We start from the raw sequence: 72,089 nt of genomic DNA on the forward strand, positions 1-72,089 counted from the left end.
AACTAAGCTTCATAAGTGAAGGAAAAATAAAATCCTTTGTGAACATGCAAGTACTCAGAGATTTTGTCACCACCAGGCCAGCTTTACAAGAGCTCCTGAAAGAGGCTCTACACATATAAAGGAACAACCAGTACCAGCCACTCCAAAAACATGCCAAATGGTAAAGAGAATCAACACAATGAAGAATCTGCATAAACTAATGGGCAAAACAGCCAGCTAGCACCAAAATGGCAGTATCAAATTCACACATAACAACACTAACCCTAAATGTAAATGGACTAAATGCCCCAATCAAAAGACACAGACTGGCAAATTGGGTAAAAAGCCAAAACCCATCAGTGTGCTGTAACCAGGAAACCCATCTCACATGCAAGGATACACAAAGGCTCAAAATAAAGGGATGGAGTAAGATTTACCAAGCAAATGGAGAGCAAAAAAAAACACAGGAGTTGCAATTCTCATCTCTGATAAATTAGACTTTAAAGCAACAAAGATCAAAAGAGACAAAGAAGGGCATTACATAATGGTAAAAGGATCAATGCAACAAGAAGAGCTAACTATCCTAAATATATACGCACCGAATACAGGAGCACTCAGATACATAAGGCAAGTTCTTAATGATTTACAAAGAGACTTAGACTCCCACACAATTATAGTGGGAGACTTTAACACCCCATTGTCAATATTAGACAGATCAACCAGACAGAAAATTAACAAGGATATCCAGGACTTGAACTCAGACCTGGACCAAGCAAACCTAATAGACATTTACAGAACTCTCCACCCCAAATCCACAGAATATACATTCTTCTCAGCACCACATCACATCTACTCTAAAATTGACCACATAATTGGGAGTAAATCACTCCTCAGCAAATGCAAAATGACGGAAATAATAACAAACAGTCTCTCAGACCACAGTGCAATCAAGTTAGAACTCAGAATTCAAAAACTAACCCAGAACCGCACAGCTTCATGGAAACTGAACAACTTGCTCTTGAATGTTGACTGGATAAACAATGAAATGAAGACAGAAATAAAGATGTTCTTCAAAACCAACGAGAATGAAGACACAACATACCAGAATCTCTGGGACACATTTAAAGCAGTCTCTAGAGGAAAATATATAGCAATAAGTGCCCACATGAGAAGCAAGGAGAGATCAAAAATTGACACCATATCATCAAAACTGAAAGAGCTAGAGGAACAAGATTAAAAAAACTCAAAGCCTAGCAGAAGACAAGAAATAGCTAAGATCAGAGCTGAACTGAAGGAGATAGAGACACAAAAAACCCTTCAAAAAACCAATAAATCCAGGAGCTGTTTTTTTGAAAAGATCAACAAAATAGACAGACCACTAGCCAGATTAATAAAAAAGAAAAGAGAGAAAAACCAAATTGATGCAATAAAAAACAATAAAGGGAATATCACCACAGATTCCACAGAAATTCAAACCATCATCAGAGATTATTACAAACAGCTCTATGCACATAAACTAGTAAATCTGGAAGAAATGGATAAATTCCTGGACACTTGCCTCCTCCCAAGCCTAAACCAGGAAGAAGCCAAAACCCTGAACATACCCATAACAAGGTCTGAAGTTGAGGCAGCAATTAAAAGCTTACCACCAAAAAAAAAAAAAGCCCAGGTCCAGATGGGTTCACAGCCGAATTCTACCAGACATACAAAGAGGAGCTGGTACCATTCCTTCTGAAACTATTCCAAACAATACAAAAAAGGGGAATTCTTCCCAAATCATTTTATGAGACCAACATCATCCTGATTCCAAAACCTGGCAGAGACTCAACAAGAAAGGAAAACTTCAGGCCAATATTCATGATGAACACAGATGCAAAAATCTGCAATAAAATACTGGCAAGCCGATTGCAACAGCACATCAAAAAGCTTATCCACCATGATCAAGTAGGCTTCATCCCGGGGATGCAAGGCTGGTTCAACATATGCAAGTCTATAAATGTAATTTACCACATAAACAGAACCAAAGACAAAAACCACATGATTATCTCAATTGATGCAGAGAAGGCCTTTGACAAAATTCAACAGACCTTTATGCTAAAAACCCTCAATAAGCTAGGTATTGATGGACTGTATCTCAAAATAATAAAAGCTATTTATGACAAACCAACAGCCAATATCATACTGAATGGGCAAAAACTGGAAACATTCCCCTTGAAATCTGGCACTAGACAAGGATGCCCTCTCTCACCACTCCTATTCAATATAGTACTAGAAGTTCTAGCCAGAGCAATCAGGCAAGAAAAAGAAATAAAGGGCATTCAAATAGGAAAGGAGAAAGTCAAATTGTCTCTATTTGCAGACAACATGATTGTATATCTAGAAGGCCCCATCATCTCAGCCCAAAAGCTCCTGAAACTGATAAGCAAGTTCAGCAAAGTCTCAGGATACAAAATCAATGTGCAAAAATCACATGCATTCCTATACACCAATAACAGACTTAAAGAGAGCCAAATCAAGAACAAACTTCCATTCACAATTGCCACAAAGAGAATAAAATACCTAGGAATACAACTAACAAGGAACGTAAAGGACCTCTTCAAGGAGAACTATGAGCCAGTGCTCAACGAAATAAGAGAGGACACAAACAGATGGAGAAACATTCCATGTTCATGGTTAGGAAGAATCAATATTGTGAAAATGGCCATACTGCCCAAAGTAATTTACAGATTCAATGCTATCCCCATCAAGCTACCAATGACCTTCTTCACAGAACTGGAAAAAACCACCTTAAACTTCATATGGAACCAAAAGAGAGCCTGCATAGCCAAGTCAATTCTAAGCAAAAAGAACAAAACTGGAGGCATCACACTATCGGACTTCAAAGTATACTACAAGGCTACAGTAATCAAAACAGCATGGTACTGGTACCAAAACAGAGATATAGACCAATGGAACAGAACAGAGGTCTCGGAGGCAACACAACATATCTACAACCATCTGATCTTTGATAAACCAGACAAGCAATGGGGAAAGGATTCCCTGTTTAATAAATGATGTTGGGAAAACTGGCTAGCCATGTGCAGAAAGCAGAAACTGGACCCCTTCCTGACACCTTACACTAAAATTAACTCCAGATGGATTAAAGACTTAAACATAAGACCTAACACCATAAAAACCCTAGAAGAAAATCTAGGCAAAACCATTCAGGACATAGGTGTAGGCAAGGACTTCATGATCAAAACACCAAAAGCATTGACAACAAAATCAAAATAGACAAATGGGACCTAATCAAACTCCACAGCTTCTGCACAGCAAAAGAAACAGTCATTAGAGTGAATCGGCAACCAACAGAATGGGAAAAAATTATTTCAGTTTACCCATCTGACAAAGGGCTGATATCCAGAATTTACAAAGAACTAAAACAGATTTACAAAAAAACCCAAACAAGCCCATTCAAAAGTGGGCAAAGGATATGAACAGACACTTTACAAAAGAAGACATACATGAGGCCAACAAACATATGAAAAAATGCTCATCATCATTGGTCATCAGAGAAATGCAAATCAAAACAACACTGAGATACCATCTCACTCCAGTTAGAATGGCGATCATTAAAAAATCTGGAGGCAACAGGTGCTGGAGAGGATGTGGAGAAATAGGAACACTTCTGCACTGTTGGTGGGAGTGTAAATTAGTTCAACCGTTGTGGAAGACAGTGTGGCGATTCCTCAAGGACATAGAAATAGAAATTCCATTTGACCCAGCAATCCCATTACTGGGTATATATCCAAAGGATTACAAATCTTTCTACTATAAGGACACGTGCACATGAATGTTCATTGCAGCAGCACTGTTTACAATAGCAAAGACCTGGAACCAACCCAAATGCCTATAGACGATAGACTGGATAGGGAAAATGTGGCACGTATACACCATGGAATATTATGCAGCCATCAAAAACGATGAGTTTGGGTCCTTTATAGGGACATGGATGAACCTGGAAACCATCATTCTCAGCAAAACTGACAGAAGAGCAGAAGATCAAACACCACATGTTCTCACCCATAGGCGGGTGTTGAACAATGAGAACATATGGACACAGGGAGGGGAGCACTACACACTGCGGTCAGTTGGGGGGAAGTAGGGGAGGGACAGTGGGGGTGGGGAGCTGGGGAGAGATAGCAATGGGAGAAATGCCAGATGTAAGTGATCGGGAGGAAGGCAGCAAATCACAGTGTCACATGTGTACCTGTGCAACAATCTTGCATGTTCTTCACATGTCCCCCAAAACCTAAAATGCAATAAAATAAATAAATGGGAAAAATAAATAAAAGTACTACTGTGCTGGTGCAATAGTTCACACCTCTAAAATCCAAACCCTTTGGGAGACCAAAACAGGCAGATCGCTTGAACTCCTTCAGAAGTTCGAGAGTAGCCTGGGAAGCATGGTGAAACTCTGTCTCTTCCAAAAAAACACAAAAATTAGCCAGACGTGGTGCCACACCTCTGTGGTCCCAGCTATACAGGAGTCTGAGGTGAGAGAATTGCTTGAGCTGCGATCATGCCAAAGTACTACAGCCAAGTGACAGAGTGAGACTCAGTCTAAAAAAAAAGGACAAGTATCATCCTCAAAAATAAATGAACAGAGGTTGTCACTTCAAGGAAAATAAACAGGTGTTCCCAATGATAAATTAAGCTTTCCTGAGGACTTTGAAAATCTCGCTCCTTCTACTGTAGGCTTGACAACTTTTCAACACTCAAAGACTTTAAAAATAATATTGGTGATTAAAAGCGATTTTTGACAAAAGAAAACATAAACCAATATATTCCAAATAACTAATGCATGATAGTATAAATGCAAATATGGGGGAAAAGATCCATTTAGCATGCAAGACAGATTACTGATCAAATAAATTTATTAATATGTATAATACCACTGCAACTAATTTTAAAAAGTAGCACTTGTCAAGTTTTCACTTATTATTAAATACCCACAGCTGTCTCAAAGCTTTAAAAATGCACCTTTTACCAACTACATATTTGCATGAGATTAGGTCATGTCATTGCTTCCCTTTTTTGACTACAGGCATGCACTATCATGCCCAGCTATTTTTTGTATTTTTAGTAGAGATGGGTTTCACCATGGTGGTCAGGCTGGTCTCAACCTTTTGACCTCAAATGAATCTGCCCACCTTGGCCTCCCCAGTGTGCTGGGATTGCAGGTGCCTCCCACTACACCTCGCCATCTTATTGCTTCTTAAAGCAAATTGCAACGAAAGACCTAGAGAATCCAGCTGTCTTCTATTAAGTGCGACATTCGAGGTTTTCAATAATATAAATACATGACACACTTTTTACTCAACTTTTTGTTGTAGAAAATCTATGTTCTCATTAAAAATTTTATGTTAACAAAAAAAAAAGAAAGACGGAAATTTAGGAGAAAATAGAAAGTCCAAGTATGTCATAAGTAGTCTGTGTAAGTTATGATAAAACTTATTAAGAGAATTTATGAAAGAAATTATTTTGGAGCTAAAGCTACTCCTTCTTAAATGGGAGACTCCAGTAACTGCATCCTGGATAATGATCCGCCTTGTTGGCTTCTGATTAGCTGAAGTTTGGAAGGCCTCCAAGATTTCCAGTTTTTTAATTGCTCTTTGTATAAGAACAAGTACTTATTCTAAATCCTGCCCTTAGGTCAAGCCACTTTAATGTTATCATACTTTAATTGTTCTACACATGCCTTCTGAATCGTTCCTTACCTATGGCATATAAGCCTGGATTTTGGGGGTAATGGCACAGGAATTTGCCATTTCATCTCACTGCTGCCTGAGACACAAACATGGCTTCTGTTCATAAGTCCCTATATACTATTTCTGCCTAAGAAACGGTATTTATCAGCCTCTTTCTTCAGCGTCAGCCTCCTTCAACTTTGGGTAAGTTTGTATAGACTTGCTCTCTGTGAAACAATTTTGTATGTGATTAAGTTGGCAATGATTAAAAGAGAATTATTTATATTAGTGTTTTTAGATATTGGAATTTAATATTAAAAATATACAAATAGAAAAACTACCTATTGGGTACTATGCTTATTACTTGGGCAATTATTTAATCTGTACACCAACCCTTTGTGACATGCAATTTACCTATATAACACCTACACAAGTACCCCTGAACCTACAATAAAAGTTCAATAAATAAAATACATGAATGTAAAACTGAAGATTGGTTAGAACAAAAATGTTTTCTTAAAGTGTTGATTTAGTCTTGATAAAATTACGAAAAACTTTGTTAATTCTATAATCTTTTCTTTTTTTATTTCCCAGATTATTTCAGAAGTTCAATTCTTGCTATACCCCACTGTTTTCAGCTCTTCTCCCTTTGAGAAGGCCTGGAAGGGTAATTCCATCTTTTAATTTTGTTGTCTCCTATAACTTTTGTTTCTTCTTCACTTCTGTTACAGCCTGATACTGAAATGTTTTCTTTTGAAGATTTTAAAAAGTGATGTCTTCCTCCAATGTAACTTAATCTGGTACTCTTGACTTTTCTTAAAATGTATAGGGGCCAGGGACCCTTTGAAGGTTCACTGAAAAATCAACTCAAAAAAGATTCATTGAGAAGAAGATATGCATTTTTTTGGGCATGTATACACGGGGGCATCCAGAACAAAGATCTAATATGGGGGGGAAATTGTGCATCTTTATGCTTAAGTTCAACAAAGTTTGGACAGCCATGTAAAAAATGTTGGAAAAAAGGGTAATAATTCAATGGTAGTGAACTGTGTGGGGAAACCCAGCATGACTTGTCTCTCTAGATTCTTCTTAACCACCTTGAACATCCATTTTCTTCTTTCTCTGTGTAGGGGGCTTATAGTCTACAGTTTAAAAGGAAGATCAGATAATTTTTTTATGTTCTTACACAGAAAGGCAAATAAAATATTAGAGCTATATGTTTAGGTTTTGTGGCTGGCTTTGAGAAAAATGAGTTTCAGTTTTGAGGACTCATCTTGGGGAAGAGAGATTCTAGTTGCTATGCCCTGCCTTGAGGGAACATGGGACTTAGAAATAGGAAAATAGGAGAAGGGCAAAGAAAAACTTTTACTTCTGGGGCTGCTTCTGAATTTTTCATTTTGGGATATTGTTTTCTGAGCTCCAACATATGTTTAAAAGTGCTCAGTATACCCAGGAAACTTCCCATGCCATTGCTAAGAGTGACACAGTCCCCTGCTCTAGGTCTCTATAACATAGTGTTCACTCATGACCTGGAACTCACTCTTACTGTGTCTGATTAATTAATATTGTCTTTTCATCAGGTTTGACTTCCAGATTATCAAAATGGCTTTCCAATAAGTCAAAACAATCATATTGCAGAAGGTTTTTCTTTAATTTTTGACAACTAGCCTAAGAAATACAGATTTTATGGTAATCTGTTGTTATAAAATCCTTAATCATTTTAAAATCTAAATATAAAATGGTTAAGGGTTTTACATTAATATAACTTTCTATATTGCTTTTGAAGTCTTTTGATTATCACTCTGGTTAAATGAATAACTATTATTTTACAATGACTTGTGATTCATTTTAATCAAATGTTTTGAGCCTTTCAACATCTTTTGACAGACATCTCAAAAATCAAATTCTAAGTTAAGTCTCTGACTTAAATTTATTGCTGGAGGCTCATCAAAACTATTCAGATTAATTTTGTCAAGGCTATACTATCATTTTACAGTTTAAAATTAAGTTATATACTCCACTATCATCATCTCCAGCCTGATGATTAGATGTCACTTAAGAAACTCCCTCCAGTCTCATTGAAAAGTGTCTTTATCAAATATTGTTAACTAACTCTTGTGTTGTTAAGTTGCAGGTTTTGACTTCTGGGTACACATATCTCATCTCAAAAAGAGCACCGAATCCTACTGAATCTTAAATGACAATGCTGATATTGGAGAAAGAAATTAACTGGAGTGTGTGGTGCCAGCAGGGGCAAACTCCACTCACTCAGACCTGCTGTGATCAACCCCTTGTGAGTGGGAACACACAGGTGAATAGGTGCAGGAGCTGGGGTGAGCACTTTTGGGTGCTGGCAGGAACAAACTTGGTACTGGCTCCATGGCAGCATCAATTTTGTAACCTTTGACTTTTGGTTTGTGCTGTAATATTGCTTAAAGATTTTAAGGGCTGATAAACATCTGCCCACTTCCATTCTCATCTGGCCCTACAATATTTAAATTGGCTATAAGTGTTTTGGCTCTAAGCCCCTTGGCCATTCGAATCCCACCAACGAGTATGATGTACCTGGGGCAGCTAGGCATGGCCGTACACTCTGGCAACAATTTAGGACAAAATTAAACTTTGGCTATCAATGTTGCCTCTGGAAAATCTTGGCCTGAGGAGGAATAATGTAAACCAAAAATAAAATTCTAAGTTCTCGTCCCAGCTGGCACTCTCCTGGCTAAGGAGATCACAAAGAAACCTAACAACTAGAAGAAAGTTTAGACATGACTCTTCAACCCCCTTTCTTTGGAATTTAGGCACAACTGACCAACAGTAACGTTAAAATAGAGGTCATAAGACTGACAAAACAGACTCTTTGCAGCAACAAGACACCAAATTCTGAACTGACTCTGGTATAGTATTGTATGACAGATGGCAGGTCCAGAAGGGAATTAAGGTATTTTACCGCAAAATATATTTCTTCGACACATTTTGGAAAGGTCCTGCAACGACATTTCTTGTGGGGGAAAATTTGCATTTGGTAGAGAATCTCCTTACCTTTCTAAGTCTTTTAAGGATCCAGAAGATATTTAAGTAAGAGTCTTACACATTTTACAATCTATTCTCTCTGCAGCCTGCTACTTAGAGGCTTTGTCTATATAACAAGAATCACGGTTTTGAAAACAATCTTGCCATAACTGAAGCATTTCTTTCTACTGATTTCGTAAGTCTTTAGACAAGGCTTAACTCTTTCAATCAACTGCTAATCATAAAATCTTTGAATCCACCTATGACCTATAAGTCATCACTACAGAAAGTCACACATTTCTGGGCCAAACCAATATACATCTTCCATGTATTGATTTATATCATTGACTACAACTTCTGTCTCCTTGAAAGTGTATAAAACCAAGCTGTAACCTGACCACATTGGGAATGATTGTTCTCGGAATTTCTTGAGGCTGTGTTACAGGCTGTGATTACTCATATCTGGGTCAGAATAAACCTCTTTAAATATTTTAGAAAGTTTGGCTTTTCTTTTTTGTCAATAACACACACACACACACACACACACCATATATATATGTATTTATTCAAGAAAAAATATATACATGCTGCTGACAAAATAGCATATATCTATATATCTATATAGATATATGCTTTATTTATTTACATTAATAAACAGAAATTCATGAGCACCTCCAAGAATATGCTTATGCATCCTTCCAGCCACCAGCCCTCCAACAGTATAGGATAGCTTTGCTGGATCTGTGCTTTATATGAAGGTACTCTTTTGTGGCTTGCTTCATTGGTTTAACATTATGCTTGCAAGTAGTATTAGAACATCTATTATTATTTTATGAATATGTCACAATTTATCCATTTCACCGTCAGTGGGCTTTTAATTGCTTCCATATTTTTTTGTTACCATATGTCTTTTGGTAACATTATGCATACATGTTATCCATTTGTGTTATTATAACAGCATATCTGAAGCTGAGTAATTTAAATAAAAAGAGATTTATTTAGCTCACATTTCTGCAGGATATACAAGAAAAATGGTGCCAGTATCTGCTCAGTTTCCGGTAAGGGCCATGTGCTGGGTCAAAACATGGTAGAGGTCCCAGGGTGAAGCAGATATGTGTGAAGAGAGAGGCAAAAACCAAAGAGACATCTGGCTTTGTAACCACCCACTCTCCCAGGAACTAATCTATTTTTGCAAGAACTAAACCAGTCTTGCCAGAGTGAGAACCCACTTACTACCACAAGAATGGCACAGAGGTATCCATGAGGAATCTGCCCCCATGACCCAAATATCTTCCAACACCACCCTCAACCCACCACATTGGGAATCAAATTTCAACATGTATTTTGGTAGAGACAAATCATATCCAAACTATAGCATTGTGCCCCTTACCCCAAAAACGAATGGCTTTCTGACATACAAAAATACAATCATTCCATCCCTGTAGTCCCCAAAGTCCTGACTTGTTCTAGCACCAATTCAAAAGTTTAAAGTACAAAGTCTCATCTGAGACTCAGGCAAGCTCCTTCCAACTATGAGCCTGTGAAACCAAAACAAGTTATCTACCTCCAAATAACAATGGTGGGACAGACATTTGGTAAAAGTTTCCGTTCCAAAAAGGACAATTTGACTAAATAAATACATGACAGACCCCACGCAAGTCTGAAACCCAGCAGGGCACACATTAAATCTTAAAGTTCCAGAAAAATCTTATTTGACTCCATGAACCAGGGCACACTGTGCAAGAAGTGGGCTCCCAAGGCCTCAGGCAGCTCTGCCCCTATGGAACTGCTGGGCATAGGCACATGTCTGCTCTCATGAATTGAAGTTCTATGCCTGCCTCTTCTCCAGGCTGAGGTTGCATGCTGCTGGTGGCAGTAACATTCTGGGGCTCCTCTCCCATCCTGCCCCATGGTTCCATCAATCATTGCCTGCCCCAGTAGGGACTCACCGTGGCAGCTCTGGGCTCACATTTCCATTACGCATTGCCTTATTTAGTAGAGGCTCTTGCCAGTGGCTCCACCCTGTGGCATGTTTCTGACTGGACTTTCAGGAGTTCCTAACTGTCCTGTGAAATATAGGTAGCACATGTAATATCTCCATGGCTCTTTTATTTTGGGCACCTGCAGACTTACCATGTCGAAGCCATGACTTACCATTTGGGCTCACTGGAGTAGCCAGAGACAGATATGAGGCTTTTTGAACCACTGCTAGATGTTTGAAGCAGGCTTCAGAGGCAACACAGGGCACCAGGCTCAGGCTAGTCTTCCAAAATAATTTTGCCATCTCAGGCCTTGAGACTGCAAAGGGAAGGATGTCATGGAAGAGCTCTGAAATGCCTTTGAGACTCTGGTCCCTTTGTTTTAACTATTAGCACCTGGTTCCTTTTTATCCAAGCTAATCCCTAGCAAAGGGTCTCTTGGCTATACCTCTGGTTTCCTCTCCTGAAAACACTAATTCTTTACCACATAGGGCTGCAAGTTTTCCAAAAATTTACACTCTATTTCCCCTTTTCCTAGCAATTAACCTTATGCAATTAGAAGTGGCTACACAGCAGCACAAGACCTTTGATGCTTAGAAATTTCTTCCACCAGATATAGTAGTCCATTACTCTTCCATTCAGTCTCCCATAAAGCCCTAGGCCATGGACATCACGGGCCCAAGTTCTTTGCAACTGTGTAACTGGGTTGAGGTTTGCTCCAGTTTCCAGATAAACACTCCTCATTTCCTTCTGAGAACGCATGAGAATGGCCTCTACTTGTCTATATTTCTAACAGCATTTTGGCCAGAACCACTTAAACAATCTCTAAAAAGTTGCAAACTTTCTCCTGTCTTTTTATTTTCTCCTTAGCTTCACAAGAATTATCCTAATGCACTCTACAGGCTAGTACAGTTTTTTCTAGCCCTTTCTCCAAACTCTTCCAAATTCAGCCCAGTACCCAGTTCCAAGTCACTTCCTTATTTTGAAGTATCTTTATTGCAACACCCCACAAAGAGGCTTATTTTGACTGATTCTGAAGGCTGAGAAGTGTGAGAAACATGGTGCCAGCATCTGTTTGAATTCTGATGCAGAGAAAATGCTAGTTCGAAACATGATGGAGGTCAAAGGGGGAGCAAAACCTGAAGGATGTACTGGCTTTATAACAACCCTCTCTCCCATAAATGAATTAATTCCTCCAAGAGGTAGTTCAGTCTTGCCAGAGTGAGGACTCACTCCCTAACACAAGAATAGCACCAAGCCATTCATGAAGGATCTGCCTCCATGAATCAAACATCTCCCACTAGGCCTGACCTCCCAACAACACCATATTGGTGATCAAATTTCAACATAAGTTTTGGTGGGGACAAATAAACCACATCCAAACTATAATACATCTATTAAGAATTCACTCGAAAATGGACTTGCAAGGGTGCACGATATGGGTATGTCTAGCTTTAGTCACAGTTGCTATACACAGTGTGGTGGATAGATGTGTTTTGTTGCTCACTTGCTTGTTGTGTTTTTGTTCATTGTCTTTTCCCCACTGGAATGTAATTTTATTGAGTGCAAGTGCTTTGTTTGTCTTGGTCAAAGCTCTAAAGTATGAATGAGTGAATGAGGAAGCTGTATCTGAAGGATACAGTGTTCTATCAATTTCATTTCTTGAAATCCTGCCATCTAGTCCACTAATTAAAAGTATTATTCTACAGAATTTTCCTACTTCCCTGAAACTCACTGTTCTTAAATGTAAACTGCAACTCATAGCAAGTTCTACTTCTTTTGTTATGAATTTGTTAAAGGTTGATGAACCCAAGGCACATAAATTTTTAAGTTTTAGATAGAGATTGATGAATGTGATTATGATTATGAGTATGATAATGTTTCTATGATGATAATCCCACATGGTGAATTATAATTTTGATAAAGTCACCCTTTTGATGACTATATAAGTGGACACTAACTATGGATTGGCACATGCTTTCTGTCCTCAATTCCTGGATCAATACGGAACATGAATATTAACTATGACCTAATCCTATTACTTAACATTGATGATCTCATGAGATATTTGAAAAGCATTTTACTGCCTTCCTAACCCATCCTCCTCCTGTATGTTTCTCCAGTGTTTTAGAACCCCCATGCCCTCAGACATACAGTGTTCTCATGATGTCTTTTCTGGGCAATGTCCTTTGCTTCCATCTATTGATTTTAAGTATCTGATTAATAGTTTTCACCAATGTGTTGTAAACAAACAAAAGATAACATTATACTTTTACTGAAAGTAATAAGCACCCAAGTGTAGTGAATACATTACTACCTGTTTAAGAAGACTATGTTCAATGACTCTTTCTACCAGCTTGCAAATGGAAACACATTTTAGTGCTTATGGAACTCTCTTGCATTTATTTAGAATACATGTGAACATGGCAGGAGAAAGAGAACATATAAGAAAAAAAGAGGAGAGAAAGAAAAGAGATCAAAAGGACATGTTTTTAACATTAATTAATTTTTTTCTGCCAAGATGAATGCTCTTTGAAGAAGAAAGCACACTGACACTGTTGTTCCTCTGCTTCCATACCACACAACAATCAACACAGAAGATGTCTGGAACCAAATGAGTGGGAGATTTTTGATACACACAAAGCAAACAATCATTTCTGCAGGGGACACCAATTGGATGTCCTCCAAATCCATTGCATTCTGCCAGTATCTACAGTCAAATGCTCTACCTCAAGCTGTGCTCCCATGACCATCTCCCATACTCTGTCTGGAGATAGTGTCAGATCCCACAGAGTGAGGGCTCAATCCCATAATACTGCCTTCCATTTCCATTGCCAATCACAAGCCCCAAATTGTCCTGTGCTTTTGACCAACTGATTATAAATTGGGGATCCCACAGCCCTTCCTTGGGTTCAGTTAATCAGCTATAGAGGCTCACAGAACTCAAGGAAACACTTACTTATGTTTACCATTTATTATAAATGAAATTATGAAGGATACATATAAACAGCCAGATGAAAGGACACATAGGGTGAGGTCTGGAAGAGCACAAGAGCATTTGTCCCTGTGGAGTTGTGGCATGCCACCCTCCAGGCATGTGGGTGGGTTCTTATTCACCCCACTGTATGCCTTCATGAGTTTAGCTGTCCAGAAGTTTTCCATAGCTTCTCCTTTTATGGAGACTTTATTGAATAGTCATGATTGAAACATGGACAAAGGTATAGAAATATGATTGAACAGAGAGAGTATGACCTAATATCTATAGACTGAGTGGGGACAGCCATGAAGCCCTGTCTGATCAGATTCTTCTTGGCCTCTCTGTACAGCACTCCCTCCTCCAGGGTATGAGAAGAGGACCTCTTTTGAAACAGAGGTCTTATGACCTACCATCAGACAAGGTAGTCAGATAGCTTCTTTATGGCCAAAAGTGGGGAAAGATTGGATTATATTTTTAGTTTCTAAGGCTTGCTTTGGGGAGAAAAAGAAGCAAGTGAAAAGAGGGAAGGAGAAGGTCACAGAGAGAGATTCAGTTTTTTGAGAACTGATTCTGAAGCCTAAAGCACCACAACATTGTAACATGACTATGGAGTTATGAACCAGAAACCCTAGACCAAAACCCAATATTGTTATAACATCACTCCCTCCCTTTTTGCTTCATCTTCCAATGAAAGCATAGTCACAGTGACCACAGAACCTCCCATTTGCCATATGCATGGGAAGGAGTTGACTGTCAAAAGACACTTCCTGACACCCTTTGAGGACCCCTGAACCTCCCTAGTGCCCTCTTCAGAGCTCCAGTGACATCCTTGTTTCTAAGGCTGTAGATAAGGGGGTTCAGCATGGGCGTGAGAATGGTGTAAAACACAGAGAGAACTTTGTCCTGGACTGGTGTGTGGTAAGAGTGTGGCAGCATGTAGGTGTACATGGCAGCCCCGTAGAACAAAGACACCACAGTCACGTGGGAGGAACAAGTGGTGAAGGCCTTCTTCCTGCCTTCCACGGAGCTCATGCGGTGAACTGTGGTCAGGATTCGGGCATAGGAAGCGAGGACGACAGAGAAAGGAATCAGCAGCATCAAAACACAGCACACATACATCACTGTCTCGTAGAGGGCTGTGTCTGCACATGCCAGCTTCAGGACTGCCGGTGCCTCACAGAAGAAATGGTTAATCTCCCGGGAATTGCAGAAGGGAAAGCTCATGGTGATGGGGGTTAGGAGAAAGCCATCCAAAGAGCCCCCAAACCAAGAACCTGCTATAATCATCCAACAGACCCGGCGGCTCATGAGGATGGGGTATCTCAGAGGGTTACAGATGGCCACATAGCGGTCATAGGCCATGAGGCCCAGAAGGAAGAATTCAGCTCCCACGAGGGTAAGGTAGAGGAAGTGTTGAGTTGTGCACCCGACAAAGGAAATGGTCTTTTGATCCAGCAGATAATCAACCAGCATCTTAGGCACAATGGTGGAAATGTACATCATGTCAATCAAGGAAAGGTGACTGAGGAGGAAGTACATGGGAGTATGAAGGTGCAAATCTGTTTGGATCAGGAAGATCATAACCCCATTGGCCAACAGTGCAGTGAAGAAGATGACAGAGATGATGGCAAAAAGTAGCATGAGCTACTATGTCCTGCCAGAATATACATAATTTTCATAAAAATTATCCAAATGTCTAACTTTACCCTAAACTGTATTCCAACAAAAGATGTATATATGTATATACATTCATAATCTCCTCCCATAGATTTATGTATATATATGTAAAATTATTCTGTGGTCCTAGCTTTTTCTAAGGCCAGCTAGCCCTGTAGTCCTAGTAATACAAAAGGAAATTCTAAAGTGCACTCCATTTTGCAGCCAACTGGTCTTACTTTTCCTATCTGCAAACAAAAGATCTAATTTATCAGAGAGCAAGATCTCCTCAAAGTAAATTATGACTCTAAGTAAAATGTTTTGTTAAATTTATTGTCTGCTCTCTCACTAGAGTGAGCACAGTAAGTACCTATACTTGCTGAATTTCTCCTGGGCATAGATCATACAGCTTTGCTACGGTTTAGCACACATAAAAATAATCAGAAAATGTTTCGAATGATTATCTGACGTTATAGAGGCATTTGCTTCTGAAATGATAAGACGACATACAGTAAAACAAAATTTAGAATTAAATGAATTGAGTTCTTCCTCTGGTCATGGCATTAATTAATTCTGTGACCTTGGATTCTCTTCCCAAACACTCTGAGTCTCAGTATCTGTTTATATTAATGGAGATAATAAAATATTCAGGGTTACTTTAAGAATCAAGAAATTTATAGTTACTGGCAAAAATACTTTATATAATACAAAGTAAAATGGCAGTGTTATAAAATACATGCAAATTATTTCAAAACTGTTGGTGAATGGGTACGAATTCTCAATCTCTCATTTAAGCAATGTACATATTCAACTAAAATTTATGAATTTGAATTGAAAATACCTCCTGATCTTCAGAAAAGGTCTGTAAACACAGGCACTCCCAGTGAAGTTACATCAGCAGCTAAATTCTGTCCTTTCCCCCAGAGATCCTTTGACTTGAAAGAAATGTTATTTACTAGAACTTTACTAGAAAAAGGGGTGCATTGCAGTTAAGCTTGCAGAAAAGCTAAATTTCTTTGAAGAGCAGAAGTATGCCTGGCCTGCAAATTTTGAGAAAATTAGAAAAAAAAGTTAATGGATAAAATAGACATGATTTTATTGGATAAAATTGTCTTTTAAGCTTACTTAAACTATTTTTTGTGGCACAATACCATACACCAAGAGATAAATCAATGCATTTATTTTATCATGGCATTTGTAAATATTCTCCACTATTTTATAAGGGGTACGTTTGGTTGGGTAGGGATTGCTGCAAAGTTTTTCCTCCCGCGTCACTATAATTTGAAGTTAGGACACAAGGCTTGCCAGGACTGTGATGGTCTCCAAGCCTGTCCTTTAAATCAAGTGACAAGATAATGTTGAAGGTAAGTTGCAGCCTTTGCCTGCTTCCATATGACCACTGGTGACGTTTCTGCCAAAGAAAACCGCATGCTCCATGCTCCTTCAATGCAACAGCCTTGTGGTTAGGAAGCTCTGGGTTAACTTAGATTAAAGCTGCTTCATGAAATTTCCTTCCCTGCCCTCTGAATCTGCTTGGAGCCAGTTTTCTCTCCTTGCAACGTTCAGCATTTCATAATGTGAATATAACTACAAGGTTTTCCTTCCTCCTTCTCTACACTAGTTATGCTTCTTCATGTATGATTTTTTCCAAAATACCTCAGTTTTTGCAATGCTCATTTTGGAATGTAACACCTCAATTTTAACAGATGATTCTAGGTGCAGATTTTCCTGTACAGAATACCCTGGCAATATTATTTTTCTGTTGTTAGTCCAGACACATCACACTATTGACTCATTATATATATACATTAAAACTTACAGTTATATTTTCATACAAGAGGTTCTCAAGACAGGTCAATACAGTGTTGTGCAATTTTTGAAACTGAGTACAAAAGTATATGTTCTTAAGTTTTCTCTGTGTTCCTAAATTCTATTTAGTGTCTCGAAAAGTTGGAATCATTAAGAAAGAACTCATGTTGAAATAATGATCATATGATTATTAGATAATAAAGTGCTATCGTACTCTGACAATTTTAGAGTAACTTAGAACCACATTTCTCAACTCACATACCCCTCCTGACAAGACCCGTAAAGAGACTACACATTAGAATAAACCCCTCGACAAGCAAGACCTGTTAGTTCTGATGAGAGTTTATTTTATGCATTGGTGTCATGGACACTAAAAAAGTGCTTGTGAATTACTGACTAAGGGGATCTGAGAAATCCAGGTGTCTGCGCATTCTTTGACATCATTGTGGAAGAAACAGTTTTCAAAATGCTTGCACCTTTGACAGTAAGGCAATGTGTCTGTGTTTGAAATTAGAAGCCTGTAGCAATCTGCCTTATGTCAGCTGTGTCTCTGAGGAAAGCATTTTTTTTTTTGAGAGGGAGTCTTGCTCTGTCACCTAGGATGGAGTGCAGTGGTGTGATCTCGGCTCACTGCAACATTTGCCTCCCAGGTTAAAGCGAGTCTCCTGCCTCAGCCTTCCGAGTAGCTGTGATTACAGGCTCCTGCCACCATGCCCTGCTAATTTTTTGTATTTTCAGTAGAGAGGGGGTTTCACCATGTTGGCCAGGCTGGTCTCAAATTCCTGACCTTGTCATCCGCCCACCTCAGCCTCCCAAAGCACTGAGATTACAGGCGTGAGCCACTGCACCTGCACTAAGCAAGTATCTTTAATTCTCCAATCGTCAGTGTTCTTATCTGTGAAATGAGGGCAGGAATACAAAGACAATGCACTATTCAGAGAATCAGGAAGCCAGGTTCATAGTCTGTACTTTAGAAAGTAAGAGTAGGTACAGGTTTCTCCTTCAGGGCTTCTGTGCCTTTCAAATAGTATTGACCTTATCCTATCTAATTCATAAGACTAAGGTTTAGTTAAATTATTAAAAAAAAAACCCAGCAGCAAATGTTTAAGAAACATTCTTTGCACTGTTACACTCAATAGCACCCATATACCTGAGATTTACAACACTTACGCTGTATAATTCCCACAGATAATCAAACAGGCAATCTTCTTCTCAGTGCCCTTGCATTTGGCATGGGGGAATGGGACAGTCATTCCTCATCAAACTTGTACCTGAGATTTCCAGCCCAGGGGTTGCAGACAACTTTGCCTTAATTTTCTTAGAATCAGTTTATGTAAATCTTGTTTGTCATATAAAGAATGCAAATTCAGTCAGACCACAGTGAAATGTTCTGGAAACCCAAAATTTGCATATACACAAAATATTTAAAGTGCTACTATGAGAAGGGGCTAGTCTAGGTGCTCATTAGCATTTGGCTTCTCACATGTGAAATTCCTCCGTAATTCCAAAAGACCTGAGTTTTCATTAACGAAAGAGGAAGAGTGGAACAAACGAAGAGTGAGTCTAAGTAGAGCAGAAGCTCCTAGATGATCCGCTATACTGCCTAATTTTACTCAAGGATTTTGCATCATTTAGACAAAGCCTTAAATATTAAATCCAATTATTTAATTTTCAAAAAGCTTTATAAAGTAATGTATTAATTTTTTCTGTATGATTTCACATTTCTCATGTCTTTTCTCATCCAAGCCATCTGAATGCCATCTATTCAAAACAGCATACTACATGTCAACTAAGTAGGCATCAAGGAATATAATATACATAATTTTCATTTTTTTAATAATTATTATTTTATTGAGTTGGAGTCTCACTCTGTCACCCAGGCTGGAGTGCAATAGGATGATCTTGGCTCACTGCAACCTCTGCCTCCTGGGTTCAAGCAATTCTCCTGCCTCAGCCTCCCAAGTAGCTGGGACTACAAGCACATACCACCACGTCCAGCTAATTTTTGTATTTTAGTAGAGCTGGTGTTTTGCCATGTTGGCCAGGCTGATCTCACACCCCTGACCTCAGGTGATCCACATGCCTCAGCCTCCCACAGTGCCGGGATTATTGGCATGAGCTACTATGTCCTGCCAGAATATACATAATTTTCATAAAAATTATCCAAATGTCTAACTTTACCCTAAACTGTATTCCAACAAAAGATGATTATCTGTCACTTACAGAGAGCTCAATTTCTCAGGGTAGTCACTAAGAGTAGTAGATAGAAAAGGTTATGTATAATTTAGTAAATCAAAAACTTACCGGTAAATTACAAGAACTTTATGTAACTAAAAGCGACAGAGAACAAACAGAGCCTTTTTAGAAGGTCCAAGGTGAACTGTTGCTAGAAAGAAAAATGATTAGATTTAGGAGACTTAATTTCTTGTCTAGCTTATACCAAGCAGAAAACACACAAAGCAATTCATTGTCATGGGTATCCACAACAGAAAAACCTTCAACGTCAAGACCATCTGGATGTCAGTGTGCTGTCAGCATGTTACCCCTGAGATCCAGTCCACACAGATTTCTAATTTGGATTTATGAACTTGGCATGCCTGAAGGTATCCTTAGCAGCTGATGATGGAGTTAGGACAAAGAGAGACATGCAACAAATTTACTAGGAGCTTTTTTTTTTGTCATATAACTCTGCAGAAGGAAGTATTATTAAAACAAACAAATAAAAAATGCCATCTTAGAAATCCTTGAAACAATTTACATTGCCAAGACAAATTGCATAAATTCACCAGCCTTCTAGAAACATGTAATAATGTCTGTTTCTTATCTTTACAGGGAAATATTTAGCAACTAAAGAGGGATAACGGCTCTGAAAAACTAAACATGCAAGAAGAAAGCAGCAGAGCAGTGAAGAACACTGAATTAATCTGGGTGTTCTGCTTCTGAGATCCCTGGTGTGATGAGGGAGTGCCCAGATTGAGAAGAGGCATGAGTTTACATAGTTAGGACCTGGAATGAAGTGGTCCAGGAAAGAGCAAGTTTCTTCTTTTTGGATCTCGGGAGACTTTAATGAGACAGACTTGTTACATCTAATGAGAAGTGTATTGAGGAGGTGGAAAAGAGTAAACATTTAGGTCACATGGGCTTTGAGGAAGTGTTTCTACTCCTGTGCTTCACAGTGTAAGACTGATTTCCTCAGTGTTTCATCAGAAATTTCTGCCAGCAGCTTTTCCTCACAGAGAAATGTGGGAATGAATGGGAAGAGCCATTAAAAAGATACAAAATATCTTGATTTCTATTATATTTTAGTAACATAACATCTGTTATGTTTGTTGGAAGTTTAATAGTTATTATTTTATTTGAGTATGAAGGTAATGCATATCCACTGGGAAAAACATAAAAAAGTGCTTTATACTATAATACCAGAGAGGGTTATCAAAAACGTATATAGATGATTATCCTTACAAAATTGCATTTATACTGTATGTGTTGGTTTGTGTGTGTGTTTGTGGGTGTGTATGTGTGTATATACCAGTAAACTACCTCCTCCATTTTGAGCACATAACAACCCCAGACTCAGTCGGACTCACACAGTTGTTCGGATGCCTGCAAAGGAAAGCAACCCACTGTGGGTCTCCTCTCCACTGACAGCTGGATATCTGTCAGAACGATCTGCCTGCAGAAAGAAGACCCAATTTGGATCTCCTGAAAGCTGTTGTGTTACTCAATAAAGCTCCTCTCAGCCTTGCTCACTCTCTAGTGAATTCAAGGACCAACATCCTGACAAGAACTCAGGACCAATGAATGGTGCAACTGAAAGATCTGTAACACAAATATGGCTGAAACATGACCTCCCCACCACCTTGCTCACCATGTTGTGGGCAACGAGAAGGAGAGAAGAACTGCGGCCTTCTAGAAGCCCAAACCTAGGGGGCTCCCTAAGCCAGGGCTGTGACACCTTTTTTGGGGCTCTGCAGTTCCTGGTGTCTTTAATCTTCCAGGCACCACCACATTGCCCTGCTCTATACATGAGTGCCCACAGTGGAAGCTGCTTGTGGTACATCTGCTCCAGCCACATCCTTGCATGAAGCTGCCCTCCACTGCAGCAGCCAGCATGCCTGACTATGTGCAGTGGCCAGAACCTGCACTTGATCCCTCACACACCCCTCACCACTCTCTGCGTGGCTTGCCCTTGGCAGGCTTGGGATCTGGGCCAGTAGTGAAGCCTGCCAGGCCAAGAGGGCAGAATGAGCCCAGTGGGCACAAGCAAAACTTGGACAAAGATGCCACTGGCCACAGAGAACAATGGACACTGGACTTGTTGATAGGGAAGCAAGAACAGCAGGGGTCAAAAATCTACCATACTGAGCACTATGCTCACCACCTGCGTGCAATCTACCCGTGGAAAAATCAGTAGATAGACTCACTCTACCTAAAATAAAAGTTTAAAAATTACCCAAGGATTTTATTTTCTTTTTCATTTCCAACATTATTGATGTATAATTTACGGACAAAAAACTGAGTATAATTAATGTGTACAAGTTGATGAGTTTGGATATACACATACCTTTATGTTACCATCACCACAATGAAGGTAATAAGCATACCCGTCATTACCAGCAGAGAAGAAAAACTCAGATAATTATGATGATCCAAAGTTGATCTTTATGCACTGTCTTGCTACTTCCAAATGGCAGAGGCATGCTAAAAGCGTCTCATTCACCATCTGCCAGAAATAAAATTCAAGATGTTTTCAATTTGTTGATATTTACTCCTTTATAAATTGCCCACTTTATTGGCCCTTATTTATTTGGAATGTCAAATTTTCATTTATTTAGCCTTTCACTTTCATATTAAAATATGAATAGCTGTATGCCATGCCTGTTTACACAGTTTGCATTTTTTCTATTTCACTTTGTTCATGGCTTTTTTGTTATACAATAATTTTTTAATTTAATTAATGTTGGTGTAAAACACACCATTAGTTCTGTAGTTTCTTCCACTTACACTTTAGTTAGAAAGTTCTCTAGTGTCTTAAAACATTAAAAATTTTACTTTTGTTAGTTTTCATTTTTTATCTTTTCATTTAACAGTCTGAAATGTGTGTATGAAGCAGTGATTTTTTACCCTATTATCTTTGAAGAATGATGCAATATCATAACATAAATTATTGACAATATCATAACATAAATTGTTGACAAGTTTTTTCTTTACTTGATGAATTTCAACAGTTATTATTTACATATATTAACTGTTTATATTTATGAAGGACTCTACTGTGCTCTATTGATCCTTTTAATTCCTAAAACTATGTCTGTTTCCATTATTTTAACATATTATTTTTGTGTGTGTGTCAAAGAAAATGGTCTTTCATCTTCTTTTACAAAACTGTTTTATAAATATTTACCCATTTATTTAGGAAAGAAAAACAACTGTAGAACTGCATTGTTATGTTTAAAAACAGAAGCAAAATTATTATATTTTTCACTGGAATAGTATTAATCTTATCATTTGTTTGAAGAGTATTAGCATCCTCACATGCCAATCTAGGAGTATGCTAGACCTTTGATTTACTTAAGTATTCAGTTAGTTTTCTTTAGCAAAAGTTACAATTTGTGTCTGGTGTGTGGAAACCTAGGGGTGTGTGTGTGTGTGCGTGCGTGTGTGTGTGTGTGCTCTGTACATTTTTCACTATATTGTTTGTATATTTCTCATTAAGTTTATTCCTACATATTCTACTTTTTTTTTGTATTTATCAATGCTTGTTTCTGGTAAACTGAAAGACTGCTGGTTTTTAACCACTATTTTAAAAAAATGTTGCCAACTACAACCTCTAAACAGTACATAATTTGGGGGAAAATCACTTTGCGTTTATACAGGCATCAAATGCACATGTATTTTATTTCCCATATTCTAATGCTTTGAGATTTTAAACTTTGAACTCCATTGTCTAAAATTTCCAAAAACGATGTCAACCAACATGGGTAGAAATGGGACTTTGTGGGGGCTTTAATGATAATGTGTAAAGTACTACATCATTATACGTAGATCTTTCCTTAATTTGAGGAAGATACAGTTCGTCTTTCTATAATTGGGCATTATCTAAGGTTTCCTATCAGCAATGATTCCTGGATTTAATCTGTTGGCAATCATTTTTTTACAACGTGTGTGTGTGTGTGTGTGTGTGTGTGTGTGTGTGTTTTGTATGTTTTTTCCTTGCGATGGTCACTTGAGTGTGGCCACCAGAGGATACACAGGAGAAGCTCAGGAAAACATGGTTTATTAATTTATTTTATTTATTAGTTTGGATGATATCAGCAGGCTTTGTGCTACAGGAGGTGTGGCTATGTTTCATTCACCCACCATCTCCTGTGTCTGCAGAACATCACTGAACACAGCCTGGATTTTGGCAAAGCAATGACAGCACAGAGCCTGGACAGCAGCCTGTAGAGGTGGCCTGAGGGGCTTGGGCTGTGGTCCTGGACTTTACTGCTGTGTCTACAATTTAGGACAAACGTTTCTCTCCAGTTCTTGGCTACCTAAAAAGAAATCATACTAAGGGTATGGAGCACCCTTGACATAGCCAACTCCATTTAGAAAAAGACTCCATTTTATACTTCATAGAGCACTTTTCCAACAAGGATGAGATGTGTTGTCTACTAAACAAATTTAAAAGAAGACTGAATGCAACCAGATAAGGATTCAAACAAGCGCACTCTTCCATGATCCGTTTTCACGGGAGGACTCTGTAACTATGAAAGGACAGGTCTTCAGCAGCTTGAAATAGCTTGTTAAATAGCACCATCTTGCAGTCACTTATGATGTAAACTTGGCATCTCCCACCTCAACGACTCCTGCAAGACCGAGGGACCAGCGGCCTTGACCAGGGCTCCTTTGGTCTTCTCTCCCCCGGATTGGTTTGTGATCCTTTCTCCTATCTCTTTTCCTTCTTGTGCTAAGCGTTTGTTTGTTGTGAAATGGTAAACTATAACCTTTACATATCGATTAGATATACTGTTATGTATGGTTTGCAATATTGACTGATGATGCTGTGGCTTGAGTCTGTCCTGCGGCTGTGACTACCCAATGAACCAGAAGAGCTGAGGAGAGTCGCCCCCTTGGGAACTCCGTGTAGCTCATGGCAGCTTTTGTGATTGAAACAGTGTCAATAAAATCCTGACATTGTGGAAAGACAGAAGCATTCGTGGTCCTGTTTATTTCTAAACTTGCACCACTTGTGACACTATGTCATTCACAAAGGGTTTTCAGTTTTAACTGTCAAGTGAAAAGCTGGGTACCTCCTTCCCACTCTGTAATGTTGCCCAATGCAATAGCCAGTGCTATAGAGAAGGAAAGACATGCTGTCCACTATTTATTTGGAAGAAAAAAGTTGGTAGAAATAGCTCCAACGACACTAACACCTGCACAGGGATTCCAAAGGTCTAAAAATGCAAATGAATTGGAGAAGAAGCTGAAAAGGTGATTACAGAAACTGCTAGTTAATAGGGAATTGTTTTCTCAACTACTTTCGCTGTGTCTTCCAATGTAACAATTAGTTACCACATTAAAAAAATAACATTACAGACCCCTTTCCCATAAACGTTTAGTCTTGGCATTTCCACAAAACACATGACTCATTTTTTAGCTCCAAATTTAGATAAAGGAGTGTTTTCAGTTGTTACTCAAGGAAGAGATATTTGGATTTTCTAAAACTTGGTGTAAGTCTATGTAGGTTTCTTTTACGGTTTTACGACAATTTAGTCTCTTTCTAATGTCTTTCAAACCCTGGCATCCTTACACCTTTGATAAATCAATTGATGAATTGTTTAAACAATGCAGTCAAAATCACCAGTTCTTATGAGGCCATTGAAGATGGCAGAATATATAATATTAACTCAACATTTTGGGGAATTCAGATACATAAACCACAATCAGAGAAGTGATATGAGAGAAGAATCGGAATCAGCAAAAACAAAAAAAGAATAAACCCAAGTAGTGTGTCTAGAACTCTGGCATTATTTGTGTGTGACTGTTACAGCATCTTCACGTTTTTGATGGAAGTACTGTTGATAAACCATTCAGCATGGATGACATTGGCGGTTGCTGCAGCATTTTCCGTGTCATCCATGATGCCATGCCACACATGCCTGAACAGGATGTGGGGGTTTTAAATTATCAGAATTATTTCCTCCTCACACCAGAGGTCCCTCAACATCTTGCCATAACTCTCTTCAAGGCACGTATCACATCCCTGTTCCTCAGACTGTAGATGAGAGGGTTTAATAAGGGGGTGAGGATGGTGTAAAAGCCAGAGAAGACCTTATCTTTGAGTGGGGTGTGATAGGATTTGGGAAGCATATATGTATACAAAGCAGCCCCATAGAACAATGTCACCACCACCATGTGTGAGGAGCAGGTGGCCAAGGCCTTCTTCCTCCCTTCAGCTGATGTCATCTGATGCACTGTGCTGAGAATCCTGGTGTAGGATGCAGTCACTACTGAGAAGGGGATCAGCAGCATTGCCACACAGCATGTGTACATCACCATTTCATAGGCAGCTTTGTCCCCACAGGCCAGCCTCAGCATGGTGGGTGCCTCACAGAAAAAGTGATTGATTTGGTGAGAGGCACAGAATGGGAGACTCATGGTAATGGGGGTGAGGAGAAAACTGTCCAAAGCCCCGCCGAACCAAGAGCTGGCCAGGATCCTCCAGCAGACCCGCTGGCTGACAAGGAGAGGATAGCGCAGCGGATTGCAGATGGCCACGTAGCGGTCGTAGGCCATGAGCCCCAGCAGGAAGAATTCAGCCCCCACGAAGCCCATGTAGAGAAAGCACTGAGCAGTGCAGGCAATGAAAGAGATGGTCCTCTCACCTGCAAGATAATCCACTAGCATCTTAGGCACAATGGTGGAGACGTAAAACATGTCGATAAGGGAGAGGTGGCTGAGGAGGAAGTACATGGGGGTGTGGAGATGTGGGTCTATGTGAATCAGGAAGATCATGACTCCATTAGCTATCACGGCCATGAAGAAGATGGCACAAATGACACCGAAAAAGAACCCTGAGCCTTTAGTGTGAGTGAAGAGCCCCAGGAGGGTAAAGCCACTGGACAAGGTCTCATTTCCATTCATGGCACTGAGTTTGACCTGGAGGCATAAGAAGAGAAGTAGGATCAATGAAAATCACAGAAGGTAAGGTAAATCACTTGGACATGTCTGCGTAAACATTATTAGATTACATTTTTTATATAACTAATAACTTTTTTTTTGATGTGGTAGATTTGTAGCTCCTTTTTTCTTGGCTATTTCTTTTTGATGAAGAATAATTTCAAAGTTAGGACACTATGGCATAAAAATGAATGAATGTTTGGCAATTGATGCTTGGCTTAAGCGAGTTTCATTATGATTGAAGAACACCCGGGCCCTAGAGAGGATCCTTCATTTGGAGTTGGCTCCATTTATTTAAAATGTGGATACGACTGCAAGACAATTGATCCAATCAACTCAAATGACCCAATAAAATAATTCAATGGGCCAATGCATCAAATTGGGAATTTCTGCGATAATTTAAAAACCTATTGGTCTCATCCAGAAATAACCGTAAATTGTAGACACAGCTGAAAACTATGTTGAACTGTAATAAATATGATTATGTTATCCATCTGATCATTGGCCATTCTTAAGTGTTCCTTTATCATTCGTCAATTTCTCATTCATTTGCACACCAAATCTTTATTTATGGAGAGAGTCCTAGGCAATGTTCTAAGCTCTGGGGATACAGTAGTGAATAAAAAAAGAATATGAATGACATGAGTTACATTCTAGTTATGAAATTAGCACCGTAAATCACAAGTGGGAACCGTGGTGTTCCTACAAAATAAATAGCAAATGTGACACCCCTAAAGCAGGAAAGGAGCTTGGGATAGTCAGAAAACAAAAGTCAGTTCAGGAAGAGCCTTGCAAGTGAGGAAGACAGTGAGATATTAGTGATCAGTTCTTCAAAGTATGCGGGACAGGGTAAAGAGGTCAAAATCATTTTCTAAGAATTATCGGTAGAATTGACTGGCAATTTATGACATATAACAGTTTAACATGTTCACTACGATCTATTTGTTTTTTTCTTCTTGTCTCTTTGGTGCATTGGAGCCATTTTTTGTTTTTGCTTAGTTTTGTATTTTTGTGGCTCTTGAAGGGTTCACAAGAGGGGAAAACTCATCCAGGTTATACTGGGATAACCCAGGTTATGCGTTCTGTCCTAATATCACCCCCATTTCACTCAAAACTTCCTGATTTGGTCAGTCAGTCGTAAGCCTTAGAGGTGGTGACTGAATGAAATGCATAAAAGATCTTGTAGGCCAGAGGCAGAAAACCGTACACAGTCTTAGACAGGGATGGGTGCTGCATTCACATCTTGAATATACAATGAATGCAAGAGCGTCTTTTAAAAGATTCCTCATTAGTTTTAACACTCTAAAATCCAACTTGATTTTTGAATTCTTGAATACTACTGTGTGCCCTCAGGTGTTATACCACACAGAGAGGCAGATGATGCAGGGGAAAGTGCACACAGGTGGCAGCTGGTCTCCAGGAACACCATTTCGGAGTCGGTGGGGGCGGGGCTCGATTCTCAAATACTCTCACTAAGAATGCTTTCTGGGGTCCTGGCTTCATTATTTGCAATGTGCCCCAATGCATATTACTTAAATTAAGCATATCACAGGAAACTTAAGGGAGGTTGTCATGAACAAACATCATATAACATATGCAAAGGACCACAGTTGAGTAAATTCAAATGTTAAACTATTAGTAGCTGTTGTGGTTGTGAGATAATGCTGATACCGAGGACACACAATTTCCTGCTGAAGGCAATATCGCATTTCTCAGCTACGGGTGTATACTCACTGGCACAAACGATAGGGGTCACACTATGAAAAGCACGTATGACCTGTTGAACACCAGGCAGGGTTCCAGGCTTGTGCACTATCTTCTGAATTATTTAAAATGATAAAATCTCAGAACATTCTTCCTGATCATGCAAATAATTGTCATTAGTGTAATCTTTTAGCAAAAGATAGGGACTTGTGAAAGACTAGTTTCTGGGAAAACCCATCCCAGGAAGAAGACTGTCATTTCCTAAGTTCACTCTCAGATTAAACAATGAGGATCCAGACATTAGGTAATAGCATTACATGAACAACTGGGGCCTAAAAAATGATTTGCAAGTGTCTACACATTCTCCAGGGCAGCCTGTTTCAAACTTCTCAGTCCATGCTCACGAAACTACAGAAAAGACTCAACTTTTTATCCACACTGAACATTAAAAATATTGGGTAATAGGAAAAGATGAACTCTAGTTACTCCTCAGTAGGGAAAAGCCTCTGAAGTTTAGGCCAGTCCATGTGCAAGGTCTCTGGGGTATGAACCACTCAGGAAAAGGATTGGCTGTGCCTCTGTGTGCCAGGTTTTCTCTGCAGCAGGATCTGCTTGTCTGTTTTCCCCATTCTTACCCTCCTCTAGCCAAGAAATGGTGGAGAAAAAGGGTCGAGTTTTGCAAGTAGACCAACAAAGGAGGGTTTTGGAGGAGGATTCTCAGCACAGTAAACAGGAGACTTGATTTAGGAAAGTGGGAAATATACACACACAAGGAAAAATGCCAGCTAACAAGAAATTGACACTTTCTAAGTTTTTCCTACTCTTTCAACAAAAAATTCAACATAACTGCACATTTTTGCTTACCTGTGTAGCAGACGCTAAATGGATTTGGTGGTCAGGGAAACATGGAGTTGAAGATTTATTCTGCCCGCTATCCATCCAAAATGCAGATCCTCCCTCTAATGGGTAGCAGCTCATCTAATGAGCTCCTTGTGATGACCTGACTGAAGTGAAAGGAGTTCACTGCAATACCAAGAGGAGCAGAAAAAGACCACAGCATTAGGGAACACTTCAGGATAAATACACTCAGGCCGTTGCAGTGCTTTATCCACTGGAATTAAAACAGTTCCAGGATGAGAAGTTACAGGAAAGGCTGCTAAGAAGAGCGCTGAAGACATGAACTGTCTCAGGGCTGTGGAGGATAAAACTTCAGTAGCTCTCCAGAGATGCAGAAAGGCAGATATTAAATGATAAGAAAGATTGACATGGGTGGGGGTGGTGGCTCACACCTATAATTCCAGGACTTTAGGAGGCTGTGGTGGACGGATCACCTGAGTTCAGGAGTTCAAGACCAGCCTGGCCAACATGGTGAAACCCTGTCTCCACAAAAATACAAAAATTAGCCAGGCATGATGGCAGGTACCTGTAATCCCAGCTACTCGGGAGACTGAGGTGGAAGAATCGCTTGAACTGGGGAGATGGAGGCTGCAGTGAGCTGTGATCGTATGATTGCACTCCAGCCTGGGCAAGACGGAGCAAGACTCTGTCAAAAAAATAAAAAAAAATTTGACATGGAGTACTGGAATTGCAAAAACAAAATATAAATAAACAATGTTTTTAAAAAGAGACTTGTGAAAGACTAACAGGAGAGATTTCACAAACAGGAGAGAATTATTAATAAAAACTGAAAAGAAAAATTTGTGAAAGGAACAAAAAGACTCTGCATATGGATAGTTCATTTAATTAATAAATACACTTGTGTGTGTCTGGGAAAGTTATTTGAAGTAAAAGCATCTGGTAGCATCTAATAAAAACATAGTAGCATGCAAACAAAACACAAGAAAAGGAAAATCTGTGTAGTCACCTACACAGACTAAAATTCACATTGACCACAGATGTCTTCCTGATAAATTCCAGATAAAAGTGAAAAAATGTCTAAACCAAAGACATACAATATTGCAGTAAAAAGAGAGAGCTCTGCAGCCAGAATTCCCTTGGTTTGATCCTTTCTTTACCACCAAATTGTGTGACCACAGGCACTTAACTTATTTTTGTGTCCGTTTCCCCATTTGCTTTGTAATAATAGAAAGGGTGCAAATTTCAAAGATTACATCATTCACACATGTCAGTTTCTTAGACTAAGTCTAGAATGTGCTATCTGTTCAAGAAAACTTACTATCGATATCATTGAATATGTTTTAGTTGTTAGTAATGTTTGGCTCAAACAGGAAGATGTTCTGAGATAAATTAGGGGGAATAAACACTAAGATACAGCTGAGTATTTGTGTAGATTAAACAAAATTAAGGAAAGGGAAGAAACAGTAATATTACTAACAGTGAATGTTGAATTCAGGCTAAATATATATACCTAATGTAAATATGATTGCAATATTGCATAGAACTCAAAACATTTTTAACAATGAAGATATATATATATATACATATGTAGATATATATAGATACATGTATGACATCTATTATGTAGACCAGATAGATACACCCATCTATATCTATATAGACAACAAGGTCTGAAAATTGAATGCTAATAGTATATATGAAAAACAGATTCAATTTAAATAGAGTATAAAATTACCAGAATGTAGCTTTCATTCATTCATGTATTTATTCATTCAGCTATTTATTGTGATACAGCTCTTCACTAGACATTTTTCTAGGAGTTGAAGATACCAACACCAATTTTCCCTCCTTCTTGAAACATACAGGGCAAAGGACTAAGGATAAATAAAAACATATACTATTATCAAGAATCTAACATCTTTTTTCTCAGTAAGTGAGCCCCCTAAAGATAGATTTTTGTTTAGGACTCCAAAATAGAGGTAACTATAAGATAATGCATTCTATAAGAATAAGAACAATTTTGAAAAAGATTAACAAAATCAATTACTAGTATTAAGAGGAATTACAAAAATGTTTGTATGTGTGTACATGTGTGTTTGTGTATGTGTTAAAATCCTTTAAAATATGAAAGAAAAAAGGCATAATGGCACAGGAAATTAAAACAAAGCATAAGATGAAATGAGATAGAAAGCAACTATGTTAATCATAGCTACAACACCATTCAGAGTAAACATCCCCTTTTAAAGTGTAGATTCACTCTTCAGAGAAAACAAAACAAAATGTACAAAATGGAAAAGAGAACTGAAAGATGCAAAAAAGAATGACATAAACACATATAAACAGTAATTTAAGGTGATATTACAAATGGAACAAAGAGAACAATTCTGTAATTTAAATTTTAAATGGAAATTCATTGTGTGCTTAATATATTCAGTTAGCTTCTATAGGACAATCTCTTTTTTTTTCCTAAGATATATTGGGATTCTAAAATCATAATAACAGATTCACATCTAAATCAGAGAATTTGAAATACTTTAATGTATGCCTAAAGCACTACTTAGGCCAGGACACAAACAAATAGAAAAACATACCATGCTCATGGATAGGAATAATCAATATAGAGAAAATGGCCATACTGCCCAAAGTAATTTATAGATTCAACACTATCCTCTCAAGCTACCAATGACTTTCTTCATATAGCTGGAAAAAACCACCTTAAACTTCATATGGAACCAAAAGAGAGCCCATATAGCCAAGTCAATTCTAAGCAAAAAGAACAAAGCTGGACGCAACACACTACCTGACTTCAAAGTATACTACAAGGCTACAGTAATCAAAACAGCATGGTACTGGTACCAAAACAGAAATATGAACCAATGGAACAGAACAGAGGCCTCAGAGGCAATGCCACAAATCTACAACCATCTGGTCTTTGACAAATCTGACAAAAACAAGCAATGGGGAAAGGATTCCCCGTTTAATAAATGGTATTGGGAAAACTGGCTAGCCATGTGCAGAGAGCAGAAACTGGACCCCTTCCTGACATCTTACACTAAAATTAACTCCAGATGGATTAAAGACTTAAACATAAGACCTAACACCATAAAAACCCTAGAAGAAAACCTAGGCAAAACCGTTAAGGACATAGGCATAGGCAAGCATTGGCACCAAAACTAAAACACCAAAAAGCATTGGCAACAAAAGATAAAATAGACAAATGGGATATAATTAAACTCCAGAGGTTCTGCACAGCAAAAGAAACAATCATTAGAGTGAACCAGCAACCAACAGAATGGGAAAAAATTTTTGCAAGCTACCCATCTGACAAAGGACTTATATCCAGAATCTACAAAGAACTAAAACAGATTTACAAGAAAAAAAACCCATTCAAAAGTGGGCAAAGGATATGAACAGACACTTTTCAAAAGAGGACATATATGAGGCCAACGAACATATGAAAAAATGTTCATCATCATTGGTCATTAGAGAAATGCAAATCAAAACTACATTGAGATACCATCTCACGCCAGTTAGAATGGTGATCATTAAAAAATTTGGAGACAACAGATGCTGGAGAAGATGTGGAGAAATAGGAACACTTTTACACTGTTGGTGGTAGTGTAAATTAGTTCAAACATTGTGGAAGACAGTGTGGTGATTCCTCGAGGACCTAGAAATAGAAATTCCATTTGACCCAGCAATCCTATTACTAGGTATATATCCAAAGGATTATAAATCATTCTACTATAAGGACACATGCACACGAATGTTCATTGCAGCAGTTTACAATAGCAAAGACTTGGAACGAGCCCAAATGCCCATCAATAATAGACTGGACAAAGAAAATGTGGCACATATACACCATGGAATACTATGCAGCCATAAAAAATGATGGGTTCATGTCCTTTGTAAGGAAACCATCACTCTCAGCAAAACTGACACAAGAACAGAAAATCAAACACTGCATGTTCTCACTCATAGGTGGGTGTTGAACAATGAGAACACATGGACACAGGGAGGGGAACATCACACACTGGGGTCTGTGTGTGATGAACCAGAGGAGGGACAGTGAGGGATAGGGAGTTGGGGAGGGTTAACATGGGGAGTAATGCCAGATATGGATGATAGGGATGGAGGCAGCAAACCACATTGCCATGTATGTACCTATGCAACAATCCTGCATGTTCTTCACATGTATCCCAGAATCTAAAATGCAATAAAATATATATATTAAATAAATAAATAAATAGTTAAATGGGGGGGGGAAGCAGTATGCTCTTTGTATTCTAAAAAAATGCTAAAGTAATGACAATAAATTAGGATTTTTGTTGTGAAGAAGCAGGCACCATCATGCACTGCTAGTATAAATACAAATTGAAACCATTTTTTTCTGGTAGTGTCTGGCATTTATCAAACTTAAAAAAAATCTACATTTTAGCCATTTTCATCAATTTATTCTGAGGAAATAAATAGTGTGAAGTGGGAATAATACGTGAAAACATTAAATGAATTATTGCTATTGATTGTGGAAATAAACTATAAACTATCTTAATGATCAACATTAATAGGTTGACTAATTTAAACATTGCTCAATTTACCTTGTCCTCATTGATAATGATGTAGGTTAATTTTCTTTTCATGTAAAGATATGCATAATATATTTTAAAGTAGGAAACATAGCACTGCCTATTTACAAACATATTTGTGCATAAATTATAATCACATGTAGCTCGCCTGGAAAGTTTTGGATTGGGATAGGAAAAAATGTGCCTGAGGGCAGAAATGAAGCTCAAGGTAGAGCAACCAGGAGACTTTGCTGAATTGAATGGAGATTGAAGAATGGGGAATACGCTTTACTAATGCATTCTAGACCCTGATGATTTATTTTACTCATCATGTACTATGAACTTTGTATTTCATACCTCAATAAGATGGATCACACTCAGATGGTTACCTGAGTTTAATGAAGAAACCTTGAGTCTGTGATGTGCTCTGGCTTGTCCTCATGGCACCTCTTCAACTTGTTTCTATAACTCTCTTTGTTGTTTTTATTTGCTGCATGCTCCTGTCTCCTCAAATATAATATGAGCTGTCTGAAGGTAGAGTCACCCTCTAAATAGTCCTTATATCCGCAGCCATTCACACAGCCTTGCATGTATTAGGTGGTCTCTATACCAATTGACTACTCCTAGAACACTTCATCTTTTCTCATTCCAAGCTTGTTCTATTAATTTGAGAGCACAAATGATAGAAAGATTTACTTTGATGGCTTCTATGACATTGCTTGTGACAAATGGCTGACTTTGAAGACCACTTAAATGTGAATAAAACTGATCTTTGGAACAGAAAGCAGGCTGATGACAGCAGTGAGGAAGGCAATGGGAATACGCAGGCCATTTGGTCCCTTCTAACCTTACAGGAAGTGTTATACCTGTGCTTTCAACATAGCCTGACTGACAACATCTGACCAACCAACCACCACAAGCAAGAGTGTTCCTGTCTTTCAGATTCTGTCTCTTAGTGTGTCCAAAATGGGTCATAAATAGCAATCAATAAAATAAGTTCACAAAATAGTGACTGAATCTATCAGAATGCTAGCAGGGTGGTTGACCGTTTGGTTACTTCTAGTCCAAACATTTTTGCAAGAAAGCAATGTTTGTTTTAAATAAGTGAGTGGCACTTACAAATAGGAGCTCAACATTTATGTACTCACGGTCATAGAGACGGCAATGATAGAAAGTAGAGACTATTAGAAGGGAAAGAGAGGGCCAAGGGTCAAAAACTATTGGGCACTATGCTGGGTGCCTGGGTGACGGAATCATTTGCACCCCAAACCTCACCATCACAAAATATTACCAGGTAACAACCCTGCACGTGTACCACCCAAATATAAAATAAAAGTTGAAAAAAAATTAAAATTAAAAAGAATTAAATACACACGAGTGGATATTTTGTAGATGAAACAACAGAAAATGTACAGCCTCCCTCAAGTATTTCCATGGTTATTTATGCTCAACTGGTTGGTGACTCCATTCAATTGTAAAAGTTCCACTTTTCCCTGAAAAATGTATCTTTAAGTGTGGTAAATGAAGACTCTGACAGTACTCAAACACAGTTCAACAGTAATCTATGGTTTTAGTTTTGACAACTATGTTTTTGTCTAGTTTCACCTTTGTTAGTTCAGTCAAAAATATTTACCTCTGTACTCCTGGACTATACTTAATTCATTTTCTTCAATCCAATCTTCTTAAGGTAAAACACGCCAGTTGCTCATAACACTACCAAAATTCTTACTTTCCAATCCCATTCGATTTAATTATTTTGATCATCTTACCTAATTCCCTGTAATTTAGAAGATACCGAGTTTGTGGGAACTGAACGTGCACAAAATATCTGAATTATCTCAAATGAGTAAACTTCCCTATTTGTTTTTCCCCTACCCAAACATATTATCTAAAAGAGCCAAATGGCTTTCTTACCCTGGAAATGGAGATAAAAATTTATAGTGGATCACTTACAGGCATAATATATCCAGAGAGAGGAATATTAGGTAAAGGCAAAATTGTTTACAGACAACTTCACAAGAGGTGAGATCTTAGAAACAAAAGATAAAAGGGAACCTTATTAATCTTCTTTTCTGTCTTCATATTAGCATTTTTCCTTGAAAAGATGAAAGGAGGTCCAGGTTAAAAGGCACAAGCTTCAAAAAAATAGAGTGCCAGTTACAAGTTTTGGATTGGGATAGGAAAAAACGCGCCCAAGGGCAGAAATGAAGCTCAAGGTAGAGCAAACAGGAGTATTTGAAGATGACCACTGTACTGGAGATGTGGCTTTCACACTTCAGTACCATGCACACTTTGGGGCACACAGCTCCAGGAACCAGAGAGGAGTTTAAGTAATCTAGAATATGACATCATAAACGTCCTGAGACTTCTCATGGAGAAAATGCTTTCTAATAATACAGAAGGAATATCAATTAAACTGGTTCTGATTGCAAAGGAAAACTTGACTCAAAACATCTAAATGGCGGGCAGAGAAGGTGTTCCAAAACAAGTGGTTAGGCTGCCTCTTGAAGATGCAATGTGTTTGTTTGTTTGTTTTAAGTAACAGCTTGAGAACAACTGTTTAGTGGACGTTTCATCACCAGACTCTGTTTCCCTAGAGGGAAAATGAGTAAGACTGGAAAAATATCAAAGAAAGAGAAGTTTTTCATGTGGTCATTTAATTTCTCACTTTAACAATAGTCATGATCTAATCCTTTCATTTTCTCTTCCATTAAGCAGCTTCCCAATAAACATCACTCATTTACAAAATGTCACTGAGAAAAACTTTTGTAATTTCAAATTCAGTAAAGGCACTAAACAATCTGTTAAGAAAGTACATCAGGCAGGCTCTTACTGAACAGTTTAATTAGTGGAAAAATCCAACTTATGGAAACCCTTTGAACACATGATACGAGATGAAGTTGATGAAAATCACTTTATCCTCAATTGGTGGTTCTCATTCCAAGGATAATATGCCTTTTAAAAATTTGAGTCTCTTAGTATTACTCTTATTATTTCCATTATTTTATTTTAGATTCAGGAGGTACATGTGCAGGTTTGTTACATGAGTCTATTGCATGATACTGAGGTTTGGGAAATGAATAATCCCATCACTAGAGAGTGGACATAGTACCTGACAGGTAGGTTCTCTGACTGGTAGTCCCCGGGGTCTGTTGTTCTTTTTTTTTTTTTTTTTTTTGAGATTGAGTCTCACTCTGTTACTAAGCTGGAGGGCAGGGCGTGATCTCAGCTCACTGCAACTTCCGCCTTCCAGGTTCAAGGGATTCTCCTGCCTCAGCCTCCCCGCTGGGATTACAGGCATGCACCACCACACCCAGCTAATTTTTGTAATTTTAGTAGAGACGAAATTTCACCATGTTGGCCAGGATGGTCTCGACCTCTTGACCTCATGAACCGACTGCCTTGGCCTCCCAAAGTGCTGAGATTACAGGCATGAGCCACTGCGCCCAGCCAGGGTCTGCTGCTCTTATCTTCATGTTTATATGTACCTAATGCTTAGCCCCACTCAAAAGTGAGAAGATGTGGGTATTTGGTTTTCTGTTCCTTCATTAATTCTCTTTGGATGATGGCCTCGAGCTGCATCCATGGTACTGCAAAGGACATTTTTTTTCTTTTGTTACAGCTGTGTAGTATTCCATGGTGTATTTGTACCGCAGTTTCTTTATCCAACCAACTGTTGACGAGCACTTAGGTTGATTCCATGTCTTTACTATTGCAAATAGTGCTGCAGTGAACATACATACATATAGGACATGCCACTTTTATTTGGAAATATAAGTGTTTGCTTTATTTTAAAAAGGAAAACCTAATTTTAGAGAATTTTAAAAGTATGGAAAATTCTTATCACATTACTCTAAGACACCCAAAAAGTAAAAATTGTGACAGTTGTTTGGGAAGCTTCACTATGCTCCATTGCTCTGGGAAAATATCAGGCTCAGAGGCCTGGGATGAGTTCTTTTTGTGACTACCTGACATTGGAGTTAGTGCAAGTAATTGAAATTACTAACACTATACCACTCCATCAGTCAGAGAACCAGTCTTATGTTTTGGTGTATATTCTTATGAATGGATGAAAGTAGATAGGTCATATTAAGTACATTTACTTCATTCTTTCATTTCAAAATATATGATAACCAGTTTCACAGTTCTGACATCAGATTTTAATGGTCTTATGGTAAATTATTATGAATAAAAACAATAATTTTAATCAGTTCTCTAGCTTGGTTCTATATTTTGGCTCTTATGGACAGCAGTGCAATGGGTAAATTTGTACAGAAATATCCATGTGCAACTTTGCTTCTTTAGAATAATTTTCAAGAAGTGAAATTTCTGGGTCATGAAACAAAAACACACATTGCCAAATGAACCTCAAGATGAATTTTATTATACCATTAATAGCAATATATAGGAAAGTGTCTATTTCACTTCCCTGGTGAGAGTCTCCTCTTCTGAGTCACATATATATTTGTATGTATGCATACATATATGTTTGCATGTATATATGTAAAATCACCAAAACAGCTGTATCAACCCAACCACGACTGTTACTTCTATCATCACAATCTTAACTTTGAATTATTTATTTTTATATTTGTGAGCGATTATAGTAAGGAACTATAATCAAGATAGTTATACATATGGATAAGAAGCTACTATAGCTTTCTTTGATTATACAACACTTCCACTATATTTCCTGCCAATCAGCATTTGCTCAGCTTATCTCTAGAAACATCATACTTTGAGTTTTGAAATTAATTCTTCATTCAACTATGAAAAAGGAAATAAGTGACTGTCAGTCAGATATCAGATACAATAGAGGACCATCCTATTATATGAAGAAATTCAGGTTCTACTCTGAACAGAAAAAGAAATAATTTATTCATCAATGAAATTTGAGTACCTACTATGTGTCAGGCATTATATTGGAAGCTAGTGACATACTAGTAAGCAAAATAAAAACTGCCAACAACTAATTGGAGCTAAGAATGAGGTTTGTAATGAGGATTCAGTGAGTGACTATACTTTGAGTGATTGGCTAATAGTATTATTATGATTGTTTATATTATTATAAATAGTATTTTTTCTTTAAATAATCAGTTTTTAAAAATCAGTTTGTAGTCCCAAAAGTGGAATTTCAAAACCTTAGATCATTGCATCACATCCAAGCTGACCAGGGAAGAACAGTTTTAGAGAGATTTGTGTATTTTTCTCTATTAACATTTGGCATGAGCTCAGTTTTCTAAACATCATGGCATGGTTGTCAAATCTGGGTATAAATTCAGAAGATTATGTGTTATTGGATATCAGGACCCATCAATTAGCTGTTTCTGTTGAACCTAGGGAAAATCTTTATACACTTGTTTACTGATACTTTTTTCTTTCTCTAATACATCTAATCCATGAGATGGGTTGTTTCCCTTTTCCTTTAAAGTATACCTAAATCAAACAATTTCTCCATCTCACTAGTATCAGTTGAGTTCAGGCTGTCAGCATCCATTCTGCCCCTGTTTTTGTTTGTCTGTTTGTTTTGAAATGGAATCATGCTCCCTCACCCAGGCTGGAGTGCAGTGGTGCCATCTCAGCTCACTGCTACCTCTGCCTCCCAGCTTCAAGCAATTCCCATGGCCCAGCCTCTTGAGTAGCTGGGACTAATGCCCAGCAAATTTTTCTTATTTTAGTAGAGGTGGGGTTTCACCATATTTCCCAGGCTGGTCTTGAACTCCTGAGCTACACACCAAAACACCTTTATACAAAAGAAAAAAAAATGAGGTGAGCACTCACAGTACCTGGCCTTAACTTTATATTGCTGAAAGGAATACTGAAGCGATAAAAGAACAATTGTGAATTGCAAATGCATCCTTGCCTCGTCCCCCAGCAGAACTGGCATGGTGCAAAGAGCAGTTCTGTGCGCTGGAGAGAGGGAGAGCTTGGCAATTGTGAGGCATCGAACTCAGTGCTGCCCTGTCATAGCAGAAAACAGAACGGGACCACACTCAGCTGATGCCCACCATGGAGGAGCATTTAGACTAATCCTAGCCTGAGGGCAATTGCCAATCCCAGCAGTCAGCACTTGAGTTACTGCAAGCCTCTCCACCGTGGATTAAAGTGCTCTGGGGTCTTAAAAGGAACCTGAAAGGCAGTCCAGGCCACAATGACCACAACTCCTAAGTGAGCCCTAGTGCTGAACTGGCCCAGATCCTGTGGACTGGGCAGGACACGACTTACTGAGACACCAGCCAGGGCAACTGAGGAAGTGCTGGAACCTCTTCCCTAGCCCCAGGCTGCACAGTCTGTGACTCCAGAAAAAAACCCTTCCCTCCACTTGAGAAGATAAGGAAGAGTGAGGAGAACTTTTTCTTGTGTCTTGGATATCAGCTCATCCACAGTGGGATACGGCACCAGTCAGAGTCATGAGAAATCACTACAGCTAATCAGTACCACTGTGCCAGGGCTTTGAGCTTTTCATCAATGATCTAATAATTGCCTGCCCACCCCTCCCCCCCATTTCCAGGCCCCAGAGTTTAGACATTTCTAGACACTCCTTGGGCCAGAAGGGAACCCGCTGTCATGAAGGGAAGGATCCGATCCTGGCAGCATTCATCACCTGCTGACTCAAGGGCCCTTGAGCCCTGAATAACCAGCAGTGACACTCAGGTACCACACTGAGGGCCTTGGATGAGCCTCTCACATGACTGGCTGCAGGTGAGACTCAGCACATTCCCCCATGTGGTGGCTATGGGGCTGAAACTCCCTCTGCTTAAAAAAACCATGGAGGAAAGAGTAAAGAGGACTTTGTCTTGGACCTTAGGTATCAGCTAGGCCTCAGGAGGGTAGAGCACCAAGTGGGCTCCTGGGGTCCTCAATTCTAGGACTTGGCTCTTAGGACGCATTTCCAATCCTGCCCTGGGCCAGAGGGGAGCCCACTGCCCTGAAAGGTGAGTCCCAAGCCAAGGAGGCTTCACCACAAACGGACAGAAGAGCCCTTGGACCTCAGGGAGCATCAGCAGTAGTCTGGCAATACTCCCCATGGGCATGTGGCAGCCCTGGCCACGGGGTGCGGCTCCTCTGCTTTTGAAAAGGGGAGGGAAGAGTGAGAAAGACTGTATCTTATGGTTTGAGTGCCGGCTCAGCTGTGATACCATAGAATATCGGGCAGATTTCTAAGGATTTTTACTTTTGTCCCTGGCTCCCGGATGGCCCTCTGGACCTTCCTGGGGCCTAGGGGACCTCACTACCCTGAAGAGAAAGACACAGGCCTGGTTGGCTTTCCCACCTGCTGATTTTAGAGCTGTGAGGCCTTGAGCAACCATGAGTGGTAGTTATGAAGTGGTTACAGCAGGCTGTGGCTGAGATTCAGTGTTGGGCTAGCTTCAGACCTGAACCAGGGCACTTTTAGTGGTGGTTGCCACAGGGGTGCTTATGTAACTCCACCCTTAGTTCCAAGTGGCTCAGAACACAGACAAAGATTCTGTTTGGAAGAAAGACAAGAGTGTTTGTCTGGTAATCTGTCGAATTCATCCAGATCTTGTTCAAGAATATCAAGGTGGTACCTCGATGAGTCTGCAAGAGCTACAGCATTACTGGGCTTGGTGTGCCCCCTAAAGTAGACACACCTTAGATCACAACACACATGTCCTTTTGAATATCTGGAATGTCTTCCTAAGTAGGATATGTACAAACAAGTCCAGATGGTAAAGACTATAATAAATTCATAACTTTTCAATGCCCAGACACGGATCATCTACTAGCATCAACACTATCCCAGAAAACATGACCTCAGCAGATAAACTAAATAGCCAATAGGGAACAACCATGTAGAAACAGAGATATGTGGCCTTTCAGACAGAGAATTCAAAGTAGCTGTTTTAAGGAAACTCAGAGAAATTCAAGAAAACACAGAGAGGGCATTCAGAATTCTATCAGATAAATTTAACAAAGAGATTGAAATCATTGAAAAGAATCAAGTAGAAATTCTAGAGCTAGAGAATACAATTGGCATGCAATACATTAGAAATATCCCTCATCATGACCAAGTGGGATTTATCCTTGAGATGCAAGGATGGTTCAACATATACAAATTTATCAATGTGATGCATCATATTAACAGATGAAGGATAAAAACCATATGATCATTTCAACTGATGCTAAAAAAACCATTTGATAAAGTTCAACATCACTTCATGATAAAAACTGTTAAAAAAAACTGAAGATAGAAAGGACACAACTCAATACAATAAAAGCTATATATGATAGACACACAGCTAGTGTACTGAATGGGGAAAAACTAGAGCCCTTTACTCTAAGATCTAGATCATGACAAAGATGCCCACTTTCTCTACTATTGTTTAATATAATACTGGAAGTCTTAGCTAGAGCAATTAGACAACAGAATGAAATAAAGGGCATCCAAATTGGAATGGAAGAAGTAAAATTATTCTTGTTTGCAGATTATATGACCTTATATTTGGAAAAACCTAAAGACTTCATCAAAAAACTCTTGGAACTGATGAGCAAATTCGGTAAGATTGCAGAATACAAAATTAGCATTTAAAAATCAGAAGCATTTCTATATGCCAATAGTGAACAAGATGAAAAAAATGTAATCTCATTTATAATAGTCATAAATAACATTAAATACTAAGGAATTAACCTAAGAAGTGAAAGATCTCTATAATAAAAACTATAAAACACTGACGAAACAAACCGAAGAGGAAACAAAAAAGTGGAAAGGTATTCCACATTCATGAATGGGAAAAATGAATATTTTTTAAATGTCCATACTATCTAAAGCAGCATACAGATTCAGTGCACTCCCTATCAATATACGAACGACATTCTTTACAGAATTAGAAAAAAAATCCTAAAATTTATAAGGAACCGTAAAAGACCCTGAATAGGCAAAGTTATCTTTAGCAAAAACCAAAACTGGAGGAATCACATAACTGGATTTCAAATTATACTACAGAGCTATGTAACCAAAACAGCATGATACTGGCACAAAAACAGACACATAGATCAATGGAACAGCATAGAGAACCCAGAAACAAATCCACACATCTACAGTAAACTCATTTGTAACCAAAAGTGCCAAGTACATACACTAGGGAAAAGATAGTCTTTTCTATAAATGTGCTGGGAAAACTGGATATTCACATACAGGAGAATAAAACTACACCCCATCTCTCACCATATACAAAAATCAAATCAAAGTAAATTAAAGACTTAGATGTAAGACCTCAAATTATGAAACTACTACAAGAAAACATTGAGAAAACTCTCCAGGACATTGGTCTGAGCAAAAATTTCTTGAGTAATACCCCATAAGCACAGACAATAGAGCAAAAATAGACAAATGGGATCCCATCAAGTTAAAAAGCTTCTGCACGCAAAGGAAACACTCACTCCACAAAATGAAGAGACAATCCACAGAATGGGAGAAAATATTCGCAAACTACCCATCTGATAAGGGATTAATAACCAGAATATATAAGGAGCTCAAACAACTGTCTAGAAAAAATAATCTAATAATTTAATTATAAAATGGCCAAAAGATCTGAATACACATTTCTCCAAAGAAGACATACAAATTGCCACCACACATAGTAAAGGGTGCTCAACATCATTGATTATAAAATAAATGCAAATCAAAACTACAATGAGATATAATCTCACCCCAGTTAAAATGGCTTATATCCAAAAGACATCGACAAATGCTGGCAAGGATGTGGAGAAAAGGGAACCACTATACACTCTTGGTGAGAATGTAAATTAGTACAACCACCGTGAAGAAAGTTTTGGAGGTTCTTCAAGAAACTAAAAATGATCCATCAATCCCACTGGATATACCCAAAATAATGGAAATCTGTATCAAAGAGGTATCTGCACTCTCCTGTTTGTTGTGGCACTTTTCACAATAGCCAAGATTTTGAAGCAACCTAAGTATCCATCAACAGATAAATGGATAAAGAAAATGTGGTATTTGTATACAATGGAGTACTATTCAGCCATAAAAAGTGATGAGATCCTTTAATTTGCAACAACATGGATGAAACTGGAGGTCATTATGTTAAGTAAAATAAGTCAGGCACTGAAAGATGAACATCACATATTCTCACTTATTTGTGAGATCTAAAAGGAGAATCAATTTGTTTTGGGAAGGGAAGAGCAGTTTCTTCTTCTGTTTAATAAACCTTGACATTGAGATGCACTCAAGGGCCTGGGGTAGAAGTGGAGAAGTGACCCACATTATGTCTGCCCTCCTAAAGCCTGAAGCAGGCAGAGCAGGTCCCTCCAGGTGCAAAGAACACTCAGGAGTGGATGGAGCAGGCAAAGTGCCCTGTAAGAGGAGCAGGGCAGAAAGGCTTCAAGGAATAATATAATTATTGCCTAAAAGTTATTAATTTCCTATACAATATAAACTGTTCTCAGCCACATAAGAAACTCAAGAGACTTCTACAATGTTTGAAATATGCATCCCATATTTCTAAGCCATATTGAATTAAGCCAAGAAAACAACTTAACAAAAATATACACATTAATGACCACAGTGATGCAATAATTACAGCAATAGGTCAGGCACAGTGACTCGTACCTGTAATCCCAACACTTTGGGAGGCCAAGGTGGGTGGATCACTTGAGACTGGGAATTCAAGACCAGCCTGACCAACATAGAAAAACCCCGTCTCTACTAAAAATGCAAAACATTAGCTGGACGTGGTGGCACACACCTGTAATTCCAGCTACTCAGGAAACTGAGGCACAAGAATCCCTTGAAGCCAGGAGATGGAGGTTGCCGAGACGCATCGCTGCACTCCAGCCTAGGTGACAGAGCAAGGCTTGTTAAAAAAAAGTACAGCAATGTCCAGATGCGCAGGTTCTGGAACATGGTGTGATCATGGCTCATTATAGCCTCAACCTTCTGGGCTCAACTGGTCCTCCCATTTCAGCCTCCCAAGTAGCTGGGATTATAGACACATGCTACCACGCCAGGCTAATGTTCAAATTCCTTGGGGAAAGCAGTATGTAGTATTCATATTTGAATTTTATTTAATAAGTATTTTAGATTTAATATAGCATAACAAATATTTACTGGATAAGTGGACAATTGAATATTTGATACTCTACATCTTATTTCTCTGAAACTTACATACTTGAAAACTCAGCTCAGATATCACTTTGTGCTAGAAATTGTCCCTAAAACTTATTTTCTCCCCAGGCTAATATGTTTTCTATAATCTCTTAACGAAATTCTGGATTCAAAACCTACCACTTGGTAAAGACTGTTAATCCTCAATAGCAGTCCTTCATCTTTCAGGAACAAACCATGTTGGCCAAGACAGCCTCCAATAAGGGTGTATAAATGGCTGGAATTGTCCCAGCAGTGAACAGCTACATCAATATCAGTAAGTTTTATAAAGTATTGTATCATGAGCACTGCCATCAAACAGAGAATACAACTCAAAAAAGGTGAGGAGGGAGGGGAGACATATTTTAATTATTTATTTAAAATTAATTTCAAATTTACAGAAAACTAGCATAAATAAAAGTAGTACAAAGAACATCTATGTACCCTTTACATAGACCCAACTATTGTTAACTGTGAACTCTTTTTGCTTTTTCATTTCTCCCTCTCTCTCCATTTTATACTTTATAACTTTTATCTTCTAAATAGTATCATTATGTATTTCCAGAATATGAAAATCTCCTATAGAATCAGAAAGTAGTTATGAACTTCAGTAACTGTAACATCAATATAATATGACTGATTAATGCATTTTGAAGCGAGACAGAGTGTAAAATTGAAAAGCTTTCTAGTACAGGGAAGCAATTTCTAAAAGAGGTGTGAAAATAAGATGAAACACCAGGGCAGTCGCAGAGTCTGGGAAATAACACGGGACCAACACTCTCATATCTGGCGTGCAGAGAGAAGGAAAACTAAATTACTGTCAAAATGGTCTACTTCATAGTTTTTTGAAAGGCAGGTCCCACAGTTAACATTTTATTCAGAGCCCCCATGATATCCTTATTCCTAAGACTATAGATCAAAGGATTCAGCACTGGAGTGAGGATGGTATAAAAGACAGATACCATCATGTCCTTCTCGGGAGTGTGGTAGGAGCTGGGGAGCATGTAGGTATAGATGGCAGCCCCATAGAAGAGGATGACCACAGTCAGATGGGAGGAGCAGGTGGCAAAGGCCTTTTTTTTGCCCTCTGCTGTGTTCATCCTGTGGATAGTGAGGAGGATGCATAAATAGGAGCTTGAAATGATTGTCACAGGAACGAGGAGCATGAGGACACAGCATAGGTACATGAAAATCTCATAGATTGAGGTGTCTGAACAGGAGAGTTTCAATACAGCAGGAACTTCACAGAAGAAATGATAAATCTCCCGGGATCCGCAGAAGGGGAAGGTCATGGTGATGGGAGTGAACATGAAGCCATCCACTGAGCCCAGGAACCAGCAGCCCGATGCCAGGAACAAACACGCCTTATAGCTCATGAGGACAGGATAACGGAGAGGATGGCAGATGGCCATGTAGCGGTCATAGGCCATGGCGGCTAGAAGGAAAAATTCCGAACCTGCTAGTGTCACATAGAGGAACATCTGCATCCCACACGCAGGGGCTGAGATCTTATTCACATCCATGACCTGGTCCAGGAGCATCTTGGGTACAGTGACAGAAATGTACACCATGTCCATGAGAGACAATTGACTGATGAAAAAGTACATGGGGGTGTGGAGGTGGGCATCAGAGTGTATCAGAAGGATGAGGAAAGCATTTTCAGACAATGCCATTAGGAAAATCACAAAAATGACCACACAAAGTAGAGCAGGATGTTTGGATTGTCTGAAGAGTCCCACCAAGATGAAATCTGACCATCCAGTGTGGTTGGCCATCCAGGTGACGTTGGCCATAAGGTTTCACCTAAGTAACCAAGGAAAGCTTGGGGTTGTTATTCTAGCCTCTGAAACAAGTGTGTGTGTGTGTGTGTGTGTGTGTGTGTGTGCTAAGCAAAGAAAGGCCCATGGGCCTGTAGATCTGGGGGTTATAAATTATCTATAATACAACACATTTACCAGGAACTAAGAATTCACAACTGCGGATCAAAATGGTGATTTGTACTAAAATTGCTACAGTTCTGAGTCATGAGATTTCCTGATGAGAGCATCTGTTATATACAAGTCCTAGAAACTGGCATGTCACTGCCCTATGCAGACACAAATAGTGAATTATTGGAAAAAAAGAGAAGTTGGTCCCTTGCTTTTAGAGTTTTTTAGGGAAGTCTGAAGTGAATTACATTCTCTGCTTTAAGGGTTCATCTAGAAACTTAAAAACTCTCAGAGGTGTATTTCATATAGTAATTATTTAGAAAGTGACTAAAATATCATTTGTGGAAAACTCATACCAAACATTTGCACTCTTCCACCCACAGTATTGGACAATGCTGTGAGGCTCTGTGGTTTCATGGAGCAAAACCCCACACATCCCCATGAGCAGGGCGGGGTCCTTCTGCACACCAGACACCTCAGAAGCCCGAGGCGCATGGGACGAGGAGCCCAGAGTCAGTGGCTGGACTGCGAGGTGGACCCAGCCTCCCCTCTATCTGGTATTTCTATGTTCATTGAACATAAAAACAGACAATATGAAAAAGTTTGATTTCAGGGTTGATGAAGATTAAATGCAGAAAAGTAATAAAAGTGCTTAGAATATTACCAGTTACAGATGAATAAATACATATACAATCAAACACTTAATATCTACATGAATTATTCTGCAGACTCCATTACTATTATTATCTAATAATATGAGTTTCATTACTTCAGTTTGCTGATTTTATCATCTATTCAGATATTTAAGAATTTGGATTTGATAATTTCTGTAGTCTTAGACAACTTGTATATATACAGGTTACACTTATTTTATATAAATTCATATAAATGTATAGATGTGCATTTATATATACATATATATAATATGTGCAGATTCACAAATATAAGAATACATTTTATATGGATATTTACAAATAGAAATGCATATATTAATATAACACATATTTCTGACTTTTATCTTGGTTAAGCAGAGATTTATGGAGAATCCTATCTCCTTTGTGTCTAGTGTATGCTTCTCCAAGCTTAACTCCTTAAAAGCTCCTGTCATTTGCATTAAATCTCAGGGGCCATAACTTGGATTTAGAAACTCCCTGCCATTTACCAGGCACGACTTTTGCTGTTTTTGCAAACATCATCTGCTTTATTGCCTGCTACAGTCAATTTTTTCATGGAAACTAAGAGGCAGAGAAGAAACTAAAACAACACTAAGATGTCTCTGACTTCAATTCCCTCCTCTGTCTTGCTCCTTACAGCCTGCCTCTGTGTTAGATAGTCCAGGAATCAAAGCAAATTAAATTTGATTAAGCTTGAGGAGGTCACAGTCAATCTACTCAGGAAAAAAATATAAACATGATCTAAAGTACAACTTCAGATTAGAATAGTTATGAAATAAATTAACAAGGCTAACAGAAGCAAAATGCATTTAGCCTTTCTGAAGAGAATCACTAATAACTCCTACATTTTCTCTTAAGATTAAAACTTTGCAATTTTTCAACTTCTGATAGATGTTAAATTTTAGTATTTATCAATAAGAAGAAAATATAGGTTTCTTTTTCTGGGAAGACTTTAGCAGTGGTTAACATACAGTCATTTTTCAGGAAGAATTTCCACGTTTCAAATACATTTTATATTCTTTTAATAATTCTAAATTAAACCGTATTTCTAAGTTTTGGGGCGCTGTTGCAGTAGACAACACTGCAAATGAATTTGGTGTCTTAATTTAAATGCTTGTGAAACATGGGACATACTGCATTTAAAATTATAACATTCCTTTATAATCCCACCCTCACTGGCAAATGAAAGTCAGCACCTGTGCAAAATTTTTAAACAGTCTGACAAATCATGCACCTGCTGACCTAGTCTGTATTTGAGGTCAGAGTGAAGTAAGGGCCAGCGCAGTGACTGGCACATGTGAAAACCGGGCAGCTATTTGCTAAGTGAGTGGAGGGAGAGCAAGAGGGCAGTGCTGGAGGGAAGGTGGATGCTGGGCAAATCTCTCCTGCACTTTTGTAAATGGGAGTCACTGTCATTAAGCCAGGCTGATCAGCTGACCTGGGGAGCAGACAGACGAGGGAACACTGTCTGCAACATGCAGCACAATTGGTCTTCTTCTTTCTTTTGTTTTTCTTTATCACGTTGCTTGAGTTTCCAAACAGCATAATGCATGTTTAAGTTGGGGGATAATTAATAGTGGTGGTAGAGCAATACTGAACATTTATCTGAATCTTACAGTATCCTAGGAATTGTTGTAAACGCCAGTTTACCACATTTAATCTTCCTCAAGGGCCTCTGACATATAAAATCTTATTTTCACCATTTACAGATTTAAAAATTCAAGTTTTGGGGTATCTAACATCACACAGGTAACCTGATGGAGCAAGTATACCAGTCCCATACCAGGTATGGGACCCAAACCATATCACTTACCTCAGTTCTCTTGGGGACACAATCCTCCCTCCATAGTTTAAAATTTGGGTTTTAGATAACTCACTGCCAGTTTTATCAGGAAAACATAAATATGATTGAAGCATTTGTTGCTAGTGTTTTCTAACTCTAAGATATAATTTCCATTCAAAGAAAAATTAAGTTTTTCTTCTGCAAAATTTTTATCTCACTAAAACAAACATATAATTCAATAATAGAGGAAGAATATATATTATTTTGTCCATAAATACTTGGAAATAAAAAACCTATTTACTAATATGTTGTAGTAAATAAGTGTTATATAAAATGAGACTCAAAAGAAAAAGAAAACAGATTGGTTTTTCTCCATAAAAACAGATTAATAGAGGAAAATGAGGAAATACGGTTCAAGAACTAATAGAAATGTTTCAAAAGCAAAACAAAAGTCAAGAACCGTGATTTCCTTTTGCTCCTGCAATACTGTCTGCCTGTCTGGTGGACTCACCAACAGATAATGTCTTGACCCTCATTTAGACGGGCTAATGGTATGTGGCTGGCTTAAGTGTGCAAAGGAAAATAGAAAAGTTACATCATCCCTGGTTTCACTGTGTCCATTAGGGGTGTAAAGAAAAGTTTTCTGTTAATAAATCCTCTCTGGGATTTTCAAGAAGAATGCAAATAAAGGAGCTAAAGAGGCTAATAGATGTCTCTGTTGCCTTTTTCTGGTTTTCTTCTCCTGTTTTTTTTCTTTTTTCTTAAGATACAGGATCTCACTATGTTGCCCAGGCTGTAGAGCAGTAGTTTTTCACAGGTGTGATGACAGTACACGAAGGCCTCAAACTCCTGGCCTCAAGTGATCCCCTCCACCTCGTCTCCTGAATAGTTGGTACTGCAGACACCCACAACTGTACCCAGTTGTTTTGTTGTTGTTGTCATTTAACCTCCTTTTATTGACAAAGTGAAAATCTCAACAAATATTAACAATAATCTCAAATTTAGCCATCACTAATGAATTTTTATTTATGATGTATGAGTTAGTTATATATTTGGCCTTTTATGTTTTACACAATATTTTTATGTGTGTTTTTGTGTCTCCTTTAAACTTCAAGAAATTTTTGTAAAATATTGCTATTTGTGTTCCAATCTTTCACAAATATAGGCTTTGAAACTCAGAGTTTCAATTGATGTGTCAAAGACAGTATCACTAATCAGTAATGTACTCCATACTAAAATTGAGGTTGTCTTTTTCATATCTTCATTGCTGTCCCTCTTCATTCGGTTGTTATGTCCTTTCTTCTGTCACTCTCCTGCAAGCTGTATCACTTTAGGGATGCATTTAATTTTAAAGTTTGTTTTTATTTTAAATATTGACATGACTAAAAAAATCTAAAAACACAACTGGTACAAAGAAAATTTAAAAATCAATCATAATGTAATAGTCCAGATATAAACAAAACCTTACCTTTAAACTTAAATATTTATGAAGTATACACCATGTAGCAGACATCTGGAATAAAATAGGGAACAAGGTGAAAGCAACTCCACCCTCTTGGATCTTGCAGACAAGTATTTCTGAACTGTTTTCTGTGCATGTGTTCTAGAATGTTGTTGATCATGTTCCCATGTCATGGATGTCTTCATGACAACCTTTGTCTGGATGGTGTCTGTCTTCTCTTTGCTGGGCCCACGCTTGAGGGCTGGAGCTTCCACTGACTTCCAGGGCTTCAGCCGGCAGAGAGCTTGTCCTGACTCCTGTGCTGCCTCGTTTCCTGTAAGGCTATGGAGTGCAGGCCCTGGGGAGACACTGGAGAGCAGGAGAAAGAAGGAAATTGTGTCTTATTTCCTGCTCCCGGTGATGATCTCTCGCAGCAGCAGCAGCAACTGCAGGCAGCAGGGGCCATGTGGGGGTTGTAGGCTTACAATAAGATTCAGCAGTATTTGTGGGGACGCAGGCATCTGGGTTACTGCATATCAGCATGCAACGGTCACACAAGCATTCCTGGGCATGCGGTTTCCATCAGCTCAGCACTGAGGAGCATATCCGGTTGCCACATGAGGTGACAACTCCTGGTCCTTGGGTGATAACACTCAGCTCCGTGCTCCATCAGCCTTCCCTGCAGCCCTCTTTGCCACCCCATAACCACTTTAGTACATTAAATCTGTTCTATTTAAAATGGGTAACGTGTGTATATGTGACTAGACATTGATATTCTATCAAACTAATTATACCACAATCAAATGGGTAACGTGTGTATATGTGATTAGACATTGATATTCTATCAAATTAATTATACCACAATTACAATCTAAATAGTGAATATTTATATTGTGTTCAAATTTCTAAGTGATAAATTGTTTGACATTTTAAATAGCTTATTTACAAAGGATTATCTTTTTATCGCGTATATTTAAGGTATACAACCTATTGTTATATGCACAGTGAAATTATTACTAATGATTACTATAGTCAAGCAAGTAAACATGTCCATCTTTACTTGGCATGTGTGTGTGTGTGTGTGTGTGTGTTGTGTGTGTGTCTACATGTGCTAAGAGCAGCTGAAGCCGAGAGGCTACTTTCCAGTATACAATACAATATCATTAACTATGGTCATCATGCTATACGTTAGATCTCTCGACTTATTTATCCTACACAACTGCAACTTTTAACCCTTTGACCAACATTTCCATACTCTCCCCCTGCCACCTCTCCCAGATAACATTCTCTAAGTGTAGTTTTTCCTAAAGTGATTGGCAAGAAGATATAAAGTTTTTCAAGTTTCTTAATATCCAACAATTAAATTCCCTGTCCAAAAATGTTTTCAACTTGTGTTACAGCATCACAGCACTAAACTTTACCTGTACTAGGACTGAATTCCATTTACTTTTCCATCTTAGTCAATTTGATAGGTATATCATTGTTTAATTTGCCTTTTTGATTACTAATGTTTATATGACTTTTGACATGTTTATGCATTTAAGTGTTGCTTTGTGAAATGTCTGTTAAATCCTGTGTACATTTTTTCTATTTCCACATTGTATTTGCATATCTATCTACATATCTATCGATCTATATATTTCATGTGTGTATATTTAAAATTTTTTCTATTTTATTAAATTCTATTTTAAGTTCTGGGATATACGTGCAGAACGTGCAGGTTTGTTGCATAGGTAAACATGTGCCATGGTGGTTTGCTGCACCTATCAACCCATCACCCGGGTGTCAAGCCCCCCATACATTAGCTATTTATCCCGATGTTCCCCCCAGCCACCGAGATGTCCCAGTGTGTTGCTCTCCTCCCTGTGTCCATGTGTTCTCATTGCTCAGCTCCCACTTGTAAGCGAGCATATTTGGTGTTTGGTTTTCTGTTCCTACAGTAGTTTGCTGAGGATAATGGCTTCCAGCTCCATCCATATCTCTGCAAAGGACATGATCTCATTCCATTTTATGGCTGCATAGTAATCCATGTTGTATATGTGTCATGTTTTCTTTATCCAGTCTATCACTGATGAGCATTTGTGTTGATTCCATGTCTTTGCTATTGTGAACAGTACTGCAATGAAGAAACCCATGCATGTATCTTTATAACAGAGTGACTTATGTTCCTTTGGGTATGTACCAAGTAATAGGATTGGTGGGTCAAATGGTCCTTCTGGTTCTAGGTCTTTGAGAAATCACCACATTGTCCTCCACAATGGTTTAACTAATTTATACTCCCACCAACAGTTTAAAAGTGTTCCTGTGTCTCCACAACCTTGCCAACATCTGTTGTTTCTTGATTTTTTAATAATCACCATTCTGACTGGCATGAGGTAGTAACTCATTGTGGTTTGAATTGGCGTTTCTCTGACGATCAGTGATGTTGAGTTTCTTTTCATATGTTTCTTGGCCACATAAATGTCTTCTTTTCAAAAATGTCTTTTCAAATCCTTTGCCCACTTTTTAATGGGGTTGTTTTTTTCTTTTAACTTAAGTTCCTTGTAGATTCTGGATGTTAGACTTTGTCAGATGAATAAATTGCAAAAAATTTCTCTCATTCTGTAGGTTGTCCATTCACTCTGATAATAGTTTCTTTTGCTGTGCAGAAGCTCTTTAGTTTAATTAGATCCCATTGTCAATTTTTGGTTTTGTTGCAATTGCTTTTGATGTTTTTGAATAAAATATTTGTCCGTGCCTATGTCCTGAATGGTGTTGCCTAGATTTTCTTTTAGGATGTTTATAGTTTTGGGTGTTACATTTAAGTATTTAATCCATCTGAATTAATTTTTTGTATAAGGTATAAGGAAGGTGTCCGGTTTCAATTTTCTGCATATGGCTAGCCAGCTTTCCCAGCACCATTTATTAAACAGGAAATCCATTTTCCATTGCTTGTTTTTGTCTGGTGGTTGTAGATATGCGGTCTTATTTCTGAGATCTCTATTCTGTTCCATTGGTCTCTGTGATTTTTTTTTTTTTTTAACCAGTGCCATGCTGTTTTGGTTACTATAGCCATGTCATATGGTTTTAAATCAGGTAGCATGAGGCCTCCAGCTTTGTTCTTTTTGCTTAGGATTGTCTTGGCTATGCAGGCCCTTTTTTGGTTCCATATAAGTTTAAAAAATTTTTTTTTTTTTTTGTAATTCTATGAAGAATGCCAATGGCAGTTTAGTGGACATACCATTGAATCTATAAATTACTTTGGGCAGTATGGCCATTTCATGATATTAATTCTTCCCATCCATGAGCATGGAGTTCTTTTCCATTTGTTTGTGTCCTCTCTTATTTCCTTTAGCAGTGGTCTGTAGTTCTCCTTGAAGAAGTCTTTCACTTCTGTTCTTAGCCCTATTCCTAGGTATTTTATTCTTTTTGTAGCAATTGTAAATGGAAGTTCATTCATGAGTTGGCTCCCTTCTCATCTATTGTTGGTGTACAGGAATGTGTGTGATTTTAGCACATTTATTTTGTATCCTGAGACTTTGCTGAAGTTGCTTATCAGCTTTAAGGAGTTTTGAGTTGAGAAAATGGGGTTTTCTAGTTATAGCAGAATGCCATCTGCAAACAGAGACAATTTGACTTCCTCTCTTCCTATTTGAATACCATTTATTTCTTTCTCTTGCCCAATTGCCCTGGCCAGAACTTCTTATACTATGTTGAACAGGAGTGGTGACAGAGGGCATCCTTTTCTTGGCTGGTTTTCAAGGGAAATTCTTCCAGATTTTGCCTATTCAGTATGATATTGACTGTGAATTTGTCATAATTGGCTCTTATTTAGATATGTTCCATCAATACCTAGTTCATTGAGAGTTTTTAACATGAAAGGATGTGGAATTTTATTAAAGGCTTTTTCTGAATCTATTGAGATAATCGTGTGATTTTTGTCTTTAGTACTGCTTATGTGATGGATTATGCTTATTGATTTGCCTATGTTGAGCCAGCCTTACATCCCAGGTATGAAGCTGACTCGATGGTAGTGGATAAACTTTTTAATGTGTTGCTGGATTCAGTTTGTCAATATTTTATTGAGGACTTTTGCATTTATGTTCATCAAGTATATTGGCCTGAGGTTTTTGTTGTTGCTGCTGTTGTATCTCTGCCAGGTTTTGTTATCAGTATGATGCTCGCCTTATAAAATGAGTTAGGAAGAAGTCTCTCCTTTCCAAATTGTTTGGAATAGTTTCAGAATAAATGGTGCCAGCTCCTCTTTGCACATCTGGCAAAATTCAGCTGTAAATCTATCTGGTCCTGAACTTTTACTGGTTGGTAGGCTGTTACTGCCTCAATTTCAGAACTTGCTATTGATCTATTCAGGGATTCAACCTCTTCCTGATTTAGTCTTGGGAGGGTGTCTGTGTCTACAAATTTATACCTTTTTTCTAGATATTCTAGTTTATTTGCATAGAGGTGTTTATAGTATTCTCTGATGGTTGTTTTTATTTCTGTGGGGTCAGTGATGATATCCTCTTATCATTTTTTATTGTGTCTATTTGATTCTTTTCTTTTCTGCTTTATTAGTCTAGCTAGTGGTTTATTAAATTACGTTTTTCAAAAAACAAGCCTGAAGATTCATTGAATTGTTGAAGGTTCTTCTTTCTTCTCAGTTCCATTGTGATCTTGGTTATTTCTTGTCTTCTGTTAGATTTTCATTCTGTTTGCTCTTGGTTATCGAGTTCTTTAATTGTGATGTTAAGGTGTTGATCCGAAATCTTTCTAGCTTTTTATGTAGGCATTTAGTGCCATAAAGTTTCTCTCTCAACCCTGCTTTAGCTGTGTCCCAGGGATTCTGGGTTTGTTCTCATTGGTTTCAAATACTTTCTTGATTTCTGTCTTAATTTTATTATTTACCCAGCAGTCATTCAGGAGCAGATTGTTCAAGTTCCATGTAGTTGAGTGGTTTTGAGTACGTTTCTTAATCTTGAGGTCTAATTTGATTACACTGTGATCTGAAAGACCATTTGTTATTAGTTCAGTACTTTTGCATTTACTGAGGAGTGCTTTAATTCCAATTATGTAATCAATTTTAGAGTAAGTTCCATGTGGCACTTAGTATAATACATATTCTGTTGTTTTGGGGTGGAGAGTCCTATAAATATGTATCAGAGCTATTTGACCAAGAGCTGAGTTCAACTCCTGAATATCCTTTTAAATTTTCTGTCTTGATGATCTAATATTGACAGTGGGGTGTTAAAGTCTCCCACTATTACTGTGTCAGAGTCTTACTCTCTTTGTAGGTCTTTAAGAACTTGTTTCATGAATCTGAGTGCTCCTGTATTGGGTGTATATATATTTAGGATAGTTAGCTCTTCTTGTTGAATTGATCCCTGTACCATTATGTAAAGCCCTTCTTTGTCTTTTTTGATCTTAGTTGGTTTAAAATCTGTTTTGTTAGAAACTAGGATTGCAATCCCTGCTTTTTGCTGCTTAGCAAATTTGTTTTGAGCCTATGTGTCCTTTATCTCTAATTTTCTACTTCTTTTTTTCTACTTGTTTTCTAATTCTTTTTCTCTAATCTTGTCTTATTTCAGCAAGATAGTCTTCAAGCTCTGAAATTCTTTCCTATGCTTATTCTATTTGGTTATTGATGTTTGCAGTGTGTTGTGTTTTTCAGCTTCATCAGATCATTTACGTTCCTCTCTAAACTGGTTATTCTGGTCAATAGCTTCTGTAATGTTTTATCATGGTTCTTAGCATCTTTACATTGGTTTAGAACATGCTCCTTTAGCTCAGCGAAGTTTGTTATTGCTCACCTTCTGAAGCCTACTTCTGTCAATTCATCCATCTTAGCTTCCTTCCAGTTCTGTGGAGAGGTGTTGCAATCATTTGGAGGAGAAGAGACACTCTGGCTTTTTGAGTTTTCAGCATTTTTTAATTGATTCTTTCTCATCTTCATGAGTTTGTCTAGCTTTGAGGCTACTGACCTTTGGATGATGTTTTTGTGGGGACTTTTTTTGTTGCTTTCTGTTTGTTTTACTTTTAACAGTCGGGTCGCCCTTCCACAGGGCTGCTGTGTTTTGCTGAGGGTCCACTCCACATCCTATTTGCCTGGGCCCCTCCCGCACCTGGCGGTGTTACCTGCGGAGGCTGCAGAGCAGTCTTGTACACGACGTCTGGCCACCCCTGCTGCTGGGGCTGTCCCTTGATGGAGAGGGTGTGGTGTGCTGGGTATTTTTTAAATACCTTAAAGAATCTTTATTTTGTTTAATACACTAGTGCTAATGATTCAATTTAGTGCACTCATTCTGGCTCCTGGGATTCCTCAGAGCAAACGGGGAAAGACTAGGTCTGCTGATTCACGGAGATCATGGCTACCCCTCCTCCCAGGGGCTCAGTCCCAGGGAGTTGAGAGTTCGGTCCCTGAACCCCTGGCAGGAGCTGCTGGAACTCCTGCAGGGAGGCCCAGCCCAGTGAGGAGGGACGGGTCAGGGTCTCGCCACGATCGGCCGCAGCTGCTGTGCTGGGCTGATTCCTCCTGCGTCCGGACTGTCCAGTCTCCCCAGCAGCAGCAGGGAAACCGCGGCGAGGCCGCGGCGACGGCGGGAGACGGCGGGAGACGGCGGGGCGGGGCCGCGGCGACGGCGGGAGACGGCGGGAGACGGCGGGGCGGGGCCGCGGCGACGGCGGGAGACGGCGGGGCGGGGCCGCGGCGACGGCGGGAGACGGCGGGAGACGGCGGGGCGGGGCCGCGGCGACGCCGGGAGACGGCGGGGCGCAGCTGCAGTGATGGCGGCTGCCTCCTTCCCGGAGCTCAGTCATCTTAGGCAGTAGGCTGCGGGAGTGATGGCAGCAGCCCCTCTCCCCCCCACCCGGGAACTCCGCGGTCTTAGGGAGCCCCCAGCTGAGTGGCCGCCGAGAATCTGCACAGCTTTGTGCTCGGGTTCCACCCTGGGTTCATGGGGGTCTCCTGATCCACGGAAAAAGCATGGCTTCCCAGGCAGGGTGGCATGACCGGCCACGGCCCCCTGCCCGTGTGGCTCAGGTGGGCCATCGCACCATCCTGCTTTTCGTTGCTCTCCGTGGGTCATGCCAACTGCCTAGTCCGTTCCCGTGACAGACCTGGATACCCTGGTTGTCGGTGCGGGATTCACCCGCCACGTTGCTGCTTCTAGGCGGGAGACTCTGCCTGCAGCAGAGTCTAGTCGCCATCTTTGCTGTTTAGATATTATTTGTGTTAAGTTTACATATTATTTGCAGAGAGCGTACACTACAGTTTTTTTTTTTTTTTCCAGTTTTGGTTTCGAAAAATTGTGTGCCGTCAGAATCTTTAAAATATTTTGTTTAATACATCAGTGCTAATGGTTCAGTTTAGTGCTTTTGGGATTAGAAAGTCATATATTTTGGAATCGTTTACCTTTACATTTTTCAGTAAATGAGCTTGAGGATGTTTTTTGGTACGTTTAACTTTTAATACAATAATAATTTATTTGGGACGTGATATGCAGTGGACTTCTAACAATATTGTTTTCAAGTAGAGCATAACTCCAAATGCTAAATGCTTCTTTTATTTATGCATTCAAAAATATTTATTCAACATTGGTTATGTGACAGCTGTTATTCTAGGCTTGTGATAAATCAAAGACTCTACCTTCATCCAGCTTATATTCTAGAGATAACTAAAGGCAATAAACTGATAAACACATAAGATAAAACCTGGTATTAATAACTATAGTGAATAAAAATAAAGGCAGGGTGAGGGGGTAGAAAATCACGAGGGAATCTGTTTTGTACTGGCTGGTTAGAAGAACTTGATTTAGAAGGTGAAATTCTGTCGCACACATGAATGTTGTAAAGGCATACTTTTAGGTTAGTAGATAAACAATTTGTGATTCATACTAACAATGATTAATCCAAAGTATGATATTGAACTTAGTAGAATTCTTTGTTTTTCAAGGTTAAATTTAACATATGTTAAAAGACACCAGATTTAGTATATGCAGTCAAACAATGATGTACTATGATTGACAAGTGTCTCTCATTTGTTACATGGAATTAAAAAGACAAAATATGTGGAGGTACATTTTCTATTGGAACAAATTTATACTTACAGGTGTATATTGAACTAATCAACAAAAATATGAAATATTTGAACAAGAATACAATTTTTGCAATTTCTTAATCTTATGCTACTACTACTACACACACACACACACACACACACACACACACACCCCCACCCACCCACCCACCCCTATATGAGTACATATTAGGTTCTGAGTTACTTTCATTCAATACATAAATTTAAGCATAAAGCCAAGCACTTGAGAAAAAAGCAAAATATAATAGGCCGCAATTTACTCTTCAGACTTGCCCTTCCCAAATACCTTCATGAATCCTCTGGCCACTTCTTTGTTGCGGAGGCTGTAGATAAGGGGATTCAGCATGGGAGTGAGAATGGTGTAGAATACAGATACCATCTTGTCCTGGGTGGGTGAACGTTCAGATGTGGGTCGCATGTATATAAACATGGCTGCTCCGTAGTACATTCCCACCACCATGAGGTGGGAGGAACAGGTAGCAAAAGCTTTGCGACGACCCTCCCCAGATCCCATGTGAATGACAGCCAGAATAACTCGGGCATAGGAAGCAATAATAATTGCTACAGGGAAGAGAAGCATAATTACACAGCAGATGAATATCATCCTTTCAAACATCAAGGTGTCATTGCATGAGAGGGTAAGAAGGGCAGGTACGTCACAGAAAAAGTGGGGTATTTCCCGGGCACCACAATATGAGAAGGACAGTGCAACTGCATCTTCAATTATGCCATCAAGTGAGCCAAGAATCCAAGAAGCAGCAGCCAGAAGACCACAGATTTTTTGGCTCATGAGGACTGGGTATCTTAATGGATGGCAAATGGCAACGTACCGATCATAGGCCATTGCAGCCAAAAGGAAACATTCAGCTCCAAGCAGGGACACATAGAAGAATATCTGAGTTCCACAACTTGCCAGAGAGATAGATTTTTTTCCAGAGAAGTAGCTGAAGGCCATCTTGGGTACAGTGGTGCATATGAGCATGAGGTCCATGAGGGATAGTTGGCTGAGGAGGAAGTACATGGGGGTGTGGAGCTGGGTGTCCAGGTAGATGAGGAGAACCATGGCAGAGTTTCCCATGAAGGCCACTGAAAAGATGCCCAGGACCAGAAAGAAGAGGAAGGTGTGGGTGGGGCTGTGATTGAAGATACCCAGAAGGATGAAGTTAGAGTTGAAGGTCTGATTCTCCCATGCCATGATCAAGATGTTCACTATGGAGAATACAACATGTAAGAAATAACCAGAATTATGTCACAGAAATATCAAGGCTTTCCCTCCAAGAAAAACATCTACAAAATGTAAATGGGAAAATTATTTCTCTGGTTAATTATTTTTATTTGTAGACTAGGAAATTTAAGAATTATTTTTAGCTTGATGTGATTTTTTTAATGCAAAGTACATAGCTAATGGGCATGATAGGTTTCATAGTAAAAACATGGTATTTTTCTTGAGTTCTATAATCTAGTTGAGCAACAAGTCAACTAAAAAATGTAATGTAGATTATCCCTTTATAATGACAGGAAAATCATGAAAAGACTCATGAATTTGGGGAAATTTCATTACATTAGTATTATATTTCCCAGGGAAACTAATAACATCACACTATAATGCTAACAAAATTTCATATAGGAAAGTATAGAAGAAAACAAATACTAAAGTGATACATGATTAGTCAAATTCCAGGTAATAAGAATAAATTAAAATACCAACATGAGGAGTATGCTACTTGATTCTTATTGCTAGTAACAGTAAGTTTCAGCAGAAGGTCCTCACCAATATGCTCTTTCCTCATCTAGTCCCTAAAAATTAAGTGCGTCCAAAAGACAGGCATAGTCTATTTTACTGAAGAACCAGGTTACACGAGAGTGTCAGAGCATATTTCAAACTCTTTTAGCTGTGTGACGTTAGATGATTATTTTCTCTAAGCCCTGTTTTCTACTCTATAAATTTTGATATTTATAATATCTATATTATATGGTGTTATGAAGACTAAACAAAATTAGGTTTTAAAGTATTTAGAACATTACATCGATATAGTTTGTATAATACAAACATTTGAAATAAATACTATTTGAGAGAATACAGTATATTTCTAGTTTTCTTTAGAAGGACACTTTTAACAGCCTTCTTGGGGCTAAAAAATAGCATCTTTTTAATTCTCTATTTTTACATTCATTTGGTTTCCTTCTTGGCTTCTTTCTCCATGGATTAAGGAATTGGCTTTCTTTATTTCTCTCCTAATATCCTGTGAACAAATTGTTCACATTGTCTTATTAATTTTAATACTATTTATCTACATATTCTAATTATAACTCTACAGTTCACTACATCTTAAATTCCTAATCGGTTCTAAATTCTCTGAAAGGTTTCTTACATTTACAATGCTTTGAAAAAACTCAACCCATATTGTGTGACTTACACATGCTACTTAATTTTTTCAGATATTTTTACTTTTCCCACTTTTCTTAAAACAATTACTAATTTTATTTTCTAAAACATTCTTCTATCATTCATCCTGGTGCAAACCTTTTATTGTGCATCCCACGGAAAAAGTCTGAAACATTATTTTTAAATGTTCATAATTTCTCATGTTTGTTGATTAACACTTACTGCCCAGTGAAAATTACCACATTACTTGACTCAATTGCAGTCCCTCTAATAAACAATATGTATTTTTTATTTCAAGTTTATTCATGTTGTTATACTTGTGTGAAATTATCTCTCTCCCCATGTTTTGAAACATAAATACTAAAAATTTGTGGAAAAATAAAAATTTAACATATCAGCTCCTAAAAATGCTGCTTTTTCCATTTTGTACAAAACAATATTTCAATCCAACTTGCTGCATCCTTGAAAGATAATAAGAACCGCAAGTATTGATTCTTTCAAATTGTACCTAAATTACATAATTAACTAGTCCATAAATTAGATAAGTAATTTAAGGAAGCTGTGCACCCTGAGGAACTCTGTAGATCATATACCTTTTGATGTGTATTTGTCTTTTTATTTATCTTTTTGTCTTACTTATCTTTTTATTCTTCTGTTTAACCACAACCTTACACACATAGCTTGACTCATAGAGGGAACTAAAATGTCCTGGTCCCCATTATTAATTAACAAGAGGACCTGACTCTAATTAGGTTTAATTTTACATCTGAGTTTTTGCTCACAACTGTTTCCCATGCCTCCGGTGTTAACAACAAACTGTAGCACATTTTAATTCTATACCTTGTCACATTCTGTCCACATATGTAAAATTATCTGTTCAGTTTAGCCCATATCAGGACCCACCTGAAGAATAGCAGCGTGGGATAGTAGAACTGATCAAGACTAGTTGTTCTCTTATTAATCAAGAAACATTTTTCAGTTGTTAGCTTCTAGCAGAGAAGTGCAATATCTACAGTATGGCAGATGGAGAGATTCAGCCTATATATTCCTCTAACATTTTCATTGTTCAAATCTTTTCAAGGTTAGTTTGCATAGAAGAATATATTTATATTGTGTTATATTGTATTACCTCACTTTTTGCCAAAGGCAATCTATCAAATTATCATTTTCTTGACTGTCCTATCAGAGGAGACTAAAGTAAATAGTATTTAACGGTTGTCAAGGCACTTATTTCTGAGCACTCAGCTGTTTCTTTCACTTCAACCTCACATAAGCAATGCTTTAGTGAAAGCCAGTTAAGTGATGTTAGGAAGAATGCATTTATTTAGAGCTATATTAGCATGAAGGGTTAGTACAGACATTGAGTTAACACACTTAAAACATAATGTGTAATAGAACATTGTTTATTAATTTTGCAAAAATTTAATCACAATTTATATCATAGATTCTTGTGAAATCTCTTGTAGTATGGAATTAATAACTTTTGTCTCAAATAATGAGATTTTGAATCTAAGATTCAACTTTAAACAGTTTGTGTTTTTAATAATTATAAGTATAGGCTAAAAGGGGTTCTACAAAGATAATCTGAGGAGAAGGGAATTTAAGATAGTGAAGTGAGAAGGGAGAAAAGAATTAATGCTGACTGAGTAAAGACAGAGTGTCAAAAGGTAATTCACGCTGGAAGAAGAAATGTTGGTGCTGTAGAGAAACTAAGAGGAGCAGGGTGCAAAGGAGTGAAAAATGAGGCAAGAAGCAGTCCTTAAATGTTGATAGCTAAGCTCAATGTCCGCCCTAGATGTACTGCATTGTGCCAATGGACAAATCATTCTCCCACTTCCAAAGATGCAAAAACCAGGCACTATATTCTAGACAAAAATGGCATGCAAAAACTCTCCTTGCTGAAACTTGGAAATTATTCATCAAATACACCCTGCTGCCTACAGTCAGAAACTTCAAATCACATCCCACAAAAAGGATTGTTGATGTTTTTTAAAAAGCTTCATAAGTACTTCTGAAAAAAAAAAAAAAAACATTTGTATCTATACCCCTTAAAGATGGTGGATAAAGCTAATCTTATATTCTTCAGCCTATCACAATACATTATTTTTAAAATTTTCCAAAGCACCATTTGATTCAATTAATAGCACTATCCTCAAAGGCATTCAATGTCTTAATCTTTTTTTTATAGAACAGATTACATTTCTGATTGATCTTGTTTGTGAGGAATTTCAGAAAATTGTTCGAGCCTTTATTTCAAGTCATTTGTTCTCTTTTTCTAGTACAAACCCTTTGCATTCCTACTTACAGATCTCTATGATACAAAAATATGAGCTTAGATCTTTCTCAGAAGGTTTGTCTTGCTTGAAATTATCTTTCTTTTTCGTAATCCTTTACATCTGTAAATCATGTGTCTTCTTCCAGTTACATCACACATACATTTTTCTCCATGCTTGTTTCATCATTCCGTAGATAGCAAGTTCTGCAAATATTCAACTCACAGAAGACACGTGGCAAGTATCTGTTTTACACAAATTGCAAATGTCAAAAACCTTCCAATTAGACAAACCTGAGCTTGCATTCTGCTCTGTAACCAACAATTTTGCCACCAGGAAAGTTAAACAATATCTCTAAGATTTTAAAAAAAAATCCATCAACCACAGAGTTGTTATAAAGAATAATAATTTATTTAAATTTTTTCCCTTAAAATAACTGTATCACAGTATGCATTTATCAGATGACTCTTACCATCATTATATACTTCTTTTCATGCATTTCTTTTGGTAATCTTGCAATAAGCTTCACTGTTATTCACCAGGAAATATTTTTGAAAATATACTTTTTTCTTACTAGATTGTTGATAAGCTATATGCTTATTTCTTATATGCTCTTAATTAAACAAGTAAGAGCTACACAGTGAAGGAGTCCATACATGCTCCATAATTATTGAAACCGTGAACAAATAGACAAGATCCGTTGGAGAATCTTACAATGATTCTTAACTTATAATAGTTTCTATTGCTGTAAATAATACCTTACACTGACTTAGCACGTTCACAGGTTTTATTTAATCTTTTTCAAAAATATAGAAATACACTGCTTTACTTTCACAGAGACTATAAAGAGGTGTGTTTCAGATTAACGTGAAACGTTTACTTCCCTATTCTGAGGACTTTAAAATAGCTTAATTTTTTATATAGAACCTTTGAATTAAATGCAATTTCATTTGTTACGGTTGAACTCCAGAATGCCTTAGGTATTTTGTACTATACTCCCTCACCTAAATCTTACTTACCAGATGTCTTCGACTGGGTATATTCCTTCAAAATCGCTGAAAATGTTTAAATTTCTAGAGATAACCCTTGCAACACAATTATACTGAGTCCTCTGTGATTCAATTTTTCAATTCCTCCAGGATATTCGGTCCCTTGACTTTAATTACAATACTTTGAGTTATCATTCACTTTTTCTTGTAAAGTCTCATATAATTTACCTTCCAACTTGAAAGTATGATTCACTGATGCTTAAAAAAAGGTTCTGTCACTTTTTTGATGAATGATATGAACTACCAAGCAAGATGGCAAAATAGGAAGTCACCACTTGTGTCTACCACCACCACCACAAGAATGTTGCATGTATCTACAAACAAAAGTCTCTTTGTAAGAGCCTTGGAATTCAGGTGGGAAGCTGTGAAATTCTGCTGGAGCCCAAGACAGAGGAGGTTGTTTTGAGAGTGAAGACCCACACCCAAGTGGCAGACCCACCAATTCGGCTCCCAGGTACAGGCCTGGAAATGGCCCCTTTCCGCCAAAGGGCTTGGCTATAGGCCTGTTCAGCCTTGTGTCTGTTACCAAAACCATCTGCCAAGGGGTCCAGGAGGAATCATGCACAGTAGTGCCTTAGCAGACAGACTTATCTGTGTGCCTGCATCAGTCTCAGCAGTGGTCCTGAAAGTTTTCTTATAACTTGCCTCCAGCTGCTCTTGGTTGTAGTTCCAGCTTTGTACTATTCACAAAAGGACCAAAAGGGAGACTCATTCCTCTGTGCAACCAGGACAGGCTTGTATTAATACAGATAGCAAAGGTTCACATCAAGTGTCGCTGACATCAGGGAAATTTCCAAAACCAGTTACTACTGCCTAAGAGTGGGTGCCATTGACAAAAGCTTGCGAAAACCTGTATTCACTGATGAATACTGGCATTGTGTCATGTCAAAACTGGGACCCTTTGCAATAATTCAGCAAGGAATAAAGCAGCCTGCAAATGCAGAATGCGTGAGTCATGAAACGTAATAACCAGCTCCAGAGCGTCACATTATTTGACCAAGCATAAACTTTACAAATACATCATTCTGTTTTGCTAGTTTGTGTTTGATTCCTTTATGCTCTTCTCGAATTTTCTCATCACATTCTTTCAGAAAATGCTCAGAGATCAACTCAACTTGTCCTAGAGTACACAAGGCCTGTCTTTTTATGTTTTTTAACTTTTATCATTAGGGGATTTTCTTTTTTTGTTTGTTTGTTGTATTTTAAGTCTGGGGTACATGTGCAGTTCTTGCAGGATTGTTACATAGGTATACACGTCATGGTGGTTTGCTGCATCCATCCCCTCATCATCTACATTAGGTATTTCTCCTAATGTTATCCCTCCCTAATCCCCCCACCCTCTGGTATTCCTCCCAACCCCCCCAACAGGACCCGGTGTGTGATGTTCCCCTTCCTGTGTCCACGTGTTCTTAATGTTCAATACCCATTTATGAGTGAGAACATGTGGTGTCGGGTTTTCTGTTTTTGTGTCAGTTTGCTGAGAATGATGGTTTCCAGCTTTATCCATGACCCTGAAAGGGACATGAACTCATCTTTTTTTATGGATGCATGGTATTCATGGTGTACATGTGCCACATTTTATCTAGTCTATCATTGATGGGCATTTGGGTTGGTTCCAAGTCTTTGCTATTGTAAACAGTGCCTCAGTGAACATGTTTGCATGTGTCTTTATAATAGAACGATTTATAATCCTTTGTATATACTCAAATAAACAGAAATATGAACAGAAGTGTCTGTTCATATGCTTTGCTCACTTTTTGATGGGGTTTTTTGTTTGTTCATTTGTAAATTTGTTTAAGTTGTTTGTAGATTCTGGATATTTGCCACTAAAACAAATGTTTATTGCTGCATTTTTTTCCCAGGAAATCATTTTCTTTTGAAGTACTGCAATTTAGTTGGAAGAATAAAACACCTACTTCTAAAAATACATAAAGAAAGAGGTGAGAGTAACAAAAAAAGGTAAGCTTCTGTTATCTCTAGAGACAAAGAACATACATTCAGGTTATGTGCACACAGACTTCTATTAATCTGTAATATTGTATTTATTATTTTATTTTATTTTTATATGTTATATTTTATTTTCAAGGTGGAGTCTTGCTCTTTTACTTAGGCTGGAGTGCAGTGGCACAATCTCAGCTCAACTACAACCTCCACTCTTAAGTTCAAGTGATTTCCTGCTTTTGCCTCCTAAGTAGCTGTATCTGGGACTATAGGCCTGAGTCAGTATGCCAAGCTAATTTTTGTATTTTCAGTTGAGATGGGGTTTCACCATATTGGCCAGGCTAGTCTTGAACCCTGACCTCAAGTGATCCACCTGCCTCTGCCTCCCAAAGTGCAGGGATTACAGGTGTGAGCCACTGTGCCTGGCCTGTGTATGTTTTATTTTAAGCTGGTGATGAGTACATTGGTGTCTAATTTGTTTTATACATTATCTTCTACTGAAATATTTCTAAAGATACAAAGTAGCTATCATTGTAATTCAGGCTATGAACCATTTATGGAAAACAGTACAATTATCTCAGTAAAAACAGGACACCATTCAATACAATTCAGTGAAAATTTATTGAACAAACAATTGGTAAAAGAAATAAAATGGGATTTTGCTAATGTGCTGAATATAACTAACAAAACTTCAAACAAACACTATAACTAATGGTAAACTATATTGCTAAAGGCTTCAGGTGCTCAATAATATTATTCTTCAACATTCTAACTATATATATGGTAATCAAATGATGTAAAGAAAAACATAAAATCGGGAAGGCATATAAAATTGTTTCATCCATTGTAATATTTTTTCTCTGCAACAAGGAATATAAAAATAAAAATAGTATTCTTTGATTTAAGGTTTATAAGCAACAATTAATAGATTTCTACATATTAACAAAAACAAATAGAAGGAGTAATAGAAATAATAATCTATACACTAGAGCAACAAAATATAAAATACCCATAAACATTTCTATTTTATAATAATAACTTTTAAAGAAAACATATACAGTACTTTTAAGGGATAGAAAACATATTAAGGAACATACAAATAGAATTATGAAGGGAACCTCAAGATGTTAAAAAAGCCAATTCTACCCAAGCATATCTTGCTTTGATGATGGAGCAGAAGGAAGAGCGAAGATAAGCCATAGATGAGGAACAATATTAGCCGTGGAATGCCCTGACTGCCATTCACTAGATCTGCAACTTTAGGCAATTTACTTAAGCTTCTTTATGTAAAAAACTTAGTTTCATAATGTAAAAAGAAAGACAATATAATTAAAGATAATATATAATAATGTATACATCTGTTTAATAAGGGTATCTGACTTAAGCTTCTTAATGTAAAAAAAGTTTTATAATTTAAAAAAATGACAATATAATTAAAGATAATATGTAATAATATATACATCTGTCTAATAAGAGTATCTGACATACACAGTGGTTGTAGGTGTTATGTGAGTTTACAAACTTTTTTTTAGCCACAGTGCCAGTTATAGAGAAAGCACTTGGTATTTTTTTCCTCATTACGTGAGAGAGAGGGAGAAGTTTCAGAAAGTTCACACTAATCTACAAGGAAAGAGGCATCATTATCTTTGTAGAATTTTCAAGAAAAGAAATCTAATTTGGCTTCATGTCCTAGGAGTGGAAATAGAAGTTAATACAAACTTTTATAATTAAAGACAGGGGAATGGATTCCCCAAGGGCTAAAAATTTAAGTTTTTGTCTTTTCATTCATTTGTCAATAACAATATTCCAATTGTACATTAGTTGCATTTTTTTTCTGATGTTGGGAATAGAATATCTCTATATTTTTGCCTTTCCTGGAACCTACAATCTCACTGAAAATATGCACTATTCAGATCAGTACTAAGAGGTAAGTTAACCAAACCCAAGCAAGACTGTGTATAATTAATGCCAAAATTATGGCTGAACATGAAGATGATTGATTTCATCTGTTAAGTTATTTTTTGTGCTAAGAATTTTATAAATATTATTCTATTTTATCTGTACAATATTACCTTGAGAAATGCAGTACAACTTGAGGCAGAAGGGGTGATTACCTGACCCAGCTTATCAATGTGCAAGATTGGATTGAATCCATTATTTTGTTTTTTAATGTACTGGTATTCCAGATTTGAAAAAGAAATTTATAGTGAGTAGGAGTCAGAGGAGAAGAGTAGCAGACAGAACATAACTGATGGTTTGAAAGTTTTAGCCACATTCTCTTCTCTTTTAATAATTGTAGCTCATGCAGGATGATGATCCCTAAACCAATATCTAATATCCAAAACACTTCAAAATCTGAATCTTTTTAATGCTGACATGAGATTGTCAACCTTTTCCTTCCTGATGGTTCAGTGTACACAAACTTTCTCCTGTACATAAAATTGTTTTAAAATATTGCATAAAATTACCTTCAGGCTATTTGTATAAGGTATACACAGAACATAAATTAATTTTTTCTCTACATTTGGATTCTATTCCAAAAATATCTCATTATATATATGCAGATATTCCAAAGTCTGAAAAACATTTGCAATCTGCAACGTATCTAGGCCCAAGAATTTTAGATAAGGAATCCTCAACCTGTATTAATGAATGTGCTTTACAGTTGTCATGTGCTCTTCTAAGACATTTACACATATTATTTAAATGTTTTATTAAACTTCAAATATACAAAAAGTTTATTTACAAAAAAATATGTTAGATATACATTTTATAAAATGCTTTAAAATGTTACCAGTGTTTTTGAAAAACAGTTTAACTCTCTCTGATATATAACCTTTCAGGCCCATTTTGTAGGTAATCATTATTCCAGTATTGCTGTGCTTCACAAATGATTTTTATATGTATGTTTTAATTTCTCATAATAAGATTCATGAAGTTGTTCCCTGAGATCTACTTTGTTAATTCAACATTCTATTTGTGAGACTCTTCAATGCTACTTCATGTAGTTATGGTTATAAATTCCATTGTCAGTGCACATGCAGGTTGCATTTTTATATTACAAATAAAGTTGCTATGCTCATTATTGCTAATATGAGAGATGTGTTGCTTTGTTTTGTTTCCTGGTCATTCCTATTACAAAAGAGTAAAGTCAGTTCAGCAACCCCAATGGATTACACAGTGGGTTACACATGCTGTCTGACACATAATGCTTAATCTTTTTTTGATCAAATTCTGGCCACTCAGTGTCTCTTTTCCATCATCTGACTCAGTGACTTCTCAATTTCTGAACATCATTTTAATGGTTTCTCTGTTGCTATTGCTCTGGGCATGTGTACAGTACCACAGTGTGATGAAATCTGATATTTCACTTCCAGGTGTGATAATGTTAATACATCAAAAGACATTTTAAAAAACTAAATATATGCACCATCCTTTTTTAAAATGGTAGAGTTTATTACAAAACAAACAATGTAGATTAGATCAATAAAAATGGAAGGATAATATTACAATTAAGGAAAAAAAATACTTGGTAGGCAAAGTCTAATCCAGAGTTTAAAATGCTATACTTCATTATATGAATACTTTTCAGATGTCAATAGATATTCTAAAGAAATTAAAAACAAGATGTCATAATTTCAGATCCATTCTGACAAAGCTTCTTTTTATTTTCCTCCTAGTACAATGCTGCATCTCAAAATGTGCTGTTTTGTCTGGCAGTGAATAGTCCTGGGTAATTTGGAGTTGCAAAAAACATTTCACCACAGATCCATTTTTATAAGACTACATACAAATACCTCTCTTGGAATCCCAATTTTATCATTACTGCATTTTCAGATTGTTTATATACTGTATAACTTACACTGAGCTTCAGAATTGGGTCTCATATTCCTAGTGCCTGAAAGTAAAAACAATCTGTCATATATATATGAGACCCAATTCTGAAGAAATTAAATATTTAATTTTCTCATGAGTAACACATTATTTCTCTTTATAGAAGTTTATTGAATAAATGTTCACATAAATCTTAATATTGAAGATACAGGGCAATCTAGTGTTCAATATTTTCTATTTTATGACATAAATTGTTAAAAATTGTGATATACATTGCCACATTCTCTGTGACAAGACAAACTCAATGAAGACAATTTTAGTACATGGTTATGAAGGGAATTTTGAAGGAATGAAGGGAGGTGAAAAATACCAGACAAAATAAGTGTGTATTTATATACGTTCAGCCTTAACTAATGTAACTGAGAAAACTCAGAGGGATCTGTAGATTTACATTTGTCATTCAATTTTGTTTTAATGACTCATCATTCAGTGCAGTTTAAAACATATGTGGTAGACATGTCTAAGTGATTGAGTAGTATTATTCAACATTTTATGGCAATTTAGTGACTGGGAAGGAATGATTCTCAAATGTAAAGAACACTTCGCCAATGTAAAAAGCAGCACACTTGACCAGATAGCTTCCTTCTTGGAGTACTATTGCAGACTGAATTAAAGAAAAATTATGGTGGAACTTTGAGGTAATAGTTTTGTTTGGATAAATTAGTGTACTACAACAGTTAACAAGTTCAAGGTAACTGAGAAGGCTGTGGTATGATGTTCAGAATAGGTGGTTCCATAAAGTAAGTTGAAAGGAGTTATTTTCTTAAAGTGAATTCAGCTCATAAGCACTGGAAATTACTGAGGCAATATAGTCTTTCCCGCTTATTGACCTTAGAAGCCCACCTTCTCTTGAGGACAACACAAGGCAACCTTGTGGCAGGAAACCCCAAAATGAAGATTCCAGAGATGCCCATTTCTGATACTCAAGACATTGACTAAAGCAGGATCTGAGCTACCAATAATCAGGTTTATCCAACTTCTTGATAACTATTTGTTTTAAAACCAGAATGGAGTAAAGTTGAGGCTTGTTTCTCTCTTCATGCTGATTGACAAAAAAGATTTGTTTTTCTTTTAGAGATTGCAATTCTAATCTCATGAAAGTCACATAAGGAGATTTCTTCTGTAACTTCCCAGCCCTGAAGAGGCATTTTTTGGTATTCCCAGGTCACAGCTGTTCTTGAATTAAAATTTAACACTACTTTTGAGTATTTTTTTCTTTCTTACCCACAATATTATTCATAATTTATATAAATAAATAAAACTCAAAAAGATATACTTTACAATCTCCCTATAGAAAAAAAATGTATTTCAACCCATGACGCCAAATTCCAGTTTCCATCTCCTCTGCAGATTTCTTCTAACTCTCTTGCTGCTCCTGGATTATTCGGCTTTCATTGTTGTTGTTGTTTTTAGTCTCTTCATAAAAATGTGGTGCATGGATAAATGAGAAAAAGTACATTTTTGTCTAATCAGTCTACTCACCAGGCTTCTCTTTCTGCTTATGACATCAATTTTTACTGCCTGGAATAATCTCCCTTCACATATTGGCTTTGCTCATACATTTATAATTATCTCATACAATAAAATCTAAATACCACAACATACGAGAAACATAACTCTAAATTTTAAAATTCTATGTTCTCAAAATCTTATACACATTTCTATTTTTTCTGTGTACGTCCTATTTATTGTATTTCATTTTGTGGAATTCACGTATGAATAACCCTTTCCTGTGATCTGGTCTCTTTAACTTTTTCAGAGACTTTGCCAAATGCCACTAGAAATGTGAGGTTTCCCTTGACTCCCCAAAGCTGAACATACTAGTGCAATTCTAACACCCTTCTTTAACTTGCTTTTCTCCAAAGCATTTATCATCTTATAACATAAAGTGGTTTATATGTCATCATCCGATCACAGTCTCTATGACCTGTATGGACAGGGGCTTTGATTGTTTTGATTACTGTGGTAGCCACAGTGCGCAACACATAGCCAGGCTTCATAAGTGTTGTTTGAAAGGGTATATTTCATGCTTTTCTGATTTTCTGTTTTTCTTTGCATTAATTCTCTAGAGGAGATATTTTGAGTGCATTA

General features: G+C 37.8%; 4 protein-coding genes across 4 annotated transcripts; all 4 read right to left on the reverse strand.

Moving 5' to 3' along the window:
• Positions 1-14,429: 14,429 nt before the first annotated feature.
• Positions 14,430-15,317, reverse strand: LOC116525897 (olfactory receptor 2T1). Its single transcript, XM_032242027.1, has one exon. The coding sequence runs from the start codon at positions 15,315-15,317 to the stop codon at positions 14,430-14,432; it is 888 nt and encodes a 295-aa protein (XP_032097918.1).
• A 10,029-nt stretch (positions 15,318-25,346) lies between these two features.
• On the reverse strand, positions 25,347-26,270 carry LOC116526158 (olfactory receptor 2T6). Its single transcript, XM_032242461.1, has one exon. The coding sequence runs from the start codon at positions 26,268-26,270 to the stop codon at positions 25,347-25,349; it is 924 nt and encodes a 307-aa protein (XP_032098352.1).
• A 19,079-nt stretch (positions 26,271-45,349) lies between these two features.
• On the reverse strand, positions 45,350-46,370 carry LOC116526159 (olfactory receptor 2T4). The gene has a single exon (XM_032242462.1). The coding sequence runs from the start codon at positions 46,349-46,351 to the stop codon at positions 45,389-45,391; it is 963 nt and encodes a 320-aa protein (XP_032098353.1). The 5' UTR covers positions 46,352-46,370; the 3' UTR covers positions 45,350-45,388.
• Positions 46,371-58,617: 12,247 nt separating this feature from the next.
• On the reverse strand, positions 58,618-59,658 carry LOC116526160 (olfactory receptor 2M3-like). The gene has a single exon (XM_032242464.1). The coding sequence runs from the start codon at positions 59,648-59,650 to the stop codon at positions 58,712-58,714; it is 939 nt and encodes a 312-aa protein (XP_032098355.1). The 5' UTR covers positions 59,651-59,658; the 3' UTR covers positions 58,618-58,711.
• Between the last annotated feature and the right edge of the window lie 12,431 nt (positions 59,659-72,089).

The sequence above is a fragment of the Sapajus apella genome, unplaced genomic scaffold (genome assembly GCF_009761245.1).
Source record: "Sapajus apella isolate SASKATOON/1434 unplaced genomic scaffold, GSC_monkey_1.0 scaffold49, whole genome shotgun sequence".
NCBI classification, from domain to species: Eukaryota; Metazoa; Chordata; class Mammalia; order Primates; family Cebidae; genus Sapajus; species Sapajus apella.

Coding starts and splice junctions, on each gene's coding strand:
- LOC116526158 (XM_032242461.1), bottom strand. CDS start 26,270: ATGAATGGAAATGAGACCTTGTCCAGTGGCTTTACCCTCCTGGGGCTC.
- LOC116525897 (XM_032242027.1), bottom strand. CDS start 15,317: ATGCTACTTTTTGCCATCATCTCTGTCATCTTCTTCACTGCACTGTTG.
- LOC116526160 (XM_032242464.1), bottom strand. CDS start 59,650: ATGGCATGGGAGAATCAGACCTTCAACTCTAACTTCATCCTTCTGGGT.
- LOC116526159 (XM_032242462.1), bottom strand. CDS start 46,351: ATGGCCAACGTCACCTGGATGGCCAACCACACTGGATGGTCAGATTTC.